This window comes from Barbus barbus (genome assembly GCF_936440315.1).
Source record: "Barbus barbus genome assembly, chromosome: 16".
Taxonomy (NCBI): Eukaryota; Metazoa; Chordata; class Actinopteri; order Cypriniformes; family Cyprinidae; genus Barbus; species Barbus barbus.
Genome location: NC_136744.1, coordinates 12720784 through 12792872, shown reverse-complemented (window position 1 = coordinate 12792872; position 72089 = coordinate 12720784). Strand labels below are relative to the sequence as shown.

Here is a 72089-nt window from a genome sequence, read left to right as displayed (position 1 = left end):
AGAGTCGCTTGAGCTTCTGCTGGGCGAGTTGCCAGCCTCCTCTCGGCTGAACCTATGTTTGACTGAAAGCATAAGGAGGGGGTGTTTTTTTATTTCTCTTGGAAGCCTCACTCAAAGGCCGGTTCTCACTCTGTCTAACCTGTACCGAGGCCTTTCGCAGCTCACAGAACAAGCCCTGACAGAACAAGCCCTTCTGTATGCAGAGAGTCTCGCAAAATGTTGTCTTTTTAAAACGTGCAAATCAAGGAAACAAAATAGATCCTGTCTTTAATAAATGCAGCATTGAAAGCTGTGGCGAATTTAAAAGGTGAAAAACAGGTGAAGGCCTGTCTTCATTAAATTAGTATTGACTTTCATAACCCTCTATTTACGCTTTTCTCAACTAAGTCAATGTCTTCCTTTCCTGTTCCAAGCAGTCCTAAATGATTAAATTAGTGAATAGATTAGACCGGACAAAAATTACAAATCTGCTGATCCAAAAGAGAGGTTTTAAGTGCTTATTTCCAGAAAGGGCACTTCAAAGAAACAACTGATAACAGCTCAGTTATATATAAAAAAAAAGGATTTTGGTAATAATAATATTAATAATGATGATAATAATAGTTGTTGTTGTTGTTGTTATATTATATTTTGTAAATTGTTAATTATAAATTTAAATGGGCAATTACATTTTTGCTTTTTGCCATAATTTATTAATCTACATTTTTCATAATGTGTCAGTCCTTGATGAAGTGTAAAAATCTGTTGTTTAATTGATGGTACTGATACTGTAAACTGCGCTATGTTTTTATTATTGTTTAGTTAGTTATTTAATTCTTTATTTATTTTTCTTATTCCTATCTTGAATATCATGAGATTCATGTCTTGCTGCAATCACACACAGATTGTAAATGGATGAAATATGTATTTTGAGGATGTAATTTCAAGGAAAATTAATTGTAATGCATTAGAGGATTAAAATAAGCCAATACTACATCCTCAAATGAAATGTTTTTTATTTTAATTTTTTTTAATATAAAACACAAATTAGTACCCTGTCTATAGTAATTTACAGGCTTACGAAAACCACACCAAGCCAGGAAATAACCCCTTGATACTACAAATGCCTGTGACTGCAATAAACACTCTAACGCCCCCCAAAGAGCAGAGCATTAATGAGTTTGCCAAAACATCAAACTCCAATGTTGTGCTTGCTTTTCCGCTCCATCGGGGAATATAAAGTTTAAGAGCCTTTCGCTATCAGTGACCCAAGAAGAGGAGGCATTTGTTGAAGAAGTGGCCGTTTAATTGCGGAACTGCAAGGTTGCGCAGAGGGTTGCTAATGTGCCTCTGAACAATGACACCTTTGGAAGTACAGTTACAGGAGAACAGGGCCCCTAATTTATGTCAGCACTATTGCAGGGTTGAATTTATTGATGGTAATGCAAGATGGAGAGATCTGCTTAAAAAGCCCCAAGGCCTCTTATTATACAACTTGTCTGTCTTTCACACTAAGCTGAAGTGTAACTGTATATTCTTAGCTGACATGAAGGACATATGGCATCTAAAGAAACCATTAGAAGGACAGTACCCCTCTCGCTCAGAGGAGTGTTAATGAACCTAATGCTCCCTCCTCCACCCTCATACCATTGAAGTGTTACTAAAGTTAGACTGCTTGCGATCTGTGCATTTTTAAAAAGGGAACTGTGGAAGTCATTTGATGGAAAGCGAATGCAAATTTTCTGGTCGCTTTAGGATTATTATTCAAAGACAGGGAGAGGAAATATCAGGATGGAACTGGAGAGCAGGACGAATGCAGAAAGCAGCTGGCCTGTAACAGAGAGGTCAGCTGGGAAACGCCACAGCCCCACGTACATGGCTGGGTGTATGTATATATTGTTTTCATGTGCAAGCCTGCACTCTGTCTGCTTTTCGAAAAGTGATTTTTGTCAAGGGGAAGGCATGTGTTCTATAGGCAAGTTGACTCTGAACCCCTCTGACCCTTTAAAAGACACAAGAATGTACTAATTCTCAATAATTTCACCTTTGTGTTTTACTGCGGTGGTGGGAGAGGAACATCCAGGTTTATTGGCCATTAGAGGCCCCAAAATTTAACCCAGTTCCAGTCACTTCCCTCTTTGAATATTAAAGGTCCTCTCAGAGCCTTATCAGTTCATCATTCGTATCACATTAGAGGTCAGCCTCATCGCAACTGTGAGGTTATCTCAACAAATACAGACATGTCGATACCAGTATTGGTTGTACCTTGCAATCTGCCGACTCGACAGTTCTGTGAAGTGTTGCTTACTATAGGCACTGAAATAAAAACCATTGTCTCTAGAGGACAACATTGATGTTTAGTATCCACACAAATGTGGAAACTTAAAGCCATGTATGGTTAAAGGGACAGTTTGGCCAAAAATAAAAATCTTCATCATTTACTCACCCTCATAAAATATTTTAAAGAACGATTCAGCTGTTAACATAAATGTCAAATAAGTCTCAAACAACAAATTTTATATTCTGCAAAAGAAAAATCATACAGATTTGGAACGACTTGCGGGTGAATAAAGGATGACAGAATTTTCATTTTTTGGGTAACTATCCCTTTAACCATATCTGAACCTAGAGCTGGAGAACTGTACATCTCCTCCAGTGCAGACCAAACCCTCCCCCATCGGTCCTTCACAGGACACCAGAAAGCCTCTGAACAGCTGCTTAGACACTTGTCTGGACTGAGTTATTGCAAGGTGCCTCTCTTTCTGCTTTTATTGATAATATTACTATAGTTGATGTAAATACGGCTTTGGCGTAGTGTCTCTATATCAGCGTGGGCCACGGCTGGCCGGCAGAACATTATCATGACCCCCGTTTCTGTCTCCCTCAGGTGAGGCTCAGACAGGGGTCTGCAGGAAGCCATAAGCATGCTGGGCAACAATAAATATCCAAATGCTCTCCTTTTATTTTTTTTATATGCTTAGATTTGAGACTCAGCCATAGCTTCATACTGGAACATAAATAACTTATCCATAGGCTTTATCTTAAAGGAGTATTTCACCCAAAAAATTAAAATTCTGACATTATTTACTCATTTGAGAATCATATGTTTCACACAGTGAAAATGTTCATGTTTGGGTAAATGTTTCCTTTTAGTCTTTGAATGGTACATTTAGATAAATTGTAAAGGTGTAATTAAATGGGATATAATTGTTAAACCTTTATTGCCCTTTTCCTCAACAGAAATGTTTTTTTTTTCTGAAATTATCCTATTTTGTGAAGCATGCCCAAATTTTTACAATAAATTCTAATGTAGTAATTAAATTCTATATTTTATGTGTAAAGCCTCGTCTGGGTCGTTTGTAACACTTGACACAGACACTTCTTTCTACTGTGCACCATCTCACAGCCATCAGGCCTTTTATCTGCCCTGACCTGTGGGTGTAAAGTCCTCTTTAATGCGTGACTGCTGAGGACTGCTCTACTGTCCAAACGTCTGCTCCAGCTGCCACACACACTGTTAAACACACACTCATGCATATGATGCATAGGAGTCGTTGCTGTCCTGCACAGTATTTTAGTTTTTTTTTTTTTTTTCTTCATTTGTTTCATCATTAGATTCAGACTTGGTGTGTATGAATATAAATTGTTATTTTCCTGCAAAACAATGTACAATAACAGTTTGAATTGGTTGGATTAGCCATCTGATCAAAATAAAACATGTCACCATTTTGCCACATTTGACATTTTTCTGCCTCACATTTTTGTGAAGGAACTGTGCCGTCTGAAATGTAAAATTCAATAACATATACACATGAAAACAAAATAGAAATCACCTGTGATATCAGTGTTTGTTTATTTTTTCTAGCTTGTGAAATAAGTAACAGAGAGGGCAGTATAGTTACACGGTCTGTGTACCAGCTACTAACAGATGTCTTACTTTTGCACTCTTATAAAATTAACGGTTTCCATAGAAGCTATGGTTACATTTGTCACATTAAAAATATAAACAGTCAAACAATAAGGCATTATGCTGTCTATCATGTGTAACCGTTTTGATTTATAATGGAGATTATTGTATTGGAAAGGACTAAGGATAGCAATGGCTGAGTATATTGGCTTATGTTCACAGTGTATTCTTTAGATTTTGCCTTTTCAGATCAAACACAATTTAAAAAATTAAATGAATAAAAAATGTAATCCAAAGAAACCTTTGCACTATGAAATATTGTTTTTAAGTGGTAATTATATCTATGAAAAGGCAAATTTCCAAAGATCCAGTTTGTGGAAAGTGATAACTGTAAGTGACTGAAACACTATAGATTGGCTTTCTCTTTTGGAATAGACACATGTAGCCATCCATCGGCTCTGTGCGTATAAGATGTGGGTGGCCTGGACTGATGCTATTATTGCTATTTGTATTCAATCGACAGTAATTCCACTGTCCCCATGAAGACCCCCAGCACGCACACACACACAAAATCTCATCCTGTTGCCAAAAGACATAATTTTTGCATGTATTTTTATTTTTAATTTTTTTTTTTATCTTAAGTTAGGTTGTCTTTCATATACCAGTCACACATGGTATGTAATCAGGGATATTCAGTTGTTTAACCAAGACAGTATGGTTATTTCGACACACTTTAACATTGTAATACATGTTTAAAAATATAGAATGTGTCTGTAGTATTAGTTTATAAACCAAGGTGGCTGTAATAAACGGTATTTTATCAAAATTATTTTCTGAGAGAAAATTAACCAGTGTTAGGTTTCTTGTTGACATCATGGAAAATTAAAACTCACTTCAATAAAGTTAAAACTTTAAGATATATTCTTCTCATTAAAGTCAAATGTTTTATTTCTTATCAATATTAAATTTGTCTCATATTAAATTACTTCTATTAAATTAATTATGAGATAATACTATTCTGTACTTCTTTCCCTGTTCCCTGCCAGTAGATAACATCCAGAAATGATAAAATATGTTTGTATATAAAAGTAAATGTAATGGTAGATTAAAGTTGTACCATAACACACAAGAAATGTCTGAAATGATATCACATGCTGGTTTTCACATTGCTGCATTTTGTCTACAAGTGCAAAAAAGCACAACCATTCAATAACCTTTTTCAGTCACTTTGGTGTTGATAGAAAATAATGCTGACCTGAAGAAGCGATGTGAACATATGTTCTTGTTCTTCAAAATCAGTACTGCTCAAACTAAAAAAAAAATAAAAAAAAATCTGTTGAAAAATCCTACTCTCTCAACATCAACAAACAGCCACTTTTCAACAGTCCCATCCCGTCAAAAAACAGTTTGATACACTTCACTAATAACACAATTAAATTTAGTTACATTTAGTTCACATTTATTGCATATACTCCAGTCATGTGTTATATCATGCTTCCACTTTATAGACAGTATTGAGAAATTAATGTATAACTTTAAATAACTAAAGGTATATTTTGTGTTCTAAAGTCATATTTTAGAACATTAATTTAAATGGTGAATTGACCGAATCTGTGATTATATTATTGCTACCATGCAATTGTGAAGCAGTGGTAAACATATAAATAACATCAAATACATTGTAAATGTTTGATCCTAAACAAAAGTTCTGTTTTTTACAGGTGTTTCCTCAACCTGATGATCTGTGTTAAATCATAGTCATGCACAGAGAGCCAATGATATGTAAACGTTTGTACACACTTCTACTCAAAATGCAAACAATTGCCACATAATCTTTACAATATGTGGTTTCATATTGCCTTCTTATTCATTCTACAAATGCAGCAGTTTATGTCCTAAACAGACAAAATCCTTTATTATAGTTAGGCTGCAGAAAATTGTGTGTGATTGGATTTAAAACACTGTGTCTAGTTACTTTCATCAAGCAAAAGCCATATCGTAAAACAAACAAACAAACATGATAATTCATGATAAAACAACAACAAAGATGAACCTTTATCAGGCATAAGGGTCACTCCATCCAGCACAACAGTAAAAAGTGTCTGGGCATTCATGTTACCTTCTGCCTGCCTAGTTCATACAGCTGTTGGTGTTTTGTTATTTATTTATGATAAATACAGTCATGTAATCTGTAAATTACAGAATATGCTGATCTTTTGTTCATATGTAAATCTGCACAATTTTCTGTTGGATGTTTTATAGTAGCCTACATGGATATAAAATACATGTAGGCTATAAATCAATAACCGATGCACACGTTGAATACTTGAATAATTGCTGAGATAGCGTTGAGATATCAGGTGCCATACGATTTATTCAATATAAAACTACCTGTCCTATTTCATACCACAATATTTTTTAAATGCTGCAGACTATTGATATTTATGTACACACAGCCTACGGCCAACCAGTGACCTAGTTCCCAAATACTTTATATTTATTTTATCTTAGTAAAACTATAAATGACTTTTTTTCCAAGTTTGTTAAAACTTGCAGAATAGACAAAAATGATCATTTTTTAATCTTCGATTTTTTTTTATTATATCCATATCCTACAATATCGAGTGAAATTGCAGCATTGGATTTGCCTGGTGTGACACCCTTTTTTCATCTATAGATTAGCCGTCTTGCCATTTATATCACGCGTATGCTCAGACATTTATAGCTAATTTACCTTCAGATTGTTTTAATATTTATTAAGTGAATTTTATGCATAGGTATTTTCTCCCCTGTCTTGCTTATTATTGCCATCTTGTATCGTTACTGCTATTGTCAATAAGTCAACCTAGATATGGCCAGCAATTTGAGCCAATCTTTAATTAGCATTTCTGTATTCTTGAGTTGAGCGTACTGGCTCATCTGGCGTTTAGAACGAAGTGAGAGACAACTAGGGTACTGCTCCAGTTGAGATTCGCCTCTAGTCACGCGCAACTCCAGTCTCCTGGGAGCACAAAAGTCTGTTTAAGTCACATTAAGTTTTGCACCAATAATCATAACCAATTGTAATTGTTTGAAATGTACGAAGACAGTCAGAGTGGGTGAAATTTCTTGCGCTTATTATAATACCAATAAGCCGTTACGCCACCGCCACCAAGCCCGCATTTGAAGAAAAGCACTTGTTGCTTAAAGGATGCCATCATAGTTCTCTATAAAGGGACTCATCCGGCTACAGTAGCAAATTACAACCAATTTCGTTACCAACTGAATCAAATGTACATTCACTGTGATAGTTTTAATTTGTTTAGTAGAGGGTGAATGTTGTAACACATTTGTGTTTCAACGTGTTCTCAAACTTTGAAATAAAATTACCATATTTCCTATCTAGTTTTGAATTCTAGCTATTATTTATTTTTAAACCGAAACGCATGTACAAAGTGTGACAGGATGAAACATTAATACATTTGTTTGTTTGTTTATATTTGCCAAATTCAAGTTCAAAATAATTATGACCCATTTACAAAACTTTATATTATATAGCCTAAGCATTTTAATTAAAAAAGGTAAACAATTAGGCTAAGAAACCTCGCAGTCGCACAAAACAGCAAAAAAAATGGGTTGCAAATACAATATACATAGCCTACAATTTTAAAAACATTGATATTGTGTGTGCACGTATTTTAGTCATTCATACTGCGTTAAATTTAGGCCTATCAATTTCCCCATTTTGTCAAGTCTTTGTGTTAAGAAATAGGCTACATAGAAAGTGTTTCGTGATTGATAGCATTATGCACACTTAGGTCTTTTTTATTGTTAAATTCAACTTAGTTATCTATTCGCGCGGAAGCATAAACACATTTCAGTTTTTAATTATGATGGGTGTCTTATTTTGCTTCCACTGAACCGCACATTGACACCATACGTCTAGGTTTAATTCCTTCTATTCCCGCTAAACATGACATGTCTGAAAGAATGTAACTCATCAGGTCTTGTGGTGCAAGCCACGGAGCTGCCGCGCACTGCCGCCACCCTGCGCTTTCGAGAGAGGAAAAAACATCTTGCAATAATCAGTCCAATTAGTGGAGGTCGCGGCTGCGCGCTCTCCGGTTAGCTGTGGGAGGTTGTCAAAACAGGGGGCGGCTATTAGACGAAACGCGATCCCCATTCATCAGCATTGTAATAATCACCATGCAGACGAGCAGCGCAGGTCCTGCGAAGCTCTGATCAAAATTATCCGTGGAAACAAGCCGTTTACAAACAGTGTCAAGGCGAGACGAGTACCTTGATTTGGCCTGTCACTGACATACCCCCACCACACACACACACACACACAGACAGAGCATCCTTTCAGTTTCAGTATGTGTTTTCCATTGCTTAACTTCACTGCATTGTTATAGTTTCATCAGAGTGTCACAAATGGAAATATAGCCAAGGTAAAATACCTCGATTTGTGACGATCACAGAATAAGCTCAGAATAATGCTAAACTGGTAGCGTAACTGTTATATTGATCATCATTTTATGTTAATCTGCATCAATTGGAAATAATATATTGGTATTATTTAAGTAAGGGATGATGGATTAATAAGTAATGGGATCAAAGTAGCGTGAAATGTTTACTTACCGCAAAGTGCCATTTAGGCGCCATATAATACCCATTTTTAAGGGCAATGGCCGTCGAGGCTGGCATTAATAGATCTGCTTTTATTTATTATTATTTTGCTTAGCCTACTATTTATTCACAATGTCAACAAAAGTAATTAAACTGCGTTAATTTCAGCGTGTACAGTATAATTTTAGCTGTCACCTGAGCGTAGATTTTAGGATTGTTCTTTCGTTCGTGTTAATTATGTAGCTATAATAATAGCATCATAATTGTTGCTGATGTAAAAAGTGAAATATTAAATTGAATAGATGCTAGATTTTTCTCATTAGATGATAAGCATGTATATTGAAAAATGCATCAGAAACATTGATTCGCTACTTGTTTCATTATGTTATCATTTGTTTATCAGAACTTGCATATTTACATACACATGTAAAGCGACCCAGTGTACTTTAGGCGACTATATTATGCAAAATTACCAGTTAAAAGGTTATATTGGAAATTTAGCATTGTAAGCTTTCCATGATATTAACCTCAGAGAATGTTACTTGCTTACTTGAATAATATGCTATGCAAGTTCTGAAGTCTTCTTCACTAACAAGCCACATCACAGGCCTTTACTTCAGCAATGCAGTACGGGTCTCTAAAAGACTGCAAAGACACTTGAACTTAAGCTAAGCAATTTTCCCTCTGCTTTATGACAAGGTTGGCATGTCTCAACACCGTCAGCATTTTTATTTCATGTAAGATGTGATTTTGCTTAACTTTCTTATGACCTCAAGTACCATTCAGCTGAAATCAGAGTGGACCTGATTAAAGCAGAACTTTGTTTCTGTGCCGCTACATGGTGAGTTACAGTTCAGACTACAGACACTGACTGATGATATGCCAATAATGGTGTGCGTAATAGGCATCATTAAAAGATGCGCCTCTCGCGTCTGTCACTTATTTGCGGTGTTTTACATTGTTAACTTTCAGAAAAAAATAATGTTCTATAGCTTTGGTTCAGAATATATAGGCTATATACAAACTTAGTAAAAGGACAAACATACTGTTATTACTTCGATTAACTTTTGTCAACAGCATTTTTAATGAATCTGAGTTGTCTTACCGGTACAAACGTCCCTCGTAGTGTTTCATATGCCTTTGTGGTATGATACCCAATCGCTGTTCTTTCTAACGTGTATCCTTTAAAACCGCTCTGTACTACTTAAAAACGCCCTCCAACCCTGTTGCACTCCGGTCCATAATGCCTGGCTTTCACGCGTGTGCACTTAGAGAAACATACCCCCTTGTTTATCCTCAACAACTGCTAAATAATGCATAACACAGCATAACTGGCCCGTTTAAAAAACAACCTTGAATTGAACAGGAAAATAAAATGCAGACTGAATGTGCTTGCAAAAACATGTTTGTGTCAAATTGAGATTTTATTTTATTGCATTTGATAGCAGTAATAATGATGTGCTGCAAAAGAATTAGAGAGAGCCTGTGTGTGGTTTTCTGAGAGTTTCCCAAACGCTTAAATAGTTTTGATGTGATCAACAAGTTACAAAGTGGTACGTTTGCAGGGTGGATTGTCTGATTATGGTCACTCGCACTCCGGCTCCTTGGTTTGGAGAGCGTCTGGTGCGCAGTCTTGCTCTGGCGCTCTCGTCTCAACTACTGCTACCTCACTACCTCAAAGATCAGCGCTCTTTGGTTGTTAGAAGTGTCTGTCAAACCCCGGGCAAAAATGTAATATACAGGGAAAGTCGAGGCTATATTTCGACGTCGGTGGGCGGGCTCTAAATGAAGGGAATAATCAGTCCGCCAGCCCAAGGAGCCACCTCAAAGCATATCAGGTTACCTTGAATGACAGCGTAACCATGGCAAATAATTTGACTAAAACTATTGTCTTATCCTCATCATCCCCGGGTCAGATAACCAACCAATCACAGTTCACATAATCGCTTTTCTTGCCAGCTTAGAATAATATTATTAAAACAAGAGAGCGAGGTCCTTCTTCGGGAGTGCGTTATGCTGAAACGACATAGAAGAGGTGGCGAGAGACTCGCGCAGGAGGAACAACTTTCTCTCGTGTGCTTTAGATGGATATACGGTGTATTATGCTTGCTTGAACGGATCTAAAGTTGTGTGCCTCTCTACGCCCGGAGATTTGATTTCGTCAACTTAAGAAGTTTTAAATCTTTGTCTCCCAAAGGGTTTACTTCAAATCTATTGAAGAACTGTCACTGTCATCGTTAAAACAGACATAAGTACGAAAAGTGAACGTTTATTCGTGACAAACCATGTCTATGCTTCCCACATTCGGTTTTACGCAAGAGCAAGTGGCGTGCGTCTGCGAGGTCCTTCAGCAGGGTGGAAACATTGAACGTCTCGGGCGCTTCTTGTGGTCTCTGCCGGCTTGCGAACATCTCCACAAGAACGAGAGTGTGCTCAAAGCAAAAGCTGTGGTCGCTTTTCATAGGGGAAATTTTCGAGAGCTTTATAAGATTCTGGAGAGCCACCAGTTCTCTCCCCACAACCACCCGAAGTTGCAGCAGCTGTGGCTCAAAGCGCATTATATCGAGGCTGAGAAGCTCCGGGGCCGCCCTCTTGGGGCTGTTGGGAAGTACCGCGTCCGAAGAAAGTTTCCGCTACCCCGCTCCATTTGGGACGGCGAGGAGACAAGTTACTGCTTTAAAGAAAAAAGCAGGAGCGTGCTGCGGGAATGGTACACCCATAACCCTTACCCTTCCCCGCGGGAGAAGAGGGAGCTAGCAGAGGCAACGGGGCTAACGACAACACAAGTCAGTAACTGGTTTAAAAACAGACGTCAACGCGACCGAGCAGCGGAGGCGAAGGAAAGGTACGGGTCTTAATAACTGTAGCTTAAAAATAGGTTCGGTTACTTGTTTAAAATTAATTAGATCACTTTCTTTATACGAGTGCATTCATTTACGTCGTGTAATGTGCATTAAGTCAGCGATCAGGAGCCTATAACAATCTTTAAAAAAAACTTACATTAAAACAAACAAACAAAATCCCACAGATGGATGGCCAGACAGTCACAACAAATGTCATCATTTCTCCAAATCTGTTAATGCCGTTTTATATGTATATTTATAGGCTATTCATGTTATTTTTAACAATATGCCTACTTTTCTTAAACGGGGTAGTTTTATTTCCTAATATGCCTAACTTTAGGTGAAATAGTCCACTGATAATTAATAGGAAAGTTTTTCCGAATTGGGAGAGTTGTATATTCTTGTTTAGAATGTGTGCAGTTGCATACTCCTTAAACGGGTGTCTTGTTTCACCCGCAGGCGAGGTAGTCAAGTTGAAACCACAGTGTAAACCATTAAACTAGCTCGTATGTTTCCCGATATTTTATACTTAATTAATACTTCATGAAAGAACCTTTACTTGACACGTTGTGATTGAGAATTTAGATAAATCAGTAGGTGACACTGTTCTTAACCCAGGCCAATTATTTCCAAGCCATGTAAATAAATAGGGCCTACATAAATCATGTTCGCTGATATACTTGAACGTTCTTCAATACAAATTATTAATATTGACACGAATTAAGAAGTGCAATAGGGCGAATGATTGATACAGACACAAATACACGCACACCGTTGGCAGCCGCATGACATATCTGTGTGCTACGTATAGTTGTAATAGACCAAGAGTAAAGAGATATTTTTAATTAAATTTTTAAATTCGATTTTTGTAGTATTTTCTAACAAAAAAAAATCTAATACAAACATTTAGGCTAATACCTACAGAACCAAACCGTTGTCTTCAAATGATATCTAATGTTGTAAATAATTACATAAAATAATATTAATTGGATAATATTAATGTTGTTTATTATAGCCTACCTATAAAATATAGCCTACGAATAATATTAGAATAATGACATTATTATTATTATTATTATTAGTAGTAGTATTAGTAGTATTAGTATTATTATTAGGGCTATTATTATTATTAGCAGAAGGTGTGTTTTACATGTCAGCTACGTATTTATTTGTTTATTTAGTTTATTGGTTGTGACAGACATGGTTTTACAGCAGATGAGTGAATTTTAATTACAGCCCACTAATAGTTTTAACAGTACTAAACTTGTCGGATATGTTGCTCTAACTCTAAATTCTCATTTTCACAGGGAGAATAATGAGAACTCGAACACAAACAGTCACAACCCGTTAACGTCTTCCATGAATGGAAATAAGACTATTTTAGGAAGCTCGGACGACGACAAAACGCCGTCTGGTACCCCAGATCACACCTCGTCAAGCCCGGCCTTGCTCCTCACGTCGAACTCCGGGCTTCAGTCCCTCCACGGCCTCGCACCTCCACCCGGTCCCAGCGCCATCCCAGTGCCTAGTGCAGATTCCGTGCATCACCACCATTCATTACACGACACTATACTGAACCCTATGTCATCAAACTTGGTCGACCTTGGCTCTTAAACATGTGGACCCTTTCCAAAGGACGCTTGTACATGAACGTTTAGAGTAAAACATCTCCAGACACGTATAAAACAAAAGCAAATGAGACATGGAACGGACAAAGAGAGTTGTGGATGTTTGTCGGCTGATCTACTCGCAAAGCTGATATGGAGGGCCTTGATAGAGGTATTTTTCTAGAATGTAATGCCATGATCTATTGTTAATAAACATGCTAATAAACGTCTTACTTGTTTATATCAACTTTATTTGATATCGTTATTATTTTAGATTGCAATTGACCCAGGACTTTTCGGTCGCATATTCCGTTTGTTTACGTTTATTCTTTTAAAAAGGCCATACGTCGTTTGACTTTAATGGGATTTCGTTTAATGAAATGTTTTAATATCAACACAGCATTTTTGCAGGACTATGGGGCATCTCTTCATTTTCATTTGTACTTTTTGGAAAGCGACTGCATGTAACCTTTGGGATTAATAAACTCCAAACTCATCATAGTTTCATATACCCTTAACAATAAAATAAGATGCATTTACTGAGCAAAGAAAATGTTTGGATGGTTTTGTTGTGCATGCTGTGCAATGGTCTGAGCACGTGTTCTGGTTTGATCGTAGGAGACCCTGTTTACTAAAATGACATGCATCTGGTCACGTGGTGGTTCAGCAAAGTAGTTTTAGACTGCAGTGATCGTAATCTTGATTGATTAAAAAATTAAGATTATAAAATTTTGGATTTATAATAGTGCATGATCCATGTTACAGTAGGTAACGGTTATAAAGTAGGCTATTTGACCACTGCCTTGACGGTACTGGCCCTTAAAAATGGAAATGTATGTATGTTTCTTATTATGCCCAATTGTCGACCACAAACACAAGCGATGCCAGTGCTTTTCCAATGATCAGGAACTTCACAGTGCAGGTGTCATGCGGTTCTAATCTGATATTCAATGTGCTCCATAGGCCTATCCTTAATTACGAACACATATTTCAGTGCCGCACAATGCTCGAGCACAACATTAGGCCCACAGCTACCAGAATGATGTCATTCTTTGAGATAATTTTATTTATAGAACACGGATTCATTTTGAGATTAATGGATAAATAATTTGGCTACCGTTATTATTATTATTGTTTAAAGCTAACCCGCCAATGAGACAAAATAATAATTGGTCTTATTTTTTTATTGCTTTTTTAAACTTTTTTATTTATTTATTTTTTACTTTTACAACTCCGTAATAGATTAAGTAGTGGGTTCTCTAGCTGCAGTTTGTGAGTGACATCGTGAAACAGGCTATATATATATATTTTTTTTCACAGTTTAGAATGGACTTATCCTACTTCAAAATATTTAACAAACAAAATTGGATTCAGGAAACATCTTTTCTTTTATTAAAATGCCGTGACTCGAACTGCTCAACATTCAGTATGTTCATGATATTAAAAGATTGCGTAGGTTCCTCTGAGGTCTGTACGCAAATATTATCAGTTTTATTCAAATCTGTTCACACATATCCAAAAAGTAGATGATGTTATTTTTCTTCTATTGATGCACATTCTTTTTTACAGGGTTAGTATTTTCATAAGTCTACACGTTTATAAACGGTTTATTTGATCTGGTAGGCTATAATTACTTTTTGTGGAGCCTATAGTGTACGAAGGATCAAATTCAGCCCTGTGCGCAAATTATTTCTCTTTTAAACAAGGTGGTAGCAATTATTCTGAAAAGGCGTATTGACCTACGACACCAAGTTTGTTGCACTATTATTTAAAAAACAAGGTCTGTAACTCTAGAGAATTAAGTACAATAAACTAATGTTGTTTGTGTCCTCTTTAAAACTCAACAAATGCCTATAACGCTGTATATGTTACTGAGTCTGTGTATGCTGTAAGAGAGGCGGATAGGTCGTAAAAACTTCGGGCAAAAGATGTAAAGAAAAGCTCTCTCAGTAGTGAGGCTAATACGCTATAAATGCAGTCTTATACGCTGAGTTAATGCTGGAAAGCTTGTTTATGAGGAGATGACGTTCAACAGTCTTGCAATTTTGCGTTAGTTGCATTCCATCTCCAGTCTCCTTCACTGCTGCTATCTCTTTCTTTTTTTTAAACTGGGTCTGCTCCCAAATGCAACAGTTTTTTGCACCATGACTTTCCACAGAGCTCCATTTTTGAAGGGGCTTGCTCTGTTAAAAAACGAATATATGCATGAATCAAATGAAACACGTTTCTTGTTACATAGAATAACGTTGCTATTCAAAACTGTTGCTCTAAACTAGAGGCATAAATCATGCGTATTGGTTATATTCTTTACAGACTAAAAACGATTTTCCTTCCTTCGTTGTTTTTACCTTCAAAACTATTTGATTTTAGTTAGCTTAACTTTTTTGTTTTTTAATTTACAGGATTTTTAAAATACATTTTTATTAGGTAAAAAGTCATTGTTTTGAGCTTGACTCGAAACAATTAATTTAGGTAGAATTCACTGGACTGGAGACTAAAGCTAAAAAAATTCACCATAAACATATAGCATAACTATATTCCTTTTTGTATAATTCGGACAATCATATTTTAGGCTTCAGTAACCTGATCAATATTAAGTGCTGCTAACCTGAATACAAGAACTGGATAGCTATAGATTCATGACTCTCTTAGTCCATAAATGAATGAATAGGAATACATTTAGGCTAAATAAACAAAAAATGATACAAATACATAAATCACGCTTTACCACGGACTCCAAATGAATGAAAGACATAAATTAATGAAGGAATAATGATACAAATAAATAAATCAATATCAAACCATTATCATGAAAAAAAAAATATTCTTCATGTTTTTCTATAGGGTACAGCTCGCTCGTAAATATGTTAGTAATAACGTCCTTGGAGCACATTTTTAATTATTTTTTCATATTCATGTTAATCATTAGCTTACTTTCATTCAACTTTGCTTAGTGACATTAAACAACGTCAGCAGACTACTATATTTTATTAAAAGCGAATATTGTTTGATTTAGCAGACAGTCTGATGAATAGTTATCACATTACGAAATTCTGTATCCAGCTAATTATAAATACATGGCAACTGTCAACTCGGCGTTATTTAGGCAAATAATTCATGTATCTTCATTTATAAAATTTTGAAACCAAGGAGAATGATTGCCTGTAATGGTAACCGAGGTAAGCTTTTCTGGTCTATAGGTGTCATGATGTAATAACACGTTCCTTGTTTCCTCTGTGACAAATTAGGTCGCAACTGGCATTTGACTTGAGCCCGTTGAACAGTATATCCCAAATAATATCCCTAGTTTTTCAAAAATAAGACATGAATCATCTTCACTTGTTTGGAACATCAAATCGTTGTTTTGTGCACATCCTGCTTTGGTGTTATTTTAACCCACTATTTATTAAAAGTTCACTGTTGCTTTTATATGAAATGCTCGTACTACTTTTAAGGAAAGTATACTGCATTTAATACTTATTTAGAGGCTCACACAATTCTATGACTTTTTAAAACACAACCAACCTCTACATAACTACATAACTTAGAATGATTCATTGCACTCCTTGCATGACGCATAGAAATGGAGAACTAAGCTTAAACCAGAAATTGCACGTGATTTATGCAATTAGTTTTGTAAACGGTTAATAGAATAATAGAACAGGGGATAGAATGTTTGTACATTACAAAAAACACGTAGACTAGAGAGTCCCCGTAAGCCACCAACGTGTGTGAGCCTATACTTCACAATACATTTAATTATTTTTACCCAGAAATGAACTATGACAAATTTTCCAAAACCTCATTTTTGGAGAGACCCTAATTAATAAATAAATAAAATTAAATATATTAACAAATTTGTAAAAATGCAGAAAGTTTTCGGTTAGGGGTAGGATATGTCGTAGAATTAATCAAGGTACTTGTAAATAGTAATATAAAACGGGTAAATAGCTGAATATAAAAACAATACATTTTAAATAGAAGCTAATTAGACTAACTGTGTATAAAATAATATACATCTATGAATGTCCCCATATAGATAGCTAAGTAAACGTGTTGAGGGCGTTGCTTTGCTACAATCTACAAACAACATTGAAAGTAGCAGGGACTGCACAGCAAAGCATGAATGAAACTCTTCATGATATGATCTCATTGACGCCCTCTATTGAACAAATGAGTAGCTGCAGAAAGGTTGTTGACAATCTCTGAAACAGCCTAGTTGTGTCAGGTTTACGACGTCATAGCAAAACGAGCATAATAATAATAAGAAGAAGAAGAAGAAAACACACAGTCTGTTGGCCTCTTATGACAATGTATATGTGTATTTTTTCCAGGTATTTCATATGTAAGAGTTATCCCATGATCAGTGATTACTTTTTACATTTGATTACTTTTTGATTATTTTTCAAAATGTTTTAAACTGTTAATCATTTTCATTCATTTAAAGCAGGCAGGGTTAACATTACAGTAGTACTGTTGTAGTACACTGACTACTGCCAGGACTCAAACTTCATCACATGAATTAAGATTAGGCTATAAAAATTACATTTTGAAGCACGGCCACCACAAACTATAGACAAACCACAAACCACAACTATAGCATTTCTTTTTACCTTGAGCTTGTTCTGAGGTTAATGCAATTTAAAATCATGAGATTTTAATAACTGTTTTTGAAATCAAATTCTTGCATAGCTATGACAGGAAATACTGGAATAACAATGCCTTGGGGGGGACAACAAAAACAACAACAAAAACAGTTTATCCTTAAAAGTAAAGCATCTACATAAACCCAAATAAAATAGTTGTTGAATAAGCATGTATCCTATTCTGTGTCTTAAACTCCTGAAACATCGGTGTCTCATATTTTACAGCAGTCAGTGCAATTTGGGAAAGAATTGAATTAAATCTCTCTCTCTCTCTCTCTCTCTGTGTGTGTGTGTGTTGTCAGACCTCTGTTGTGTGTGTCTTGTGTTTCCACCTGCTCCCTGTGTTTCCATGCCCATATTTGGTTTGTTTCCTGTCCATGTGATTAGTAGTTTATTCTTTTCCAGGTGTGTTTGAGTTTGATTATCCAGTGTATTTATAGTCCTGTCTGTTAAGTAAGTTTGGTCTGGTCTACTCGTTACCCCCGGTGTTTGATGTCTGTGTTTGCCTTGCCTTGTCCTGCCCTGCCGTGATGTCTCCATTAAAGACATATTATTTGAGTTACATCCTCGTCTTCGTGTTCCTTGTTCCTCCCTGCTGTGTGCACCGTGACAGAGTGTGTGAGTGAAAATATTCAGATGTAACCAGGTTGACAAAAAGCATCCCCTCGGTAGATGCCCCCCCCCCCCCCCCCCCCCCCACACCATCCTCTTTAGATTAATGTGCATTATGTAAAACTTATCATGCAAATAACATGTTAAAATTCTCTATTTACGATAATCCACGAACTAAGTAACAGTGATTGGCCAATCAGAACTCACTGTAACAAGCTGCAGACAAGCGGAAGCAAATTTTCATACGTTTTCACACAAAATGGTTGAAACCAACTTCAAACTTCTTAAGAAAGACAACAGAAAAGGTATGATTTTTCCTTGATTAGAATTTAAAGACATTCCCCTGACATATTTATTGTGTTGTAGGCCTATGTGTGACTGTGAGGGATTGAGAAAAGAGAGCAGAGCTGACTTTATCGAGTCAAGTCTTGAGTCCAAAACCAAGAGCATTCACTGCGCGATGAAGCCTGTTAGACTGCCTTTAAAATTTAAGCAATGAAAGAAAAAAATACCAGTGCATGAGCTTTTATATTTTCTGAACATCTGTGCGCGAGCACAAATATGCTATTAATTTTTTACAACAGTTACAGTGCATAGCAACACACACACACACACACACACCTTTGTACTCATTGACATTTTCATTTTTCATAAGTGACTGTAGTTTATTTACATGTGTTTTCTCAGAGAGTACAGTTACATTTATTTAGTAATTAAATGACTTAATTCCATTACATGTAACTAGTTACACACCAACACTGCCCATGATTATCCCATAATGGCACATATAAAACAAAGTGTGAATATAAGAGAAATCTAAAATATGTATTCTTCCACCACCACTATGTGCCAAGAAAAAATGTATGAGGGAATACGGAAGATAAGACTCTTCTTTCTATTCCCTGGGATAACTGTTGGCCATCCAGAGATTGACTGGCCATCCGAGAACTCAAGCAGAGCTATTGTCTATTGTCAGAATATGAGCAGTCTGATACTTTCGGTGAGAATGAAGAAAGTGATTTTTAAATATGTTTATTTCATATAGATATAAATCTACAAACTAAATATGTTTATTTGAAAGTGGACACAAATCTAGGCTACTTTCATTAGCTTCTATTCTACATCTCTTTAATGAGGTAATAGTATAGTCATGTTGTTGCATAAAGATCTGCTGCTGCAGCACTTCTGCTTTTCACCTTCATAACCTCTAATATCTTTATTACATCTCATCTTTTCTATTTAGTGTTTTCTTATTTTAACTTAAAGGCTTACTGAAACTAAAAGAAATTTAGATTTCACCCCATGAAATGCAAAAAAAGAAGCTTCACCATTTATAAAGCACCATGTAGTTTATTATTGATTGTGACTTTTATTGTTCATCACAGTTCAATATCAATCACCCTCAGTCGCCTTTTATTTCTTAGGGAGACCTGAAAAATAAAGGCACAGCCAGTGATTTTGACGAGGTGTTCGCGACATCTAGAGGATCAGTAGCGGTACTGCAAGGGGTCCATCAATTGCATATTAAGCAATATTACGTTAATATAAAGACGTTTAGCTAAATGTTTCTTTGTGCCTCCACATTAAAATCAGACATGAATCAGATACAGAGTTGGAAGTTTCGTATAAATTCGTACAATTTTTTTATAAGAAAAAGTAAGCATGAAGGTCCACCTCTAAACTTGATCCTCAGTAGGCCTATAGCTTTTCTCCCGGACCTGCCTTCATTGGTGACAGCAAGGTAAGTAGCAAGCTAGTATGGCCTAAAATAGCATTGAGCAAAATGCCTCCAAAATGTTATGTAATGTAGGGGCCTACGAACTGCCCCTGCACTTGTTTTATGTGTGTGTTTATAACCGTATAGTTAAGCAATATCACACGAGAAAACTGCTGTTTTCCTGAAATTTCAGCACCATTGCAAATTTGATATGTTTATTTTGTACAACAGTTCAATAAACAAGTTTTTATATGATAAATGATGATTTGTTGACACAGCATTTTGCAAATTTTGGACTGTTTTAATTGTTTTAACAAAGTGTCTACCAGCAACACAGAATGGTGTTTGGTTCATCCTCAATAATTGATTGATCCATTCATAAAACACAGTCACGTGCTTCATATATGAATGATTCAACCGGTTTGAAAGAATTGGTTGAATAAAAGATTCTATGATTCACTTTTTGAGACTTGCCGTCACCTATTAGTGGTTTTAGTTTCATATATGGGCCATTCTACAGCATTGGTGCAAGCTGCTGTCCCACAGCCAAAAAAACATTTAAAAAGCATTTAAGTATTCAAATCTTAGATGTTTATTAAGATCCTTCTATTATCTATTGAAACTCACAATAATATTTAAAATATTAGTAAGCTATTGCTATACTGTATATTAATACAGTGGTGTGAAAAAGTGTTGGCCCCCTTCCTGATTTTTTTTTTTTTTTTTGCATGTTTGTCACACTTTAATGTTTCAGATCATCAAACAAATTTAAATATTAATCAAAGATAACACAAGTAAACACAACATGCGGTTTTTGAATGAAGTTTATTATTATGAAGGGAAACTAAACTAAAACTAAATCCAAACCCACATGGCCCTGTATGAAAAAGTGCTTGCCCCCTAAACCTAATAACTGGTTAGGCCACCCTTAGCAGCAACAACTGCAATCAAGCGTTTGCGATAACTTGTAATGAGTCTGTTACAGCGCTGTGGAGGAATTTTGGCCCACTCATCTTGGCAGAATTGTTGTAATTCAGCCACATTGGAGGGTTTTCGAACATGAACCGCCTTTTTAAGGTCATGCCACAGCATCTCAATATGATTCAGGTCAGGACTTTGACTAGGCCACTCTAAAGTCTTAATTTTGTTTTTCTTCAGCCATTCAGAGGTGGATTTTCTGGTGTGTTTTGGATCATTGTCCTACTGCAGAATCTAAGTTCGCTTCAGCTTGAGGTCACGAACAGATGGCCGGACATTGTCCTTCAGGATTTTTTGGTAGACAGCTGAATTCATGGTTCCATTTATCACAGCAAGTGTTCCAGGTCCTGAAGCAGCAAAACAGCCCCAGACCATCACACTACCACCACCATATTTTACTGTTGGTATGATGTTCTTTTTCTGAAATGCTGTGTTACTTTTACGCCAGATGTAATGGGACACACACCTTCCAAAAAGTTCAACTTTTGTCTAGTCAGTCCACAGAGTATTTTCCCAAAAGTCTTGGGGATCATCAAGATGTTTTCTGGCAAAACTGAGATGAGCCTTTGTTCTTTTTGCTCAGCAGTGGTTTTCGTCTTGGAACTCTGCCATGCAGGCTATTTTTGCCCAGTCTCTTTCTTATGGTGGAGTCATGAACACTGACCTTAACTGAGGCAAGTGAGGCCTGCACTTTAGATGTTGTTGTGGGATCTTTTGTGACCTCTTGGATGAGTCGTCGCTGCGCTCTTGGGGTAATTTTGGTCTGCCGGCCACTCCTGGGAAGGTTCACCACTGTTCCATGTTTTCGTCATTTGTGGATAATGGCTCTCACTGTGGTTCGCTGGTGTCCCAAAGCTTCAGAAATGGCTTTATAACCTTTTCCAGACTGATAGATCTCAATTACTTTCTTTCTCATTTGTTCCTGAATTTCTTTGGATCTCAACATGATGTGTAGCTTTTGAGGATCTTTTGGTCTACTTCACTTTGTCAGGCAGGTCCTATTTAAGTGATTTCTTGATTGCGAACAGGTGTGGCAGTAATCAGGCCTGGGTGTGACTGGAAAAACTGAACTCAGGTGTGATAAACCACAGTTATGTTTTAACAGGGGGGGGCGGGGGCAAACACTTTTTCACGCAGGGCCATGTAGGTTTGGATTTTGTTTTCCCTTCATAAAAAAAAAACCCTTCATTTAAAAACTGCATGTTGTGTTTACTTGTGTTATCTTTGATTAACATTTAAATTTGTTTGATGATCTGAAACATTAAAGTGTGACAAACATGCAAAAAAATAAAAAATCAGGAAGGGGGCCAACACTTTTTCACATCACTGTATATAAAATCATCATTTATTGGGTACTTTCATTTGGGAGGTGGTTGTCCTGAACCCTAACCCCTATATTTCAACTTATAAAAATGATATTGAAATAATGAATAAATATTAATAATAAAGTTAATATATATATATATATATATATATATATATATATATATATATTTTCTTTGTAAATTATTAAACTTTATGTAAAAAATACGTCCCGCATTTTTCATGTCACTACGGAAACAGTGTATGTTTTAGTCTATTGGCTGAGACTGAATTTATCGAAACCCATAAATTTATGATCAGGAAATATTCATGTGTCCCCTTCTCTTATAGCTACAAGGTGTGAGTAGATAGGTCTCATCATTTTGAGGTAAGTGTGTTCAAAAGTCTGAAAAATCTGTGTGTAACTTTAAGGAACATCACTACCGAACACCTTTTTCTGAAATTAAGCACAGTTTTTTGGGGGAGTTATTCCATGACATTTTTTTTATATATATATATATATATATACCACTGTTCAGAACTGTGCTAGCTAACCATGTGCTGATTAGCATCTTTGAGCTAGGTTCAAAAGTATCTAAAATTGTCACTACCGAAACATTTGGTTGAGTTTTGGTAGTGATATCTTTGTTTGTTTGTTTTTGGGATCTTATCCCATAGAATTGTCACTACCGAAACAGTCACTACTGAAACATGTCATCATTGCTTCGGTAGTGACAAAAGGGAACACAACACTCATATTTGGGGAAAATAATTTTTTAGTATAGTTATGCAATTTTTTTGTATTTTAGTATGTTTTAGTAGTGTTTAGTATGAGTTAAAATTCTGTAATGTGATGTGGATGCTACCAAAGCATTACTGATCCTACCCAAAATGTGCTGTCACTACCGAAACATGGGATGTTGTGTCAGAAATAAAGTATACGGTATTATCAACTAAGATGTTATGATTGTTTTTGGTTCAATGTTTATTCAAACTAATGAATCCTTTACTTTGAAGTCAGTATGATCAACTATTTGCCTTATTTTACAAAGAAAAATTGGATTCAAAATACAACAAAACTCATAAATTACACTTTAAATATTGTTAAAAATGTGATTATGGATTTACCTCTTCTAAAAAAATAAAAAATAGGGAAATTATTGTTTTTTTTAAAAAAGACCATTTTTTCAAGACGTTTCAAACTCATTTGAACCCAAACATGGGGATACAATAATAGTCCTAACTCAAATGTATGAATAACCATAGCCTACATTGTTAAAAACAAGGACAAGGATCTGTGACGTAGGCCTAAGTCCCATTCTAACCTATGTGGATGCGTTTAGAATTTCGATTTGAAATCTATTTTGATGTTTTATTTAACAAAACACATGCATAAGGAGAAGTGCTTTTGCATGTGTAATGACATTATAGACCAGTTATATTATCTGTAGCCTAATATAAGGTCTAATTTGCATTGATTTTAATTAGCCAGTTAAACTCAAATTGATACGCAGCGATACCCTTAGCTTGATGTGTATTTCTTAGCAAATGCAAATATTTTCTTGATTGTTTGATTCGCACGTTTGGCCAGTAGGTGGCCTAAGTGACTAACTGAAAGTATAACTTACAGTGTGTAGAAGTTCGCACTTGTTAAGACTTTAAATAAGATATGTAGGCCCATGTGTTGATACAGTTAAATTAAGTGGATACGAAAGATATCTAAAAAAAAAAATACTAATGATCGATGTGTAGCAGTTGTAACTGCGACGACTACCTGTTTTAAATTTCTTGCTCTCTTTCTTTTTCATTTTCTTTCTTTCTTTTTTTTTTTTTTTAATAGCCTAGGCTAACTTTTAAGATAGTGTCACTGAAAATTGAAAGGCAAGCGGAGAAAGTGTTATGCGATCATTTAAAGCCCAACCTGGAAAGGTCCAAGAAAGGGCTACGACTGTTTTACTTTCCATTATCAGAATGGTTCGTCAACACTTACCTTGTAGTTTAATTTCGCAAGACCGCACTCCACCGGAGCCCATTACATTTTTACATCAAGTCCTCAAAAAGTCTTGGTATCAGTGATGATAAAATGAATGGAGTCGGGATTCCGAGCTGTCCAACTCTGTGATCTATGACAAATGGAAATCCAGTTCAGTGTTTAAACATGATTTGACTTACAGATGATTAATTATTTATGTGTTCGCAGTGAGCTAGCACAGAATCGTCTCCCGGTGATGGGCATGAAGTGGAGAGAGACACGACCCAAAGCTGTCTTTAAAAAAAAATGTTTAGAAGTGTTTAGAAATGTATTTTAGAGATACCCCAGTTTGAGCTCCAATTTAATTACAAATAGGCCTGATATGAAATCCAAATAGGCCTATAGTTTGAAGCTTTGTCGTTTATCATTTAGTTGCAATTTTATGTTGATGTGAACTGGACACGTGCAGTGTACAAATAATAGACCGAAGACGTGAGCTAAAGGGGCGCTTCCAAACTTTCTCCACATGATGGCGTAACTCGCCTGATCAACGAACACGGACGAAAAGCGCGTTCATCCACTTGAACAGTTGATATTGGACCTGTTTTGTGACTGCATTCATATATTTGATGTGTAATCTATTCTTCTGTTTAAAGCAAAAGTGAAACCCTTCTTTTACTTTCATGATGCAGAATAGTAGGCTATGCAGCACTTTAAACTCAGACGTTTTGAAAGTACGCAATTAGGCTATATAAAATTGTTTTTTTTTTTTTACCAAACTTTATATAATCAAATATTTATTTATTTTTCCGCCACGACTTTGTAAAAAACAAAAACAAACGAAACAAAAAACAAATCTAAATAAATACAGCTTATTAAAAAGTTATACTATATTACTGAGTAATAGGCATATGTCTCTCTCTGGAGGCCTATGTCTTCGCGTAGCCTATTCATTTTTAGGCGTTTTAACAAGGCAAGTGTCTGAAAATTAGTTCTGGATATTACATTTTAGTTCTATCGCTTTTATTGTAAAAAGAAAGATTTGAGTATATATTTTTCCCTTATCCTCCGGAGTATGACAGTTGTAGTTCATCTAAATGATGTGCGACCAAGACACCAGCATCTAACATGACATCTGTTTAAATGCTTTCATGCTAATACACTCCTCTCGAATGGCGTCTTTGTTAGTGAGTCAAAGATTATTTACAGAATGAGTCAATTGCTAAATGGTTTCATGATTGTTGAGCGGAATCGCCGTAGGAGGCGGTTAGGACTATTGGAGGCTGTGAGGTCGAGCTCTGGCGAGCAGCGGGGCTCCAGTAGGAGCGGCGCTAATTGAGGAGGCAGAGTCGAGGCGGGCCAGTAGAGCACGGGAGCGCGAAGAGCTGGGGCAGGGCATGCTTCTGGGAGCTGAGCGTATTGTTTAGATGTATAAAATATGAGACCAAAATTTCTCATTCCTATCCCCCCTTTTCTCGAAAATAGAGCTTTCACGATGTCAACCTAGCCTCACATTATTAATAGGCTATTCTTCTGTTATTGTTGTGGATATTTGTTTTGTATTTGTCATATTTCATCGATTTTGTCTTTATGTGCACATATAACATAGCCTTTTGTGTAAATTGCCCTTCTCCACTGAATTACATGTGGCTATGCAGAGAGCTGTCCAGAGCTGAAAATTTGTTAGATTATGGTTAAGACCGCATATGCTATTATTATTTTGGGCTAATTGATGTTGTTTTTAGTACAAAAGTGATGCACAGAAAGTGTACTTTATTAAGGGCTTTTGGTATATGAACATATTGCATTACAAATTAATAATGTAATAGCCTATGTATTTTAAACTATGCATTCAACTATGTAGCTATACCAATTTAAAACACAATAAATGACAATAAATGTTTATTTGAATTTTTTTAAATATTTTTTTATTTATTTAGGCTATTTTATTTATTTATTTTTCATATGACGCACTGGCTGGCCTATGTTGGGCTATTTGTTTTAATTTGAGTTAGGACGTGAATGCAGGTGTATATATTTCTCATATATTGTCTCCAGTATCTTTAAGAGACGCATGTCTGCTCACTCATCACCCACCCACAAGTGAGAATGTTTCGGGAGAGACTTGGGTTTTCAGACTTAAGGTGTTGTGGTGAAACAAAATCTGAATATTTACTTTTTCCACAGTTCATAGGATCTCATCCGAATCAACCTTCAAATGGGCTCTTACACTCTGATCTTACTTCTCCTGTATCATAGCCTCTTGTGACCTCTAAATGACTCTGTAATAGAATTACAGTTTTTAATCCTGCTTGCCAGAACGCCTCATCACAGGCTGCTGGGTCCAGAATAACACTCATACTCTTTTAAAAATGAATGCAGTCACATATTTTTATGAAATTTGTAATTGTTAATCTACTTTACAAAATGAACGCCATCGGTAATTCGTGTATCAAAAAATAATGTGCCTGTCTCTCCAAAGCCAAGTAGTTTTTCAGACCAAAGTATTGCTCTTATTACAGCTTTGAACCATGGCGGGGAAAGGAAAGACACTAGTCGGTCATAATAAATAGTAGCCTATAGAATTGATACGAATTTTCAACAATATCTGCCAGGTAAAATAATAAGTCTAATGAAGTGATGTAACAACATTTCAGATGTGAGAATTTTTAATAATGAATCTTTTAAAATATATAATTCTTTCAGAACCAGCTAAAGATGTAGCCTATACAGCGAGGTTGGAAATTCCCGTTTTTTATTTTTATTTAATTTTATTATTATTATTTGTCTCATTTTAGGCTACGTTATTTGAAACTGCTTTTTGAAAACTTGTGTATATTGGTTGATTTATTACCCATATGGGATCACATGAACAATAAAAGTAGGCTATAAAGTGAAATTGTCATTAAATGTGTATAATAAAAATAATCATGTGAATCATGAATTTAAATTTTAATAACTCGTTTGGATGATGTTTGTTTGTTTGTTTGATTGTTTGTTTGTTTGTTTATTTAATTATTTATTTATTGGGCATTAGCCGATCATTGTCATCCGATCATCTGCCTAATGCACAGTTTGCCACAATCGGGTTAGCCTGCTAATTCACGGCTCGGATTCTAGCTTCACGTACCTTGTTCTGTGCTTTTTTTGTGTGAGAAGGGGACTGTTTCGGGAGGGAAAAGGCCCAGTCTTGCCAAGAGTGGTTGCACTGACAGGCTATGCCGAGGCTCCACGCTTTCAATCCGGGTCAGAGGGAACTGACGCTCATTGAGAACTGCATGAATACACACGAATAGAAAAGTTGTGTTCAGTTAACCGATGAAATCAGAGAAAAAACAGGGCTGTACAATCTTTTCTTATTGCCGTCTGCGGTCCAATTGCGTTCATTTGTCTCTGTGCGACGAAGGTTATGGGAACAGGACAAAAAAATCTATTCTGCCTTTTTGACACCTTCGCCAGTGATAATATACACGGGCTTCGGGACTGGAAGTGTATGAAAATGTTATGTATTGTTGCCGTTGTCACAGCTACTTATATTCTGTAGGTCATACTTCGTGTATTCACATTGCAAGGGAAAAAATATCTGAAATTGTGTAACTGAATTATTAGACACTTTATAGGTAGTTACAACAAGAGTTTAAGAGAGCAGTCTCTTTGCAACTCTGCGTAATTCTGCGTATGTCTGTAGGCATGGGGGCACAAAATTTCAAGATGTTGCTGGCAAATTACTTTTGATCTTTTATTATTATTATTATATCATTTAGAAATATCTTATGATATCTATATGAAATATAAAAGCCAGTTTAATGCAATAAGTGATTCTAAATTAATTTCCTCCATCACACACAAATTACGAAAGCGCTGTTTACCACCTGTTTATATAGCTAGTCTCAAAGAGCAGTATTGATTTAAAAGAAAACTGTTCTTCTCATAACCAAGCTATCAGTGCTAAGCATATTTGACAGGGATATCTGCCAATAAATGAATAGCCTATAGTCTGAATGATAAAGATCGCTATGATTTGAGAGCTCTATCAGCCAGTTATAGTCCATGTCTGTCCACTGCAGGTGAACCAAAGTAGTCTCTCGCGATTAACTAAATGAATACAAATCAAAGATTTCTTTATTTTAGCGCATTAGTGTAATCAAGTGTCATTGGGATCAATGGGTATTTCCTTATTGTCGCGCAGATTTAGACTTGAGGGGATGTACAAGACTTACACAGTGCGCCCTACATAATTATGAAATAATAAACGCAGCCTTATTTAGAATTGCCGGTTGTGAGCTGAAAGTTTCGTCTAGTCTTTGTTATCTGTCGTGAAACGGACAGCGATGATAAGGGGCAAACTTAATAGGTGTATAGGCTAAACAAATACATTTATAAAACAAGGAAGTCTTAACTAATTAATAAAATAATTACTTTTCTTGTTACAAATATATAAACTCATCTTTAATAATAGTCTTTGTTACATCGACAAATTAAACAAGCTGATTAGGTTATTTGTCACACCTGCAAGCTGTTCCTCTGTTTTTGGTAGCTAAATTAGAAGTGTGCCAAATCGGAGACGCACTCAATTAGGATATGTAGACTTCCACCGTTATATTGTTTAGTGCATGACTATCCTCTGTAAAATTTACCCATAGTATATTTTACGTCAACAAACTTTAAAGTGCCCTGAAAAAAAATCTGGAGCAAACGAAGTAAACTTCTAAAGGAAGTGCTTTGTACGGTTTTCTGTTTGGCCATGCGAGTTAGAGCTATACTCGCCCAGAGGGAGCTTTCTCCTTGCATAGCTCAATTTGGAAAGAAACGCCGTTTCGTTGACTACAATGGGACACTGGGCCAGGGGAGGAGTCCTCCATGATTAGTCAATTTAATGGTGCCTTCACTTAATTTTTGCATTGTATACTTTAGTCACTGGTTATTAACAAAAAGAAAGACGAATGTTCACCCACTTTTATGTTTAAAAATCTTTCTATACTACAAATTGTGTTTGTTGAAGAATTTTGTTGCATATGTTACACTGCTGATCAACTTATTTCATGCTCTCCAAAATTTGGAGAGAAAACTACTAGAATGTTGTTGTATAGAAATTAGAAAATGTTTTGTGGAAATGACACACATAATGCAGTTTTATAACAAAATTGAATACTGTATTTTCAGTTTAGAAACGTATACATTAACAGAAACACGCAAGAAAGTAACATTGAATTATAAGCGCTGGACTGGAAACATGAAATAGACTTGGTCAGTCGATGGTGATATCCAATATTTTGTCTTTTGCATTAATCTCGACTGATATAGCGTTCTTTTCATGGCATAAAACAGAGAAACAAAACGCCTATGCACTTAATATTTACGTTTTGACGAATAGTTTATGTAGGGACACCAAGCCAAGAAAAGAGAACAGGGATAGAAAAGAGAATGGGTATAGCAATATTATTTACAGACTTATTCCTACACATATATTACAGACTGGGAGAATGATCGCATTATTTAAGATATACATAATTCAATATAAAATCTCAAAATAAAAATAAAAATCTGATACAGTCATAACGATTCAGTTCCACATTTGACCAGTACCCCACACAGGCAGTGACAGAAGTGTAGTAAAAAGGTGCTTACGACTCAAATGATTGTCTGATGAACATAAAGGAAAAGAGGATTGCATCCTGGCTGCTCGTCGTCACTCGGACTAAAACAGAAAAAAAGGCGATGGACACCGGTTTCTGGTAATTCCCTCTTCACGGTGGTCCTGGTAGACACAAACGTGGGGCATTTCCCCATATACAAAAAAAAAAGAAAAAAAAAATATAGATATATATATATATATCATGCAAGTGAAGGGGTGGGGGAAAGGTGTGGGGTCCATTGAAAGCGCATGAAAAAAGACGTGCTTTTATGTTTTTCTTTTTATAAACACAATATCAGTTGGTCCTTTTTCATCTTCCCCGATAATTAATAAAGTTTTTCAGGTCCTTTTTCCTGCATATATTTCTCTTTTGCGTATCATACGTCGCATTCCGAGTCACTTGAAGTTACTGAAAGAATCGACGTGCCCGTGTCGACTCGCTCTGTCATACTCGAGACACTGGTCGTTGGACTAGCTGCAGTTGATGGCGACTCCGCCGAACTGCGTGGGGTGCAGCCGGATTCCGAAAGGGACCGCATGCCATTCTGCCCTATTGCTTGATGCTGGAGCCTATAGCAGAAAAATGAGAGAATGGTATGCCGTTAGATAGAAAAATCGCAGGCCATTTTCACTGAAAAACGCGCCTCCATTTTCACGTAATTATTAGGCTATGCTAGGCTATATTAACATAGTTTTTTAAAACGATATAGATAAAAATAGATAATGAAAAACAACATTTGCTTCCATGGTAAAATAAATGCTACAGCTATTTTTTTTTTGTGGAAAACTATTAGGCTACATAAAGCATGGCCGCTACAGGATTAAGTATAGCCTATACCAAAATATTATCACAGCCTATTTATCCTCGAAATTTGATTGACTTCTCATTGATAGCATTAGTTATTGTATTAATTTGTATGTTTATATGTTCAAATTAGGTGTGATAAGGTAAAGATGTGAGTTTTAGTATGCTGCATGACCAGAACATCATAGTTCTTGTTTAACTATTTGTAATCATCCAGTCAAGTCCAATTTGTAGATTTATCCATTAAATAATATTAATCACTTACACCAGTCAAAGTGTGTGCTTAGTTTCCGCTGCTTTCTCATTCCCTAGACGCACAGTTATATTTGGTGTTTAGGAAGAAAAATAATTTGATTAGCCTAAATCACCTGAAACAACTCTCACTCTAACTAATTTACGCCATGTTATCTGTAATATAATGAAGTGAAACAAAGCCTAATAATTTGCAAGATGTCAAATATACCAAACATTAAACCTTCGAATAATTTGTAGCCTTATAATGATTTATTTCTCAATGCATGAGTGTCCGCAGAATAGGTTTACAACTATCTGTATTTATAATGTCATGTTGCAAAAGTAACTGTCTAAGAATGTTTGTGATAAACTACTCTCTAGAATTACTTTGAATATAGATGATTTGGATAGATTTTACTTTTCCAAACATAGCAAGAGAGAAATGCTATTAATGCTATTTTAGACGTAGCCTATCCATATTTGTTTTGTTATTGCTAATATTTGAACATTGTAACAACTGTTAAATTAAGATTTAAATACTTAATATGTTAAACCCTACAAAAATACTACATTTTTGTCACACAATAGCTTTGCTGTAACGAATATACACATTTCATTACATGTTCTTTTTGCTATTTCAGGTTTCATCGATGAATCAGGATAATCTTTTCCTTTGCATCATTTTTTTCCACATTAATAAAATTGATACAGGTAGGCCTATGTTTTATCTACTTGCTTTTATATTATGGTTGAGACTTTCAAAACATCTTACACATGGCACAAATAAAATGTCGTCGTTTTCCCTCCTTCGTCTCTAACATTTGATTGTTTTTACTGCAGTGCTTCCTACCTCGTGTTCACATAATTCACAAAATTGCATTAAGACAATGATAGTAGTAATGATTAAATATTTCAACTGCAAATTGAAGTTAAACATGCCTAACGTGACTGACCTGTTTTTTGCTGCCGCTGCCCTGTCTCGTTGTCTCCGGTTTTTAAACCAATTTCCGACCTGTGTAGGAGTGAGTCCAGTGGCTTGAGCCAGTTCCCTTTTCTTGCTGGGGTTTGGGTAGGGGTCCTGAAGGTACCACTCCCGTAACAGACTCCGCGTCCGCTCTTTGAAACAATGCGTCTTCTGCTCGCCGTCCCAGATGGTTCTAGGCAGGGGAAACTTCTTTCGCACCCTGTACTTATCAACCGGTCCTAGGGGACGCCCGCGTAATTTCTCGGCCTCCTGATAGTGAGCCTCGAGCCACATCGCTTGTAGTTTACCATGCGAGTCCTTGGTAAACTTGTGGTTCTCCAGAATGTGATAGAGATCGCGAAAATTGCCTGTGTGAAAGGCAACAACAGCCCGGGCGCGTAGGATGGATTCATGCTTGTTGATCGCCTCGCAAGCACCCGGTGCCACTGGAAGCGACCATAGGAAGCGACCCAGCCGCTCGATGTCCCCGGTCTCCTCCAGCGTCTCGCAGACGCTCGCCACTTGCTCCGGAGAGAAGTTTAGGGTCGGTAGCTGAAACATTGACAAGTCTTCGGGAGACCTGGTGCTGGGCGCACTGCTCGCCAAGAGCAAAGGGCGATCAGCAAAGTTTGGCAGGAAGAAATGAGAGGGATAAAGCTCTAAAGGCGATCTGAAAACCATGGAAATGACCTGAGAGAGAATGAAATTTGCGAAGGAAAAAAGAACGACGAATTCAGATTGAATGATTCAATAGCTATCGCCTAATGACACCAGCCTCATAATATCTCCCCCTAAATCCACCGTGAGTGTAGCATTGAAATATTTTGTTTCGCTTTTCTATTGGTCTTCTTGGTGTCTTTGTAGGGTTGTCATGGCAGCCCTGCCAATCACTGTCAAGCGTGCCAATCATTAGCCAGTACGTAGAGGCTTTCACCACTTCTGCTGCACGCACGGGGGGTTATCAGGAACTCCAATCTCAACAGCACCCTCCCTCCCTTGACTCGTGTGAAGTCGAAGCAGAGTCTCGCCTATTTGTTGAATGGAATGAGCAATTAGTGGGTGGAATATTATTGTGATCTTAACGAGGCTCGTTAAAGTTAAGAAGATATGTAGGGAGAGAAGGCAGGGGTGGGGTCTCGGGATGACAGTCACGGACACGGGAATTTAAATGAAGCGCTAAAACGGAATCTACGACAGGGTGCACGGATAGGCTATTTCATTCTTTAGCGCCTTTATGAAGCTGGAGGAGATACGATGTTGCGCCGGCTCGCTTAGCCCACGAACACAGTAGCCGTAAAAGCATGTATTGAATTTTATATTTAAAAGGATAATTTGTTCGCTTTGCATATGCAACGCTGAAAACTCCCGGATCGTTTTTGTACTTCGATCGCATTTCGGTACGATATGACTGCTATCCTCGCACAGTGACAACCGTTTAGCCTACTTAGTGCACGGCGCATCTCTGTTGCTCCGTTGATGCTTTACTAGCTCAGAGACCAAACACTGGCCCATTGCCCATGTATGTTGAGAAAAGCACTTGATCGTTGATGCATATTTGGTTTTATTTAATTAAACTGTTCTCTTTTTCAGTCTATTGTTATTCTGTGCGCTACTTAAGGTCGTTAAAATTAGAAAGCCCGTTTTTCGAGAATGAGGGATATGTCACGAGATTGGGCTTCCAATGGCATGTTGGTATAGGTTTCGTCTGGGTCTGCATCAAAGAGTTTGTGCTGCACTATATTTAGACAGTGCTTTGTTGGTGTTAAAAATTCATGCGTCCACTAGATTAAGAATAGCCTAATGACCATATTGATAGAGGCGTAATGAGACGCATCATCCAGACTTTCTCTAAACTAATGCCTAAATAATTTGATGCATTTTCCAGAAGTGTTCAGGGATTCATAACGTGTATGTCTCTTTCAGATATTCAATTCCATCTTTTCAAATAATTATGCATGTAAATGGTATAATACGATTTTTTGTATTAACTTTCCTATTTCCTATTCCGATGACTTTACACAAACGTAGTGCAAGCTCGTCTGTGTTTAGCAAAATGAGGGGCGGGGAACAGATCCTAATAGATGTATTGGGTCATGTTGTGTCTCCAGGATCAAATCTGTTTGTTCTTCTGTCACAGGAAACTTAAGTGAAGTAATTCCAAGAGGCACTTAAAGTGGTCCCTTTGGAAAGATTTATGGACTGGAAATAACCTGTGCTATTTCATTATTGACCGTATCTTTGGCCAAGCTGTTTTACATTTAGAAAAGCTCTTGATTGTGTCATACCATACAGGCCTTGTTTCCTATAACATGATTAAAATAATTACATTTTGGAGACATCAGTGTTTGCATGACACGGTTCAAAGGTGATTTGCAAAAAAAATACTCGCGTTTAATAGTGGAAATGGCAATGGGAAATGACAAAAGTTGTCTTAAATTCACTTTGTTTAACATAGCCTTTGTTTTCGTTAAGCAAGTCATTAGCATCCCCAAATAAGTTCATTCACCTGGTTTAATCGTCTGTTTATCCCCTAGCTTTCATTGCTCTGTTCTATGCCAAAATCAGCGGGGAGCAAGGTCCTCAATACCGATGAACGTTTAGCCTCGTCTTTGTTTATTTACTGACAAAGACTATGAAAGAAGAATGTAATAGACAGTGGATTATTTAACAGAAAATAATAATATGCGTTTCTTCAATACTTTCAGTATTTTTGAGTGATGTGAAATCAGGGGTTTGAAACTTAACACGTAATTTCGGCGTTCACTGCCTCTCTGAGAGAGCCATGTAGTTTAAATAAAGCTAAGTGTCGTCAGCATGCCAGAGATCATTGGGAAGAGCTCGGTCGTATGAGAAGGTAAGCAAACCATTGCTTAGCTCTCTATTCGAACTTGCTCTCACTTCTTATCACACGAAAATGTGTCCTCCCATACTCTTACCAGAGTACACATGCATGAGTAATTTTGTGCATTGTGTGGTGAGTCGGGGACTTGCAAGTGTTTGAGGAGGAAAGGGCACGGGACAATGCCTTCTCGTTAAAGGTTTTATTTAATTTTAAACACTTATTCAGTTTTTTTTCCCCTTCACATCCACTTAGGTCACAACACATTGCAAAACAGGAAATCGATCTTCAGGTGACGGCTGCAGAAACACAGAGTTCTATCAAGAGACATCTTCTCGGAAGCGGTGTGGTTTGAGTCTTCCAGTTTTTTCTCTTTTCTTAAACTATGGGTTGTAATACTGGACGTGGTTTCATCGATTTTGATTCATTGCTCTCTCTTTTTCCCCCCTTTTATGTCACGTCTCTTTCTTGTCTGTCTTTTCCGCTATATTTTCCTGGTTTCATCCAGTTATAAATGGTAGGCTATTATGATAGGCTGTTTTCTGGTGCTATATCGCAACAGTTCCATCCAGAATGGACTTGATTTAAATGTGGCCATGAGGTCTGTGTTGTTTGTACAAAAGTGAACATCTTTGCATCATTTGAATCGTATTACTTATGTTTAAAATAGCTAATTGTTTCGAGAGACTCACCAGAGAGTTGGTCAAGTTCTTAATGGTGTTTAGGGCTTCGTAAAAAAACACCAAGTGCAGTTCATAAAGCGAAGGCGGTAGAATAAACAAAAAGCATCGTTCAGTACCAATTATAGCCATGCATATTCCCAGATTATTGCTTGTGAAGTTGTCATCCTCTGCCGGGACGTTGCTCTCACTCCGTGAATCATGTGAGACAAATGCAGCTTGCAGCGTTGTGGGGCTGTCGTAACGGGGCGCAAATGCCCCTTTCTATTCTCTGCTCAGGGTCTTAACCTCGGCTGTATTTTGAATCCGCGTGGCTTGTTAAATGTAGGTAGCACAATGGATGCGTTTTATTACTTCTGCCTGTATGATGTAACACCTAATTATGTATAGCCAAGATACTATTCAGAATAAAAATATTTTTTGGAAAAAAAGTTTAGAATGGCATATGTTTAATATGTGTTATTTGTAAAAGGAAATTGGGTCATTTTATAATTTTGTTATATGCTGATCATCAAACTCATTCTATGAAATTCTCTATATGATTGATTTGAGCATTATTTAAAAAAAAAATTTGCCTATTTGCATTGGTTATAGTATAAATTATTTTTAGGCTATTAGTTATGAGTCCCTGCAACCTCAATGATAAGTTATTTTTTATTTTTTTGGCTGGGGGAGGGAGGCGATATTCGAGCACCATTTTCAACAGAGATGCCCCCCCCCTCCCTCGCTTTTTTTGTGTGGTCTCATTAAGTGGGCATCCTGCTAGGTCTGCGGAGTTATACGGGAGCTGTCCAATCACTGCATTTGCACGGCTTGTTAGCGACATTTAATGAGGGTTCTCTGCGAACCAAGTGAATGGCGCTTCAATGTTAGATTTACCTTGTGTCAACTCGTTACTTCTAATGAAGCCATTGGAGGTTTCGCTTGTGAATAGAGCCGGACGCCTGGAACTGCAGGCCCTCTTTCTTCCGGTTTCTCTTTTAGAGCTTTGGCTTGGCCCAAATCCATAGTGTGTGGTGTGGGTAGTGAGGACGTGCACTGTATTTTGGGGGGTAGAGCGGAGTAACGGGGATATTCATTAATAGATAGCTACGTTGTATCCATTCTATTATGCGTTAAGTGATTATGTTGATTTTAGGACCTTATATGCGGGATCATCGTCATTACCCTTGAAGTGGTAAATGAACTCCTCTAGTTCCTCCTCGAAATAAAAGTAGCCTAACCACAAACATACAACGCACTTCTCTAAGATCCAACACTACATTCACATTTTCCACTGGTTTGACATTTAGGAATATTTTTGTGTTTAAAAGGGACTAAAGGAGTATAATCAGTTACTCAAAATAATAAAGTAGCCTAATAATGTGTACAGTAGCCTATGACGACTGTATGGAATTAATTTATTTTTGTATGAACCCTTTGAATGTATTTTTAGAAAATCGTCTGCATAAAGAGTATGGTCAGACTAACTATAGTGAGCCATTTTAACCCTAATTAGGCTAGATGTTAGGTTTATGATTTTACGAAACGGTACAGTTTTCATGAACAAAATAAAATGCTTTAAAAAAAATATTTGTAATTAAAATAAATAATAGACTAAGCACAATTGTTTAAAACTTCAGAGAAGCATGTCGAGATGTAGGCTACATCGATTTAGCCTAATATTTTAATAATAATAATAATAAAATAGACCATAGGAATTCGACGTGGTTAAATTGGATTTTTGTAGGCTACATCATGTTGTCATTTACTCAGGTGGGGTTGTTTTGTCAATCTTGCAGGTGCTAAATGACACTATATAACCATTGAGGCTCTGTCATAACGACCCGGGGCAACCCAACAATAATTCATAAAGGCTGGCAATATGTCACTTTGCATTTAAGAGGAGGAGTTTTCCATTAGAGGTTTTAAATAGGCAGAAAGTGAAACACGGATCTGCGCCTAGTAAGACAACCCAAACTGGAGCAAATCGTCAACATGGGCAAATTATTAGCGCCTCAGTTGAGCTACTGCTGAAAGGGCAGACCCATTCATGAATTTTGCTCAGTCTCTTCGTCCATTCCTCCTTAGTCATTCATGCTATATTATGATTCATTTAAGAGATGTTAGAAAAATAAGACTCAGGTTTTTTTTCACTTTAATTTATTCTAATTATAGGATTTCAATAGTCTTATAATTTGTGTATCTGATTGATTTGTGGATTAGGACACTTTTTATCCACTTTTTATTTTTTAAATATTTTCCCCTCCACCATATTATCACTGTACTTTGGATGCATATATAGCTTACTGTAGACGTGCTGAACTTTAAACATGTTCGAGGGCAGAAATTAAAAAAATGCATTCTACATTACTTTGAATGTAGAATTACTCATTCTTTCATAATAATACACTACATAACATTTTAATAAAATACAGCGATAAAGATTGCATTTTGTTTATTTGTGTTTTATTATTATTCGACTCACTTGTGCACATTTAAGCGACTTTAAGTGAACACAGTGCTTAATAATGCAAAAATGCTGCCTGTGCTTCCCTACTGTCTAAACTGCTGTGTTTAACATAAGCCTTTTCTCGTCCTTCATTTGACAGGGAGTCAAGTGACTGAAAAATTACACGACTGAAACCAGCATATTTAAATGGGACAAGCCCTGCTATTGTAGCTTGACGTGTTTTTGTTCCTGTTATCGAGAATGACAGTAATTGTTGCTCGAGAATGATAAATAACAATTGCATTTTGTTTTGTTCACATCAGGTGTTTTTTTTTTTTTTGGACACTGCCTAAACTGCTGTGTTTAACAAAAGCCATAATACACGTTTGAATGTATTAGTTTATGTATTGCTATTTGATTGATACAGGTTCTCATGTTATATTCCCATGTTTTGATCGTTTCGTCATCGATGAATACAGGCTTGTTAAATAATAAATCTAAAAACATTGACTTAGTGTGTCTGCATGACCTGTGCTGACCCACAAAAGTTCTCATTTGTAAAGGTTACCAGGAAGTCCTTTGGTAAACATGTCGTATTAAAAGTGCTTATCTCTGATATCAACTTACTGTAATTCAACTCGGAAAAAAAAGACTTAGGCCTACGCGTAAATGCAACCAATGCAAATTATTTATTACTGATTGCCCTGCCCTGGGACAATTCTTTGACATTTGTAATAAAATGCTTAACTTTTCATTTAATTTTAGCAGTTTAAATATTAATTACTTACCCTCTCAGAAGTTTAAGTCAAGGAGGTAAATACTGAGATGTTTAGGCTTACTTGGCATTAACTTGGCAGTGACTGAAAGTGTAGCATCTAGAACTTGTTATTCATGGATGAAAAGCATCTGTCGAATATGATTTCTGTCTAAAGAAGAGTTTGACCACAGCGATCAATAGAGGACGTCTGGATTGCAATGTGCTACATCGCTGTGACAGGTACAAGGCGCTACTTTGAGGAGACGCTCCAAACATCAACAGGTAGATCTAGGCCCAACGAAAAGCTAAAGGCAAATTCAAAAAATAAGAACACCAAGTGATTCAGGATGAAGCAAGGGGTCACGGTGGGGTGGGGGTATTGTAGTAGGCCTATGCATGTATCACATAACACTGTTGTTTTACGTATTGTAAACTAACTTTGATCAAGGAAAATGTGAACTTTCTTGATCACACATATTGCAGAACTGATGTTTTTAAACGGTATATTACCGTCAGGAAGTTACAAACAAAGAACTGGCGTTTTGGTCTATTCCTCACGACAGCTTGACGTATTTTTACTCGTTGTACCTAGATATAAGACAAATCAACAAGGAAAACAAAAAGGCAATTTCTGGTCTAGTTGTTTACTTTTCAAATTTATATTATTCACAACAGATGCTACAAATTTCCTTTCTGTTTCAATTAATGTTAGCCTATTTGAAGAGGTTTTGTAAAATTACAGAATTTTGCTATGTTTGTCATTGTATTGACCGACCAAAAAAAAAAAACTTCATAAAAGTTACACATTTCGTTAAATAGGCTTATTTAGGCTAATTTTAGATTTTACGTGAATATATGATGAAGCAAAGCTTGCGAGAAGGTCTCCGCCAGGGGTTTATATTCACACAAATAAGACACTGATTAGACAGTGTCTTCAATTCACAATGAATTATTTCCTTTGGGAAACTGTCCATGACACCCAATGATAGTGTTTCTCTCGTGTTTAATTAGCAATCACTTAAACTTTCAAAGTTGTTGTTTATTAGAGTTGACTAGAAAAAAAAACTGTTGTTCTGGCGAAATACTGAAAGACAGATGTAAATAGATGCAAATCTAGCTTCTAAAACATTGTTTTATAACGCCTGTGTAAGGTACTTGATCACAATTTTTTTCTTCTTTTTTTCACAATTTTTTTCTTGATCACAAATTAACGCACATGCATTTTTTATTAGATCACTTAACTAAATTATTAGCAGATACTCAAGCAGATGTCAAAACGTCTTAAAAATGTTTTTGAGTGAGTGAGCCTAGTGCGCGACGAATTATCCCGTGCCCAAATGAAAAATGAATGACTGACAGCTGTAACCTGTAGCCTGCCCTCGGTCTTTGAATAGTTGTGATGGTCATCACATCCACCGGTGAAGCGTCTCAGACTATTTTCTCAAATACGAGTTTGTTATTGATTTATGACCTCTTATTCCCTGATATGGATTAAGAAATACAAAGGGACAACCAAACCCCAAATCATCTAAATAATTCTCTACGTTTTTGGATTTCAAATAACAGCAACCTTAAATAAGGTTGTATAAATGTGTTTCTGGTTTAGTTTTGGTCATGTAGTGCAAGGGTTCTCAGATTGTTTGCTGTCAACGAGACAACTATGCGCGCGCACTCAGACAAGGTGAATCCAAAGGCAAAATGTCACGCAGAGGTAATGGGAAGTTATTGGGAGGCTGTCCTACCATATTGTCCTGCAGGTCTGTGGTTCACGACGGGGTTAAAGAAACTGTTGATATCTTTGTTTGCTCTCTCCGCAAATCCCTTTCCTTCCTAAAAGAGGATGTGACCTGCCCAGCAGCGCTGCGCTCACCGGCTCGCACCCCTGTTTGTTTTTATAGGTTTACAACATTGACCAAAACAGGAACACAAATAATATTGCGACGTCATAAACTGCACGGTTTGGTCTTGTCTTTGTGAAAGCAAACACCCGTCCTCGAACTAAAGTGAGTTCTTTGTCTTTGGCTATTTTTGTCTGCAATAACCCAGAAAATCCTTCTGCCTGTTTCCGAGTAACCTGCTATCGTGGGGGTGGGGGGGTATTTGCTCAGTCTCTCCATCAGTATTTAACCTTATTTATCAATAACCCTTTCATATGAAAGTAAATGTGTTTTAAAACGATTGGGTTGTGATAATGTATAATAATGGACTACTCATTTAAAACAATAAAATGTTACATTTCAAATCGTCTATTGTTGTTGTTGTTATATGTTACTGTAAAAATTGACTTCATTTCACAAGTATATTTCATGATCTTATGGAATTATGCTGTGTGATCAGTTGCATACATGTTCTCCTTTCCTTACTCAGTAAAAACCATTCTCTACATTGCAGTAGCTACATTGCATGTCGTCTTTGAATGCTATGGTTCATATTACTGAGGAGCTTGCAGTATTTGACCAATCAGAACAATAACATTGTTTGTCAGCATGTCACTACTAGGATGACTGAGCTGTTAGCAGTGTGTGAGTGTGAGAGTGTATGTGAGAGTGACTCTGAGTGAAGTGACAGATAAAGAGACAGATGGGAGAGAAAAATATTATGTCCTCTGTATTCCAGAACATGACTTGAGGCTCTTAGCACTTTTTGTGTGTGTGTGTGTGCGTGTGTTTGGATGTGTTGATATTGCCTCCATTAGCCTCATTAGATCTGTTTAGCAGCAGAGCATCACAAACAAGCTGAACATCATTAGAGCTCACATCTCTCTCACTCTCTCTCTTTCCCACTTTTCCATTCTCCTTGTCTCTCTAAGTACTGCTATCAGGTGGTGTAACGTAAGGCAACCTGAAAATCCTAATACTATTTTGCAACTTATGTTATACTGCTATGCAAATCAAGACACTGTTTTTATTAAGAACACTTTGGGATAAAAATATTATTACACTACTGCAAGGAGTATTTTATTTTTCAAGAAAGTGATAGTATTTAATTTAATTTAAACATTTTTATTTCAAATAAATGTTGTTCCTTAAACTTTTTGTTCATCATAGACTCCTGAAAAAAAAGAAACACTTCCATACTTTCTACACTTATTAAACAGCACAACCATTTTCAACTAGTAATTATAAGAATAATTGTTTCTTGAGCACCAAATCCTCATATTGATTTGAAAACAGACTTATTAGCTGCTGAAAATTCATTAATGTCATTAAAGAAAAAAATCTGTATGATAAATAAAACAGAAAAGAGATTTAAATATTTAAAAAATATTTTTTCAACATTACTATTTATGAAAGTATTTTTGATCAACTAAATGCAACCTTGGTGAGTGTAAGAGACTTATGTTTTTTTTAAAAACATAAAAAAAACTTACAGACCCCAAACCTTTAAATGATCCAATCTGAATGAACCATTGCTATCTACCCAGGTCAGAGTGTCCCTTAGAAACCCTGTTAAGGTCCAAGACTGTGTGTTTATTGTACAACTGTTCGACAGAGGACAAAAAACATACAACAATGGCATTTTTTTAATAATGGTTCTTTTTGGTTTTTCAGAGGGTGGTAACTTTTTACACACTTTTGTAATAGAATAGATCTTTCAGAATTAAAACAGTGAAATATTAACATTCAAGCCTGTGATACTGAAATTCTAGTACCTGAGCTGTAAATAAATGAGGCTGGAATGTGCTACATGACTCCACTGGACAAATGTGAACAATAACAAAATGTAGTGCTGTGTAATCCTGTATCTAAAGTATAAATCCTAAATGAAATTCCATAAAAGGATTAGTAGAGTGTCACAGAGGAGCCGGTAAAGAGTACCAAAGGTAATTTGTAACCTTAGCAACTACTGGAAATGGGGATTATCACAGCCATGTGGGCCGCCTTTGTGGATTGGGCCAGAGTGAAGTTGCCCAGGCTACAACCCGGATTCCTAAATCATCATAAAGAGTCACAGACAGATTTATAAATTCTAATTTATATAGAGGAATTCATTCTAGATACCATCACACCTATTTATTTTAAAATAACCTTTACTGACATTTAAAAAAAAAAAGGTAACTAAACTGTACGGTTTAAATGTGTTGTTTATAAATTAAGGAAGATCTGTACCAGGCTGATAAGCATTTTCAGGGTTTCAGCCCTTTTTTTCTTTCTGCCGCCTTTTAAAAATGAAATGACACAGAATGACGTCTGTTTTATTGTTGAACGTCCTTAAAACCAGAGCTGATCTAGTAACTGGATTTAACTGGGTTTTACCAAGCTGTTATCCAAAGCTTCAGTTCAAAGCAAGAAACTCACAGTCTAACGTTTAATCATGGAGGCATTATCCAGCAAGTTTAACCACTTTCTTGTTGGGACTTCTCAAATGTCTTATTGCTTAATCATGTGGAAGTGACAACAGCCAAACCCTCTCTATCTCTCTCTCTTCTCTCACTCTCTCTGTCATTATATTTTCATTTCTTTGTAAGTTTGGGGAAGCTATTAAAGCAACAGTAAAAGGCTTCACAAATGACATTTGCTGACATTCAAGGAAGTGCATTTATCAGCCAAGTACAGTTCACCTTGGTGAATGAAATCCATTTGTGCCAGTGTCTGCCTGGTGGCCTCTCTTTCTCTCATTTGCTCTTTCTTTCTCTCCCTTTCTCTCTCTCTTTCGCTCTCTAAATTGATGCCCAGCGAATGGGGAAATGGCGAGGTGGCACACGGTGCGGCAGCTGCTCTCAAATGTCACGCTGGAAAATCTTTAATGGGCTAAGTGTAGCCTTTCCGGCCCCAACTTGTCAGGTAATCAGAAATCTCTGTGACTCCTCTCCCTCCTCTCTCCTCCTCCCACATTTCCAAGCTCCCCAGGGCCACATCCCAACATTAATTACACATTATTCTGTTCGGAACTCCACTGCCGTGAAACAGATAGACTGCTTTTAAAAGTCAAGACACTGGAGGAAAAATCTTCACTGCTTGGTTATACATTTATTATCTACAGGGAAGCTTATGGTATTCTTCGCTTGTTTCAAAGACTTGTGCCATAACTGTGAAGGAATTCAACATAATGGTTACAGGAAAAGAGGACAGTATTTCTTCAACTTATGCACATAAGACAATACAATTCTTGAGAAAGGATTTCTGATTTATTGACATCTTTTTTTTTTCTTTTCTTTTTTATTGCGGTTATATGTGTAGCTTGTCAATTTAATCTGTTATGGGATTTATGATTGTATAATCACTGGATACAAACAATAAACAAGAGTATTTTCTGCATTACTATTGTTGATGTGATCTTTATGAGAATATTTATCACTATTTAAAAAAAAAAAAGAGATTGTTTTCACAAAGTGCAAGACACTATTTAAACCCCATCTAGTTCATTTTGTGTTTTGGCCCATCTGCACTCAAAGATGTTTAGCCTTTCATGTTTTGAGTATGATTGTGACATTTCATGTTGAATGCAACAAATGTAGTATAAATTTATTTTAACGTCATTTATCGAAAACTTTTCAGCTAAATAAAGAATAGCCTACCTTTTAATATTTTTTTCCATAAATCCACAAAAATGCCTCTACTCCAAGTCGTACAGCTGTATATAGTGATAGTGTAAACGAAGTTAGCCTAGCATTAGAATATTAGCATATAAGCTACTGTTGTATGAAGGTGATTAAAATGCTAATGCAGGAGCAGCCACCGCTCTTCAGGATGCTTTGTCCTGCTCAATAGCGAGGTCAGAACAGGCGATGTACAGACACGTCAAGTCATTGTTGAAAGAGCTAGAGAGAAGTGGCTTCCATTGCTTAGCCACCAAACCATCGGCCCCATTCAACAGAGTTAATAACTTATTGTGAGGAAAACTTGCAGCACCGATGTATGATAACCTTTATATATGTAAGAGGACAATATAGGACAGTGTTGAAGTAAGTGATATACAGTTGTTTATTAATCTTTCTTTAACTTCATATTCAGTTCCATTCTTACCTTAATACGCAAAACTGTGAGGTGCATTTTCAAGTTTCTCGGATAGTCTCTCCATTGAAGATCAGAACATGTAATCATAAGGACATAGCTTGAAAACAGAGGCTTCTGAATAGAACTGACCTTTTGTGTCAGAAAGCTTTCCACAGTAATAACTCTATTTCCAGCACATTCAGGTACAAGATGGCTGATTAAGTTTCTCCTAAAGGCTGTCTGGGTGTAGGTCCCAGAGTTGTGACTCTTATTCTCAACCTCAAGGTGGTGCTGATGGGGAGAAAGGTGGTACTGTAGTGTGAGTACTGTAAATATGCACAGAGAGAGTATAAGAATTTGAGAGTGCAGACACGCATATAATGTATTGCTGGAGAGATGCACAGCACAACACAGACGCTCTCACGTTGAGGGATCAAAAAACGTGAAGAGGTTGTTGTCAATGTCACTAGGGCTGTGTAACACACACACGCACCCACCTACACAAAAGACACAACTGCTGTCACAGAGGGAGTGGACAGGCTATTTGGATACGTGCAAGCTACTCTCAGCAGTGGATCTCCACACATCTCCACTGGCAGCCTGTCTGAAAAGTGCTTTTCCGTGTTGGAAAAAAAATAAGTATGATTTTTTTCCCTTTCAATAAACTCCCTTGACAAGAGCTGCTGCTGACAGAGCACTGTGTCTGAAAATCTCTTGCTGTTATGATATCATGCCATGAAAATAAACTGCCATGGAGTCACTGCCTTATCAGTGCACACCTCTGAATAAACCATGTGCCTGGGACAAAGCACAATCTGCATTACAGAACAGTGTAATCGTTGGGCATTATCATTACTGTGAACTCTGTGCTACTTTTAAATGCTTTTTTTTAATCATAACTAATTAATTTAATACCACACAAAAGCACCATGCCTGCAAAAGAGCATGGAGAACAGCAGCGAGATAAGATTTCTATGAAATAATTTGCGTTAATAGTGTCAGTGACTGTAGCACTTCACTGCCATCAAGGCTGCCTTGCTTTAAACGAAAGGACATGCAGTAATAATTATTCTTTAATTTTACTTCAAGGAGCACATAATTAATTCCTCATCTTGAACTTCGAGGGAAAAACGGAATTAATTTAGAACCATGCAAGATAATGTGAAATCCCCTACTATGGTCTGATGTAGGGCAGCAGGGCTGTTGATGTAGGGCTTGCCGTCCTGCTGTTCCAAAGCAGATGTTGCAACAGCAACATTGTGGAATTATCATTTCTATTTCACTTCAGGAGTACTTGATGGGGTCAAAAATATATACTGGGTCATCTCTCATCTGTTAATGCATTGGCTGGGGCATAGATAATTAGGACAATTTAAAAAATAAATTGCACTATGATGCAGACATGTCACGTCTTGTTTACTATATAAACTATATATAGGTCACTATGGAATAAATATTTTTGTAATGATTTTAAAAGAAGTTTCTTATGCTCACCAGTCACCAATGCATTTATTTGATCAAAAAATATAAATAAAATAAAAACAGTGAAAAGTGTAAAACAAAGTAAAATATTAATACAACTTAAAGGAACGTTTTTTATTTTAATGTATGTTAAAATGTAAATTTTAATGATCCTTAAAAATCATTCTAATATGCTGATTTGGTGCTCAATTATGATCAATTATTGTTAGTGCTCAGTTAAATAATATAGTTCTTATTATCAATGTTAAAGAATGTTTGAAGAATGCAGTTTTTGTGGAAACGTTTTGTAAGAAAAAATAATTTTTTGTAAGCAAAACGTTATGCCCCCCCCCCCCCCCCCCCCCCCAGGATTCTTTAATAGACTAAAGTTCAAAAAGGTTTTCAAAAACATTTATTTGAACAGCATTTACTTGAAATAAAAATCGTTTGTAACATTATAAATGTCTTTACTGTCACTTTTGAACAACTTAGTGTATCTTCACTGAATAAAAGTATTTCTTTTTTTTTTTCTTTTCTTTTAAAATCTAAATTTACTCCAAACGTTTAGGTTTTCAAAAATATATTAAGCAGCAAAAACTGTTTTCACCATTAATAAAAATCAGCAAAATCAGTATATAAGAATGAATTCGGAAGGATCATGTGACATGTAATATTGAAGTAAAGGCTCGCCATAACAGTTTTGCCATTACAGGAATACATGAAAAAATATTTACATTTCAAAATATATTGAAATAGAAAACAGTTCTTTTAAATTGTACTGTATTTTGATCAAATGAAATCAGCCTTGGTGATCTCATTTTGACCTTTTTGAAAAACAAAAAAGGAAAAAAATAAAACGGCAAGTGCTGGAAAAGTCCCGTACTGGGATATCCTGACTTTCTCACGCACAACTGATAGGCTGCAGATAAATTATAGTGTAAAGACAGTGAAACAAGAATGAATGCTGTCAGTTGTAATACAACACCAAGATCAAAGGTTTACCAGGGTAACAGTCAGTACAAATCTTCATTATTGCCTTAAAAGATAATGATGATGAAGATGCAGGTGTTTAAAAAAACAATAACACCTTCATTGTCTCCTGATTCTGTTGGCGATTTTGTTACACATCAGATAACTTGTGAATCGGTCATGACAACAGCTTATTGACCCCTGCAATGTTAAGTATGCAAATTACATGTGAATTATGAGCATAAATGGCATTTGAAAATCTTCTTGTATGACACAGAAGAACACTTTGTGCTTAATCTGACTTGGAATGCGAGGTGTTAGAAATGACAGCACACACACACACACCCATACACACAGTGAAATCACATACAAGTTCCCAGGGCATATTAACTGCACAGTTTCCTGCAATAGCTGTCAATCTGAATCATAAACCAAGTCCAGACGGGCCGTGTGCATGTGTGTGTTTACAAAAGTTGATCTGAGCCTGTGCACGAATTTGAGTGCCAAGTTTGTGAGGGTTTCACCGATATTTTGACATGCACAGGGGACCTGGATCTAAGAAATCGGAGAAGCCTTGTGTTTGTGCATGCGTGTGCACCCTGAATAGGAAGCCGACATGCCTGGGCAAAGGAATTGAGTTTTCTGCTTTTAGAATCTCTGAACACACAAAGGCTAAGGATTGAGTTTCATCAGTCTCCAGTTTACACAGACACTAATGAGCAGGCATGAAATTGGCCGCTGCGATTACCTTCTAAACCCATAGCCTGTTGGAGCAAGGCCTGAGGGTCTGCCTGGAGCCTGACTGCCATCGAACTTCATCTCAACGAGACATTAGCAATATGGATGATAATCTGACAGCCTGACACTTTAGTTAAGATCAACAAGAAGGTGGAAGAATCAGCTTTAAAGCCCTCTGTAACATGATAAACATTTCTATCGGCATGTAAGCGGCATTTTTCTATCATTTTCTCCGCTAATGATGGTTATGTCGTCGAGCGCGCATTGATGCCCACAGGCCGATTGTGTAAATGAAACAGAAAACGTACAAATTACATTGTCAATTCAAATTTGAGCAGGCAATGCCGCGTGTTCAGTGCACCGGCCCGCGGCCCCTCTGGTTATCTGTGACAGAACAACATGTCGTAGGCCTGCTGGAGGAAAAAAGCGACAGGCAGCAGCAGCAGCTCCTCGAGTAGGCTACACCTGAGAGGAGACGCGCTACGACATGAAAAATTCATCGTCTCTGCTTGGTAAATCACTGGGCTGTTTTAATTTACGTAGAAAAGAGGCCGTGTCGAAGGCCAGTTGCTGTTCTAATTAAACTGATACAACTCTCAGAATTGGAGCGCTCGTCAACGGCGGTATCCGCGGCGACTGTCATCACCCGCCTCACGCATCTTCAGACTATTTGAAAATCAATTATCTCAACAAACCAGCTGTAAGGACTGCGTGCCAGCCACTTATTCCTGAAGTGAATAACTTATTTGAAATTCATTACGGTATGGAGGGAAGGAAGTCTCGGGTATTTCTTTCCTTATTTCTTTCCACTATTTATTGGCACTCTTAAACAATAGGCTACACAATCTCATTTTCATGTTCTCTTAACCTCCATGACTATTACATGATTTCACCCAGCTCACCTCAGTCATCGCCTCTGTCTGCAGATTGTGGTGGAGTAACCTCACCGGCTCTTTTCATTTATTTATTACATGCAAATCAAAGCACTCTTGGAGGTGCTCTCCCGTTTTGCATAAATATTGATGGGTATGGTGCAGCCTGTGTGTTTGTTTGTGCCGGGGGGAAGGCGCCGACGGGGCCGAACACCGGGCTGCTCAAAACATTATCTTTGCACCGTCAGATTGACCTAGCGTAAGAACCCGCTGCACATTTTGATGACATCCATTTTTGTCACCTCTTTTGCAGGGTAGATGACAGGCTGGGATGAGCTTCAAACAGCGGCGTGTATATGTGTATGTATGTAACAGGCCTGTGGAGTGTTTGTGTGTCAAGGACGTTAGCGGGGTGGACAGCTGATGGACACCGGTGTGGAGGAGATGTGATAGTGAGTTGATGCAATGTCACTCGCACTCAGATCTAACCTGAGCGCTCCCTCCCAGGCGCTCCCGTGCCTCGGTTCCTCCCTCTGCAACTGCTTTCTCCCTATCACACTCCATTCCACACCCCCTTGCTATATCTCTGTCTCTCACGATGTTCGTTCCTAGCCTTGCTTTCCTTAAGCCCTTCACACAGGATCAGGTCGCAGGCATGAAGGGGGGGGGCAAGAGAAAACGAGAGAGAGCCTGAGAGCACTTTATCAGCAAGTCTGCTCGATGGGGTTGTCAGCCGTGAGTCAAGAAGGGTCACCGTGGTGACAGGAGGTGTCACTTCCCTGCATCGCCGCCTTTTGTGCCACCAGCTGCAGTCTTGAGCACGCTTTTCACAGACCTGACTGGAGCTGTGCGCACAACATGTGTGTGTGCAGCGTGTGATCGAGATACTACTGCTTTTCCGTTTATTCCTCTGCCGGTGAAGTGAGGCTTTGCTGTAAAGGTAGTGTGCATAGCAATAGTGTTCAACAGTTCTTGTAGACTGAAGGTTACGGTATATCACATGACCTAAGACTAAGCGTACACACTCATTTATAGAAAGCATTTCATTTATATATTGATCAATGACTAGATCTTATGCATTTCTTCAGCCTGCAGTGCGTAGGTGATGGCAGCAAGCCTTTTCAGAAAATAACGGCTATGTAGCAGAATGAAGCGAACTATTGAGCTGAGCTACTGTGAGATTTCATTTTAAATTTCTTTTATTTTCATTTTGTCAGTTTAGTTTTGTTTTCTTTAGTTGCCTCTCTATTTTAAGTTTTAGTTTAGTTTTAGTTTTTTCAGAGTTTTATACAGTAGTTTTTTAAATACTTTTTCTATTTTAGGGCTGCCAGAGCTCTATAATATATATTATAATATATCATATCAAAAACTAAAACAAATTAATTTGTGGCTGTTTAGTTAGTTAGTATATTTAGTTAGTTTTGGATCCATGAAAGCCTAATTTATTTTTAATTCAGTAAATGAAAATGTTTCATTTGTTTTTTCATTAATGGGATACCCTAGTGAAAAATAAATATACTTAAATGTATTTGGAATGCATTTGTTTCAGGCTAAGTATACTACAAATACATTTACCTATTTATGTACTTAATAAAAATACCCTGCAGTTGTACTTTTGGTATGCTAAACTGGTAACAACTACTTAATGCACTTTAATTGTGCAGAAGTAGTGCTGAAGTACGACTAAAGATATACTGAAGCAGAAGGAAAATGGGGTCAAATTGCCTTTCAGCCACCGTAATCTTCAAATCGTTGGGAAATGACCTCAGGAGTGAGCGCTAGCAATTTGTTTCTATTCTATTAGTAGTGGGATGAGAAGGCCACTTGAATTACTTAATTTCAGAATTTGACGAACACACAGACATGCTATGCACCATGTGTGCTCAGCACCACTGAAAGGCAGTTGTTTACATGCAAAAAGAGAATGGGAGCTGCAATCGATGGCCAGGCCATTACAAGATATGCTTAAATGTGGCAGAAACGTTTTAGCAATTTGCCAGTGTCCAGATTCTGCAGAAGGAATTATTTGATCAATATCATTGCTGGCTAATAGACAAGAGTAAATTATATGATCAATGCCACTGCCCTGTGTGTGCAGGACAGTGATATACCTTTGTACACACTTTGTCCTTGTGCATGCTTGTGCATGTATGTGGCCAGTGCTTGTATTTATTATTTCTTTAATATTGTGGCCTAAATATACATTAGAGGCTATATTTGTACTGTACAGGCCATGTTGTATAGAATTTGTTCACTATTAATGCTATTTCCATGACTACATTCCAAATCATCAGCTAAACCCTAAATATTAAGCTCTACATTGTAAATAATAATAATAATAATAAAAATAGGGCACAATGTACTGTATCAATACGAAATAATTTTTCATATGTATTTAAAAAAATAATTAAATACCCCCCCATTTGAAGATTAGTATTGTAGTATTAGACCCAACTGACCTTCATTGTATGGACAAACACAGAAACATTCTTCATAATATCAAAATATATTTTTTAAGAAAGTCACACATGTTTGGAAAGACATGAGGGTGAGTAAATTATGTCAGAATATTTATTAACTGCTGTTTACTGTACTAATTTACTGTATAATCTTTGATATTACAATTAATGTCTTCCATTACTACATTCAGTAACAAGGAACTCATCATCTTAACTCTAAATACTAAGTTCTGGACAAACTTGAGAAATGTTATGATAGCGTATTAACTTTCCCCTGATCTAAAATGATATGTGTTTATGTGTCTCGCCCGTGGTTAGATACACAGGAGTATGTTTGGTTATCTGAGATGACATGTTAGGGACCCAGAATTTGCCAAAACAAACGCAATGATGCAACTCTGTCTGAAGTGCGCACAGCGCTTCGAGACATCACTCTCCTGCAATGAGTGATCCTGTTTTGCTCTGTCTTCAGGACAGAGGGAACGCTGAGGTCTTTTCATTAGATGATGCCATCATTTCTTGCTTTTTTTGAGTTAGATTTATTTTTCTGATTGTTCACTTCTCATATTCATCAAATGACAAAGTATGGTGTGCTTCCTAATGCTAAGCAAGTGAGCCGAGAGAGAGGAGGGAGCGAGGTCGCTGGAGGGAGGGTGCGAGTGGGAGAGTGACACAAAGAGAGCTTGTCATACTTGCTTAAGGATGAAATATTAAGTGTGCAGCCAGGTTGTAATTTTCTCCAGCAAGTGCAGAAAGGGTGTGGGGGAGGAATCACACCATGACTTTCCCTTTTATTCTCCAAGCTGCATATTACTATTTAAACAGCATTATTTTAATTGCAGGTGCAATAAAACCAGAGCTGTTTAAAATCCGGTGTTTTACTTCTAATACACCGAATAATTAATCGAGAAACACTGTTTCTAAACAAAGGACATTCTCCAATAAAAAGTGAGCTTTACCTGTGAAATGAGTTGCATTTTATAGAAATCTTTGTCAAAATCTGAATAAATGTAATCTGAAACGTCAGTAAAACCATGTAATCAGTTAATTGACGAAGTTAATTTTATTATTAATCTGTATATTTTACTTTTTTGATTAATGTGTATGTTTATGCACTTTAGACAAACTCTTGAATAATGTGCTTCATGCAGTTTACTTCATTGCTTACTGGAGTGGACTCAGTATCTGTGTGTGCTTGCATTTGTGTGTGTGTGTGTGTGTGTGTGTGTGTGTGCGTGATATTCTACCTTTCCTGGCAGGAGTGTGTGTGGAACTTTTTCCTGATGTGATAAAGAGGGACAGGTGAGGGTTTCATCTCGCTTTCACTAAGTCAGGTCGCTGGCTCATCTCACTGTCTGCGTCTCTCTCACTGTTCTGGGAATATACCCTTTTCTGACCCCCTTTTGTCATCCTCAAAACATACACACACACACGTTTTTCTGTCATATTGGGTATTTTTACTCCTATATATACTGAGGTAATAACATTTTATGTTTCATATTTGTAAGGACATTCATGAGAACATGAGCACATACATACAAACAAACAAACACACTCAAGCTGTCAGACAGTAGAGGAATATTCAATCTCTGAACTATGCTTGATTGTTTCTGCACATATTAGAAATCAATAAAACCGCTACACTTAGGGCAATTATGTATTTTTTTTTTTTGCATTTTTTTCTCAACATAATTTGTGTAATAATTTATATCAATCATTTTCACACAATAAATGATATGTCTGCTTCACTTTTTGCTTAGATTATTATCATTTTAAACATAATATTTCTATTTTTAAAGATGGATTTTCATGTTTTAGGTTTGAAAGTCTGGATCTGGGATAGACAAAAATAAATAATAAAGGCATGACAAAAAAATATAAATGAATTTTAATATGCCCTTCTTATAACATTTTATAAAATCAAATATTTTAACTAAAAAGATCTTTAAAAAAATTGTCCAATTTTACAGTTTCAGTGTTATTTTCTTGTAAGTTGTTTCATATAAAACTAATACAAAACTTGTATTAGTTTTATTACTGTATTTTTATTTTATTACTGTAGTTTTATTACTTGTATTACTGTATGTGCTGAAATGCACATACTAAACTAAAACAAAATTATCAAGGATTCTCAATTAATTACATAAAAGGCAACCTGACTTGCTCAAGACAGTCAGCCTTTGCCATTTCTTTACATTTAAGAAATACAACACAGCTAACTCTAGGTGTGTTTTAGACATGTTTTATAAGGTGTTATTTATGAGATTATGCATTGGCCTGATTCTGTGTATGCCATGCAAATGATACCTGGCTGTAGAGATTTGTTTCATGATGATGATTATTGTAAGACAATCAAACATGATCCTTTCTTTGTAATCTTGTTTTACGGTAGATTCATCAAAATGATTTGTGTCTTATTCAATCCAGGAGCAATGCTGTCATAAGTTCATGACACATCTTATATTATTGCACTAGAGAACCTTTATGTGCAGTGAATAGAAAAGAAAATTACAGTAAAATATTGCAGTCCATTTTCCAGGTCAAGCTGTATGATGCAAAATGTTTGTGTGTTGGATCTCTAAAGGGGATGATGAAGGAGTGAGCCAGACCAATGGGAGAGTTAACAGGATGAGTAGGGTTAAGGGTGTGTGTGTGTGTGTGTGTGTGTGGTTCAGCTTAGCACTACTGATTAAATCAACTTCATTTCTCATTCAGTGCAGAGCTATAGGTTATCCTCATCCATCATTGAGGCTGATAATCACAACACAGGATGGAGGATGAAGACAGGACATTTGTACATGAAAATTAAACCATTCACTCATAAGAGATTTTTTTTTCTGAAGAGTGGAATCATGTCTGTGAGTCTAACATCATTCAAGCATTATAATCACTCGATTTCCCCAACACTACCATTAATCAGAATTGATCAGCAATGATTTAAATTAATCTCAAAGACATTTAGATTTGTGTGATGCAAAAACAGAGAACTTAAATGCATAATACAGACTTTGCTACTTGTGAATAGGGAAAGTGTTATAAAAGAGGTGAGAGTAAAAGGAAAATCTTATCGTGCCTCAATCTTTCCCTCTATTTTCTTTCCCCAGCTCTCTTCTTCTGTCTTCAGTGCTGATGAAATATCGCTATTGTTTATGCTGAAGATTAGAATGAAATTGGGCTGAAACTGGTTGTTCTGAGGAGATGGAGATAAGGCAGAGGATTTGTATGGGGCCGTGTGTGGGACCCTCTTATCGGGGCCCCTGCCACAGGCACCATATGAAGTTGTTCATGCTAATTAGCCCTGGCAGTAGCCCAGCCCTCACTATGATGGCAATTCAGCGAGGCCCCCACACAAACACTCATAAATGCACATCCTGTTCATTATCATGACTTTTATCCTTTCTCCTTTCCATGACATGATAAGAAATTTAATTACAGAAATTTACATTTCACAGCAATGAGTCTGGACAAACAAATATTTCACCAAAACATTCCATAGCTACATGCACATTCACACAAAACTGAGAGTGTGAAATCATGTTTGCTCAGGTCTTTGATGAAGAATGCTTCATTTGATGAAATAGTATTTGTAACACATTAATTGATTAAAAGTCTTTAGATGATTTCTCTGTTGCCATAAGACACAGGTGTTGTTTCTTAGTCTCAGAGAAACAGTACAGACTAGTTTATTAACACTCTCACCTTGATACATCCTGCCTTATGTGAGCACCCACTAGAGTCATCTGACCTTTGCAGAAAAATGGAGTGGTTTTCAATATGTGCAGACCCCAAGGACTCCTATTTGTGCTTTTAAATTACATGTATTAGGCATTTTACACATCTCCAAGCTTTTTGTGTGTGTGTGTGTGTGTGTGTGTGTGTGTGTGTGTGTTTGTGTATGTGTGTGTATTTTATCGTGAGTGCTATTGGATGAACTGTAGACCACCCATTACAGCAATACACAACTTCTGGTAACTGCAAGAAATGTGGATGTTAAGCATCTACTTCTTTTATCAGTACATTGTATATATTAAAAGAGAATGGAGGACAGAGTGTAATATTCGGTAAATCTATCAGATACGGAAAAAGGCTCTTTCTGCTTCCTTACCACCAAGTATTTATAGGTAATGTGTCATAATTTGTGTAAACATTTATGTAACTATTTTGTGCACAATAATTATGTTTGTGTCACTCATTTATGTTTTATATACAGTATATAATTATTGTTTTGTAATTAATTTTCACATTTTAAGGTAAAAGTGTGTCTGGGACAAGGGTGAAACAATTTATACATAAGGCATTTGAAAAGTAGTAAATATGTTGAAGGAATGGAAAAGAGTTTACAAGACCGTAATGTGACCTTCATATAAAAAAATACAAAACTTTGGGATTTTGTAATATTTTTTTATGTTTTTGAAAGAAGACTCTTTTACTCATTAGTAAAACAGTAATATTGTTTTAATTTTAAATTATAGTTATTTTATTAATTTCTATAAAATTCAAAAGAACACCTTTTTTTTGTAACAAGAAAAAATACTTTTACTGCCACTTTTGATCAACTTAATGTGTCCTTGATGAATAAAAGTATTCATTTATTTTCAAAAATCTTACTGACCCCAAATTTTTGAATGGTATATTGCAAAAGAAATCGGAAAAGGAAGACAGGGTGTAATATTTGGTAATAGAAGAAAAAATAGATAGAAAAAAAAGGCTCTTTTTACTTCCTTTTCAGGTTCTTATCCATAGTATGCTTCTTTATCTACCTGGTGTTAACAGGTCAGCCCACAGTGCATTACAGTGAGTCAGATGTTAATTTATACACCAATTAGCACGCTATTAACTCCTTTTCTGATACGCTAATGCTGTGCTAACTGGCTACACTAACAAATCCCAGATGCAAGCATGCTAAAGTGCTCGTCAGGTGAAACCACACTTGTGTGTGTATTTGCAGTGTGATTTTTATGAGATTTAATGGAATGTGGTGCTTTTTTTAGAAGGCTTGCTTTAAAACCTCTCTTCTATCAGTTGAATGGCATTACCACACAAACAACTTCATTCAGGTAGCAGGTAATTAAATTAGCGCACTTAGCTGTGGGTTAGCGCACACACAAAAAGAGTTGATTCCATACTGCACAAATCTTCTGGTGTCTTTCAAGAGGGATAAAATACATTTATACATCTACTTATACAGGTATCTTAATGTCGGAAGAAGGCAAGTCACCTTGAACCGCAGCAAGTAATGCTAATTCATTTGGACAATAGAACACACTTTGCATTCACAGGGCTGGAGCATGTACCGTTTTCTGAAAACAGCGGACAAAATTAAGACACCAAGCGAATGAGTTTTTGTGTTTTCGAGGGAGATAAAGAGGGAGAAAGAGAAATGAAGGCTGTGATAGAGTTTTTCCATAGGCTTTATGTGTTACTGTAGTCCGACTGAGTTTTCTAGCCAGTGACCCTGTGCAAGAGCGTTTTTAAAATGTAAACGTAAACCAACAGAGCAAATCAAAGACAAGAGACAAATCTTTGTTAATAGAGAGAAACTTCCTTCATGGTTTCTACTCTCTTGGTAAAAAAGCAATTAATTACAAACATTAAAAATAAAGCAAAAGCCCTAGAAAAATACATAGGCCAAAGAATGTAAGAATTTTTCCTTGAAAGTGCAAAGCTTAGGTTTTGGCTCTCATTATCTTCATGTCAACATCTGACACAGTGGGCATAAGTGTATATGTGTGGGTGGATGGGTGGGTGTGGGTGTTTGTGTTCACAACATAAAGTTGGTTTCCTTCCAAGAAGGACACAGCGTTCTTTATCCGTACCGTGATGTGCAGCAGTATGTTTGTGCGAATGCATCTGACAGCCATTGCTAATTAGGCTGGAATGTTTTGGCCCGGTTTGTTAATCCCTTCACGCCAAACCAAAAATTGCCCAGCTGCCCTGAACAGGATCACCTCTAGATGATATGAGCGGGGCTTTCTCTGATCAACTGTCACTGTTTTTTCCATAGACATGGTGTTAGGATGTCATTGGGTCTGCTTAGACACGCACACACAGATCCTCTGATCATACAAAGATTAGAAAATGCCACACTGAGCCAGAGACACGTTTTTAAAAGGACTGGAGTGAGTTTTTAATGATAGGCTACTGATGCCCCTCTACATCATCGGTCCACAGAGACAAGCTCATACTGAATCTGAGCTTCAAAATTGGCCTCCAGGTTTATATGGAGGATGTCAACATTTAAGTGCCCTTGCTGCTGTCATACAATATTCAGAGCAAATTCCCTTAGGTAAAATCCTACTGCTTAATGGATGGAACCGCTCAATGCATTTACAAGAATGATGGAATAATACGACGTTCATTAAGTGAATGTACAGGTGAACCTGACTATGAGTCCCTTGGTGGTTCCTGGTTCACTGAAGACCTTGTTTAACAATGCAGATGAAAATGTAACTGGGCCTCTTCTGGCTTCTGTTTATCAGATTGCATTACACACTACACCAATATTCTGCTCAATATGCAAATTATCTGCAATATTTATTCTGCTTTGTCCATCTGGGAGAAGGTACGGATGCAGCAACCAATCCCACTGATTTCCCTCATCACCTAAGCTCTAATGGAAGTTTCATGTATTTAGAGACACTGATAAAAGTGGCCAGTGGATTGACTGGGAGGAGACGTTCAATGAGTGGATGAGACCAGAGAAAAAAGGGCTGAAAAGTGATGTGTTTATGTATATCCGCTGCACACTACAAACATAAAGTGGGTCAGTTTTTCAATGTTAAAATATTTTCGATGACTGTGTCATTTGTAGATTGATTCCCTTCAAAACTTTGTTCTGTGACACGATCAACATATTGATCTGCTTATTTGAGCAGACCAACCAATGAGGTGAGTTTGTGGGCGGGGCTATCTATTTGCCTGATAAATGGCAGATGGAATGTCATTTTAAATTTACTAAGAAATTAAAACAAGCATTTATATTTTTATTTAATTAAATATGTTCAGTTTTAGTAAATATAAAATTAGGTTAATTGTTTTAAAGCAAATGTAGCTGTTTTGCCATTTACCAAACTATGTTGTTTAAAACATTTCAATTTTAAAGTTCATGAATTAAATAATCAAATTTGAATACACCAATTTGATTTCATGAAAATCTGTCATACAATTGAAATCCGTAGATTTTAAAAACTTCTTATGCATATAAAAATTACAACACACAAGGGCATTTCGAGGTTTATCTAATCTTTCAGTTTAAAATAAATATGTAATATTTTTCTGTATTGTACTATTTAAAATAACACTTTGCCCACCACCTGTGTCCACTTTGTGTTTAAAAACTGTCATCTTTGCATTTACAAACAGGCAAATGTGTAAAATCACGACTTGCCACAGACCTATTGTTGCTATAATTCCCACTGTGATTACCTCTGTTCATTTAGCCTGGTTGAGCTGCTTGTCTTTGAGTTAATACCCAGGCATTAGTGGAAAATGTAAAGAGGGACGTGGCCCGCTACGTCCCAAAGGGCAGGTGATTGTGAGTGATGATGTCATCAAAGAAGTTTTACATAAGCATTGCAATTATGCTGATTTTTATGGATGATGCTGCATGAGCAGATGTTGCCTGAAGCTGCCTGGCTGGATCTACCTGAGATCAGGATCTGCTGCTTTCCGAGGTGTTTGTTGCTTGGGTGGTGCACCACTGAATGACATTCACACTGTTATGACACCTAACTGTCGATTTCACTAAGCTAATCTAAGGTGTTGTGCTGCTGTCATGGAGCGTGGGTACGCTCTCCATCACGGTCTCTGTGTCAGTAAAGCGTCTGGCTCCAGCTTCAGGCTTCTCTGTACTGATCTCTCCCTTAGTTTAACCACAAAAATGTCACTCTGGCATATCTACAAGTAAATCCTGCTCATGTTGTGTCTTGATTTGCCTGTGAAAGAGGAAGTGAACATGATTAAGAGTGAACATCAGTGCCCTAAGAGGACTGTATTTATTCAGTAGTAAACTACTACGTCCGCTATTCATTGTTGTTGCAGTGATGCACAAGAAATTGAAATAAAAATTAAATATCATATTGTTCAACATGGACAAAGCTCAGTTCAGTAAATGGCTTCTCTAGTAACGCAACGGTACAGTTCGATTCCCAGGTTATAAACATTTGTTACAGATGCAAATAGGGAGTGACATATCACTCAGTCGCCCGAAGGCAAGTTCAGAATTTATTTGACTGGTGTTGTCTAATTGATACAACAATGGTCTGTCTGACCACAGTCTCAGGATGATGAGTGTGCACAATTGTGTAGGCATTTAAGGACAGTGCAAAATCTCACTCTTGACATATAAAAACTCATATAAATCCAAATGTTATATATAGCAACGTTTAACATGTGTGTTCTGCTCCATTATTTTGAGTCGTTTTGACCCAGAAACACATTTTGAGCTGGATGAAAAAGGAAAATCTCTTTTAATCATTTAAATTGTAGTTGTTATAAAACTGTATTTATTTTTGTTAAATTAAACAAAAACAGCCTTTAAAGAACAGAATTTGCCAAAAAAAAATTTTTTTTTAACTAACTAAAACACTGGACATTCTATGAACATCATGTTGTTGACAGCTATTTTGGCAGCAATACAGTGATATGTCACACCTGTCATTTATTGTTTGAATTTTCTGATAAAACATGAAAGCTAAGATTTCTTTTTTATCAAAAATAACGCACAAACCTACAGTGCACACGACATGCTAAGAAGAAATAGATATTAAGAATTAATTTCAATTTGACTAATTTGTTCCCTCATTTTAGTTAAAGCATGCTCAGCGTCGTACTAATTCATTGTAATTTAGTTATGTAACTACAATGAGGGAAGAAAATAATTTGCAAAAATGTAATCTCGTGACCCTCATATTTTGTTATCAAGGCTCTGTTTCTTATAATCAAACGACTTGTTCCAACTCAAAATGGCACATACACAAAATGAGCATGTGTACCACACGTCAAAACACAACATGCACCAATGTGTACAAACAAACATGTGTTGTAACATGCTTGTGTACAAAATGTAAATCGTCTAGCAGATGCACCCAGCACAGCTAACAATCCCCGCACAATGTGGCGTTGTGCACTGTGTGCTTTGGCAGCAGCTGAATGACAACTCTGAAGCCCCCATCCACCCCTCTCATCCCCTCCCCTTCACACCCACCTCCCCTCAGCTAGGCTGCCAGTCTTTATCTCACTTGGTTGGGCACAGAAAAAAGCAGCATGTGTGTGCGTATTGGTGTGGGTGTATTATATTGGAGGTCTTGAGAGTGGCTTGTGGCCCTTATAACATGCTTGTGTCCAGTGGGGCTGTTTACACGAAGATTGCTTCTTTTTGGTGGTGGTGGTGGCGATGAAGGCGAGCAAGGACCTACCTAGCTCAGCGCTGCTGAATGGAACGCCCTTTTACCGGACACTCCCTGCCAGCCTGCCGGGTTAATGGAACCATCATGCGGGGGTCAAGCGCAGACACCTTGGTCTCCGTTAATATGCTCACTGCGATTACTGTGCCAAATGGGCTGACCTCCTCTCTCTCGCTCGCTTTTTCTGTCTTTCTCCCTTTCTCACTCTCCTACGCTCTCTCTCCGCCTCCCTCGCACCTGCCATCTTGCTCTGGCATTGTGTGGCTGTGAAAACGTTTAACCGACGCTGAATGAGGAACCCCTGTGTTAAAGGGGAAGGGGGCAGGACACAGAGAGAGAGAAAAAGAGGCCAGAAAGGGCATGTCCTCCCTCCCGCTCTCTCTCTCCACTCGTCCCCGCCGCATGAAGGGCACGTCTTTGTTTGTTTTTGAATGAGAGATGTTTGGGATGTCTCCTATGTTCGAAATGAGCAGCACCGTCACAAATATGAGCTCCGGATATACACACACCGCTCGCTCTTTGCCCGGCTCAGAAATAACAGACGCACCTCGAACAGCGGCTGGATGTAGCTTGAGGGTGTGTGGCTGGAAGGAATGTTCAATCCCCCCTCCCTTTAATTCTTCTTTGTGGCTTTTAAGCAGTTGCATTCCTGCTGGCTTTTGTTTTGGGGGTGGAGATGAGGCTGCTAATTGGTAATTGTTGTTCCTCTTTTGGCCACTCAAACGCTCTGAGAGCTGTTAAAGGATCACCTGGGTGACAGGTCACTGTGGGCACTTCCGCTGCACATGCTTAACCCTTGCCCCCTGTGTCTTCAGCCCACCTCTGGACTTGCAGATCATGACCTCTGACCTCTTACCTGTCCCAAAATGGGGTCATATTGAAGGCTAGCCTGGGGTCAGATCTACAGGACTCAAATTGTCTACAATAAGTTCTTACGTGCTTTTTGAGCTGAAAACTAATTAACATGTTACACTTATTATGGCCGTGCACTGTTCAGAACTGACGAATTGTCTCTCTGACAATTCGTGAGTGTGAATTTGAATTGAATTTACCACAACACACAGGAAGTTGGATTGGAATGTTAGGGCCCTGCAAAATCACACAAAAACATACACACAAAGAAATGTTATTTTTTCACACTAATTCCTTGTTTCCATTATGTTCATTCTGGATTCTGCTTTAATGGTTTCTTTTAATTAAATTTTAATTATCAAAAAGTATGTGGCAGTGGCTATTTGCACTAAGTGTAAATAGCGATAGAATCTATTTGCACAAATTTATACAACTAGATGCTATTTACACTAAGTGGAAATAGCATATTTTCTTAGCAATAGATGCTATTTACACTAAGTGCAAATAGTGATGGATGCTACGAACACTAAGTGCAAATAGCTAAATTCTATCTATAACACTATAGGTTTTTCTGCTATTTATACTACTTACTGCAAATAGTGGCAATTATAGTACATTATAGTAATACATATAAAAATTTTATAATGTACATTGTATGCAATAATTATGTATTGAGTGTAAATTATAATGTTAATTCAAATTATTAAAAGAATGCCACATTATTGGGACAATAAAACCCTCCCTACACCCACCGGATACTTTATTTTCAACTTTTTGGTTACTCCCTTAATTTTTATTGAAAATAAATGCCTCTCCAATGTGATAGATTTGAAAATGTCTAAAAAAAATTGCTGATTAGAACTCGTGTCGATCTGGTCAAAAAGACTACAGTATACACTTTAATATCTACACCACTGGAGCCGATTATTGATGGTCGTCTTTTGTAGTGTTGACTACCCCAAATACACGAGTTAGCATACATAGCCTCTGCCAACAAGGCAGGCTATTTGCACAATGTAAATAGACACTCCAAATGTTTAACAGTTTTAGAATTTATTAAAATATTAACAATACATGTGCCCTAAACTGTGTTTTAATTGTTCTTCATTCTGTGTTTTATGAATTAATACAAATTAAATATGGTGCTAATCAAAAGAATATATAAAACTTAACAATTTAATTAATTTGTCAAAATAAAATTCAAGTAATTCCTTTCATTTTTGGCAAACAAAGAACTATACACAGAGGGTTACTGATATGAAACTGTACATTCTACTGTATTATAGTATATACAGTATATCTGATAATAGTTTTATCAAATGAAATGGGGGAATGCTCATGAAATGAGAGCAGCTCTGGAGATGAAGTTCATGTGTTCATGTCCTCATGCAGCAAGACGGCAGTGTGTTTTTTTTTTCCATCCAAATTTAACTGAATCTGCTAAATTGTAATTTTAATAAGTTCATCACATGTAATGCATTCTGGATTGGAAAAAGTCAGGTTGGGAAAAGTGAAAGTGTCTGGAATGTGTCCATTCACATTGGTCCACAAAAAATTATTTATTAAATATGATAAGATACATAAACCACAAACAACTGTCTAATCTCTCAGTATTGCCCGTAAATCTTTAAACTTCAAATTTTTTAAAGCTAATAAAAGTCCTTGCATTAAAATTTTAATTCTGCACCCTGTTCGCTGCCTTCAGTTTGATTTAAATGCAATCCAAGAATTGAACTGAAAATTCAATTCTAAATGGACACACAACCCTGGCATTTATATCGGTGTAGGTAGTGAAGTGATTGTTCAAGTGAGCTACAAAATTCTGACATTACTCCTGACCATAATTGTTTTATAATCAAAAGAGTGAAAGAGAAACAAATGAGAAACATGTTATTCACTCATTGGATAAGAACAACTCTCTCACACACTCTCGGACACGGCACGTATCCATGGAGCGCATACATACACACATACACACAAAGAAACAATTACAATTTTTCATTAAAATACTCTTAATCCTTTTATACGAAACATAGTTACACAAGTCCACACAATGAGGGGCAAAGAAAGGAGGAGAAGTCGTGGGGAATAATTACACATATCATGGAGTCAGGCTTTTATTTGGGGTGTCACTTGTGATGTCACAGGCTGCCGGCACTAATTTGAATTCAGACCTTTATCTCTGGCCCGCAGCAGATTTGAGTGACGGGCCACCAAACGCTTGTGCCACTGTCCTATTGATTTCTCTAAATCCCCAACAATGGCATTTGCATGCTTGTTTCTGTAATAATACAGATATGCCATTTGGAATGAAAGGCTGCGCAGACCAGAGGTAACTAATTGTGTGGCGTGTAATGAGTGCAGTTTCAATTTGATATAACCCACAGCTCCACTCGCCGCAGCCCCACGCTAAGTACTTTCAAGTCTTTGTGGGGAAATAATTGATTTTTTGTGCTTTGGGCGCAAGGAAAACTATTATGATCTTTTTGAATAATGGCAGCGGAAGGCCCGTGAACGATTTAAATTGGTATTAGAGGAGGAAGCCGTGGTGGGAAGATAGCAAAGCTGCTTGACTGACAGCTTGCAAATAGAGCCCAGGCTGCTTGATTAGTCATTCTCTTAAGGTGGAGACGAGGCTTCGCTTTGAGCGCCGGTGGTGGACCAGCTTAATGGAGAACAGCGACGCTGGTTTCTTGCTTCCACGAGTGCACACTTTCACCGAGGCAATGGACATTCGAGGGGCCGCTTCATTTGACTCTGGCAGCCCTTCGAGGTGTTTGTGTGGGCTGAAAGTGGGCTGAAAGAGTCCACACTCCGAGGACGGATGTTGAAGAACACTTTTCCGCACCTCCTTTTCAGAGTAGCCAGTGGACGGTCTTAAATGAGCTCTACCTGTGCCAGCTACAGGGATTTGAGGCAGAATGTGATTATTCTGGGTATCAGTGAGCCTTGGCGCTGCTCTCTCAAGGTTGAAAAACTATTTTTTTTTTCCCAAGCTTTTGTTTCCTCAGGAACAAAAGCGCTTTCTTATTTGACGCAGCATGTTCAAATTTCATGCTTTTAATCGTGCCCATAGATAAATGTGTCTGCGGCACCGGGGGAATGTTGGCTGCACGTGTGCATGCGGCATCACTGTGAAGAAAACGATGTGTGTGTGTGTTCAGAAGTATGGCGTTCTTTCAAAGGCACTTGCTCATTGCAAGAAATCCAGGGGCTTGTTTCCAGTGCGGTAATCCAATTCCACCGTCACTTTCAACAAGAAGACTTAATCTGGTTGAAAATGTGACTAGCTTGGATAGCTCCATGTACTAGTGTGTGCACAAGTGTCATCTCGTGTCACGTCTGTGAAGTTATCTTGCAGAAACACAGCGCCTGCTGACGGACCGCATGTGATAGCTTTCAAATTGATGGTCTTGCGGATGTGTATTTAGGCTGCAGTGTGTATGAAGATTGAGGATTTTGAATGCACTTCATCATGACTAATGGTCCAGCGATTGAAATCCCATGCTCTACTCTTTCGATTTACTGATATGACGGAATACGCTTTCAAGCAAAACTTCATACACTGCATTTGAGACAAATATATTGAGTCTTGATATCATATCTACCACTAAAGAGAAGTCGGAAAGAGTGAATGAGATTGAGAGAGAGCCTGAGGCGTGGGGTGCAGTCAGATTTAAGTTTGTAAGGATCACCTCATCACATCTCTTGTCAGTTCGGCCCTGATGTGATGGCTTAATATGTTTAGCTCTGCCAGTGGTGACAGTGTATGTGCGTGTGCTGAGGGAAACCATACAGATAGAGAGGCAGTGGGCTGTACAGCACTTTACCCCCCAGCCAGAGCATGGTTATCTCATCTGGAAGCAAATACACACACACACACACACACAGCCCTTTTTCTGGCTGGGGCCTGCTCAACATATTGTCTCTATCACATTATTGCTTTGACCCCTGTCAAGAGCAGTGAGCTCAGACTGCAGGCAAATAGAGCCTCTACATCCACTGCCACACTGACACGCTCACATCCCTCTTTTTTTATCCACATCTGCTGCAGTTTCTACAGTGTCCTCACATTTTCCCAGTTAAAAAAGGCCTTTGATTACTGAAATAGGCAGAAAATACTCCAAAAATGTGGAATACAATAGATACACACTGTATAATGCATACACAGAAAACATTATTTTCTGGTTTTGTACATAAATTATAATAATTTAAGGATAGTATGGACAGTTAATATATAATATACAATATATATAAGAAAATACCAATTCATTTTTTTGCTTATATTTGCTTTATTTATTATATTAATTGCATTTATTCATTATATTTATCATTATATTTACCATTAGTGTGCTCCTCTGTTTTTTTTATCTCATTTATTCATTCAGACATTCAAGGACAGATTGGATGATTAATATGATATCACATTAATGAAGCTACATATCTGTATATAAAGTCATTTGTGCGTACAATTGTAATTTTTTTCATCTTGTTTGTTTTATGCCTTCACATTGCCACTGGCATCTTTTTTTCTGTTTCAATATATAAATGAATACATAAAACTCAGATAAAATTAATTGGAGGAAAATAAGTCAGTTACACATATTTCTTAAACTGTATAAATCAATTATGATTAGAAATGTAATCTCACACAATAATTGTTTTTCCTGTAAGCATTAAGCAATATTTGAATGATTATTCCAAATCAATTTATTGAAGTACCATATAAATTAGAATGAAATTGAACTGTTTTATTTATTTATTTATTTATTTACACAGATCTTTGTTGACTAACAAGAAACAGTTGAATTGTAAAGTCCGTGATTTGGTGAATCTTAATCTACTGAGTATTTTATGCTTCATTTACAGTACATGTTGAAATGCAAGGCAAGGAATTGTGGTTATCTATAGACATGCAAATCTAAATGTAAGCACATATTAGTGAATATGCATATGCAATACAATATAATACTAATTCATTCCCACTTAAAGGCCACTCCTACAGCCATACACATATGAGCTGTGCATGACCAGTCCTCTGTCTCTTTCCTGCTATCTGTCTTCCTCTCTGTTTCTTGCTCTCTGTCTAGAGAGGCGAGAGCTGTTCATTTAGTTAGTCATAACTAATAGTGTCTAATCTGAGAGAGGGAGTCTCCAGAGAATATTGGACAGTGTAAAGGTTAATCGCCACTGCCTGGTTAGCCAACGAAGACGGGCTAATTCCTCGGAAGGCAAATGGCATGCGCTCGTTATCTGGACCGGCGATAAGGAGTGTTAATGTACCAGGCAGAATGGATGCTCAAGGGCCGGGTTCGCTTATCAGCAAACTTTACAACAGGAGCCCCGGAAAGCGCACAACCCCCCGCGCCAGACAATAAGCACCTCAGTTTACCTCTCAAGCAGAACTATCACAGACCCCCCTGATACACACCCTCAGCGACACACACACACACACACAAACACAGTGCCCCCAGATCCTGGGGTATTATGAGCGTGGGCTAATTGGAAGATCACTCTAATACATTAAGAGATAAAAATACTTTGGCCAGTTGCCTAAAGCGTGGATCAGGACAACATTGGACAGCTATCTAGCCTTGTCACACACTCAGAGATTTCCATACAAACACAGCACGAGCAATTACCCAAAACACATCTCTGTTTGTGCTACAACGTACTCCCTGCCAGTGTGGCGGCCCAAGGAAAATTAGAGGAGCTGTGTTTGTGTGTGTGTGAATTAGTGGGGCTGTGAAGGGTAAATTGGCTCCATGTTTGTCTGATTGTTTATGTATTTATTAGGTGGGGAGGAGAACTGCCTCCAAACCTTGTGTGTGTCCCAAAGTTTTTGTGTCTTCACGGAGGTGAGAACTATCACACCTTCTTTAGAGAAACGCATCCTCAAAGACAAAGACACTGAGGTAGAATTGTAGCTGAAATAAATGCTGACATACACATGCTTCGTTGTTATTGTCTTTCTAATTACTGAATGGTGTCTCCATCCACACTGATGTCTGCATTTTATCATTAGTATCTCATTCTCTGGCCTTTAGTTACAACAGCAGTGGGCAACTTCACAATACAACACTGGTTTTCCCCAAAAGGGATAGAAGTCTGTTCATATGGCAAGCATATAGGAGCATTCTTAGTTCTCAACAAAAAGTAAAGACATTTTGTAGAAATCAGTCTAGACAAACTGCAAATTCTTTACCAATACCCAGCACACAATAGTTTTGTGAGATTTATTATTTGAGATAGAAATGTGGCATTAATTAACTGTTATTTGATTATACTGATTTTGTAACGTCTTTTTAATGTTTTGAGAGGTTACTTAGTCTAAATCTTTTTTAAACCTAATTATTACATTTTTGCTCTTGGCATAAAATGAACTATTTCTGCAGGCAGACGAGCAACAGTCAGAAAGCTTTAGAATAGTCTGGGTAAATATTTCACTGTCCTCCTCCTTCAGAAAGATTCACTTTAGAACCAACTCCAAAAAAAGAGAGATCTCTTAGCAACCATCTGAACTTTGTTTTCATAAATACACATTGAAAATATTATTACTGAAGCTATAGTTCTGTCTAAGAAGCCATGTAGCATACTTAGTAATGTACACTCTATTATATAGCATTTCATACCTGTACTGTCTTTCTTCTGTCACAAAAAACTATAAACTACATTGTACCTCAGTGACTCTAGTTGTATGGATGGAGAAAAAAAACTGAATTTCTCTTTTTGTGTTCCACAGAAGAAATAAAGTCATACAGGTTTAGAAGGGTGAGTAAATGATGACAGAATTTAAGCCTTTAAGCAAATAATGATTATTTTCTAGTGTCTTTAGAGCAGCAGTAGTCTGGATGTGGCTCACCTTGTAGTACAAACTAATACTACAAACTGATCTCCATCAGTGGTGATCACATCCATAGCATCCAAAACGTGGTCAAAGAAGATGTTATGCATGATAAAGAACCCTAACTAAACAAAGGAACCATGGCTTTTAAAAGTCAGATCAATTTCATACTCTGTAAAGATGAATCTGTTTGGGATATTGGGCCTTTTGTGTTGGCAAAACAACATGTCACAGTGTACTCAGCTATTGTTGTGGTGATGCGCCGTTAAATCCGATTTTCTGCCCGTATGGAAATTTCGTGTCACCCCTGCTGAATAAGCCCCTTTTTACACCTCCTATCCTGTTCTTCATCCGCTGTGGTGCGGTTCTGGGAGTTAATATCGCCTGGAGACACATTCTTTACACAACGGATGTCTTCACTCAGTCTGTAGGCCTTTTTCATACCACCCACCACTTCTGATAATTAGCCGCAAGCGATGACTCAATTCACTGCTAACCCAAAGCAGACTTGTGAGGTATGATACTGTTAAGACAGCTTTGAAGGCGATCGTGTTTTATTTTGTGCATGTAGTTTTGATAAATGTCTTTTTTTTTAAACAGATGAGCTCTTCTGGGTCCAGAGCTGTGCACAGCACCCCCTGCAGGGAGACACAGCTGGACAGAGCAGTTCACACATTACAAACACTGGAACATAGACACAGAGGAATAGTTCTTAGAATAGAAAAAGAATTGAATAACTATTATCTCACATATGATGATTATAAAGAGTGCAGACTAGTATACTGATATCTGATGTATGCCATATGACTTCTTTCAAAAATGTATATAAAAAATGCCATTTATTATATATGAGGTATATTATATGTGATTGACATATGCACACATAATATATACACACAATATTTATATGGGTACATACAAATTATATTAAGTATATACATTTTTTAAACAAAAAGCTTTTAAGTTTAAAAAAATTATTATAAGCTTAAATTCCTTATTCATAACTGTAATTAACAATACAAAATGAATAACACTTTATTGATTGATTGATTGATTCATTCATTGATTGTTGGCACTTGTTAACACAGTTTGTAGGCCCAGTTGCCTGATATAAATTGATGCAAGTCTGGAAATATGTATTTGAATTGGCATTTCTAAAGCTTGTCTAATGATTAACTTGCTTATTATTATGATGAATAACAATTATTTTATTTTTATATTTATTTATTGGCTTGCACACCATTGAAGAATAGGTCCTCTATAAATATGCTATTTATATGTTGATAAACAAAACAGATTGTTGGCCTAGTGGCCTGACATAAACTGATGTAAGTCAGGAAATATTATATAATAATAATAATAATAATTGTATATTATTATAAAATTATATTTATTTGCTTTATTTATTTGATGATACAATAAATGCTATTATACCATCAAAGAATAGGCTCTGTCAATATTCTCTTTTTAATGTTTATAATATAATAATAATAATTGTATATTATTGTAATAATTGTATTTATTTATTTGCTTTATTTATTTGATGATATAATAAATGCAATTATATCATCAAAGAATATGCCCTGTTAATATGCTCTTTTTAATTTTATAATATAATTCTAATAATTGTATATTATTATCATAATTATATTTATTTATTTGCTTTATTTATTTGATGAGATAAGTTCTATTATATCATCAAACAATAGGCCCTGTTATTATGCTCTTTTTAAATTTTGATAAACAACACAGTTTCTGGACACAGTGGCCTGACATAAACTGACGCAAGTCAGGAAATATCTATTTGAGTTTGGCTTTACTAAAGAAGCCATATCTTTATTGTTCCAGCTCAGCACAGACCCTTGGAAATGTGACTCCGACAACAGTTCCAGGAGCCAAGCTCAAGTTCATACCCTGCTGAAAACAAATGCATGGAATCCAGTACATGTGACAGGCCTTGATAGCGATGAGGAGGGATTTCAAAGAGCCTGGGGTAGTTTCTGCTCACCCTCTCCTCTCTGCTCTGAAAGCACCAACAGTCGCTCTGTTAGCAAGCTTCCGCATCACTGTCCAAGAGCCGAAGCGGTCTTCTTTACATTGTCAGAAGGATGCCATATTCTTTCTCGCTCTCTCTCCTTCTTGTCGCCATCCTATTTTCTCCTCTTCATTGTCTTCATGAAATTGGCAGATATAACATTTAACTAAATGCAGTATCTCCTCAGGGCTGTCTGGCTAGTTCACTTTGTGAAGGGGGTCGCATTACAATTTGCTGAGGAGCACGATTCGAGAAAGGCAGACAGAGAGAGCAGGCAGGGGGAAAAAAAGGAGAAAGTAATTTCTGGATGCTTGTTGAAAAAAGGTCAAATGCTTTTTAATGACTGTGTTTTCCGATAATGGCAAACGGGGACGGGCAATAATAAACTTGCAGATTGGTATCGTGCGTCGTGCACTTAAGCGGCATGTGGCATTGAGGACTTAATTTACTGCCGTAGTGCTAGGCGACTGTCACCAGGTGTTATTTCTCTATTCCAGATGCTAGCCCTGTTTGCCACAGGCCAGAGCCAATTTAAAGAGAGCAAATACAGAGGTGCGAGTGTCTGTGTGCAGATATGGCTATTGAATGATGAATTGTAATCGCAAGATATGAACAACGAGTGGACTGCATTCACTAATGAAAAACCTTGTTTTGGACAAGTTCAATAAAAAGAAACAAAGAGAGTGATATGGATAGGACAGCAAGAGAGATCACAACCATAATGATTAGCTATCAGAACGCACTCTTGTCTTTGTTTAATTAATAGTGAAGTTCTGATGTCTCACTGACCCAAAAGCAGTTCAAGTATTTTTTTGCATATTGCATTGTGAACTGATTTGATTGGTAAGCCTAATTATGTAAGATCAAAAACAAGTTCATATTAGAGGAAGTTAAGTAGTATTATCATATTTTGTTGTTTAACTCTATTAAATGGACTCTTTTATTAAGAAACCCATCAGTTGTAAAATGCTGCTCCAATAGAGTTATTTTTTATTATTTTGTCAAATGAAATCTTTTAATCTTTTGAGAGCATTGTCAGATTAAATTACATATTTTTCTTATTAATGAAACAAAATAAATAATTAGCTAAAATTCTCAAAACAGGGTATTAATGACGTCATCTTCTGCAGTTCTTGGAAAACTCATTTTCGGCCAAACTAAATAAAGGCACTGACATTAACATGCATTTATTTATCAGTGGAGAGGCTTCTTAGCATTCAATTTCCCTTCTGAGGAGCAGGTTACTAAACGCTGTAGTGCTTGAGGGATTTTTGACTGCTACAGCTTGCGGCAGAATGTTTCAGTGTAACGCAGGGATTTTCACTTCGCTCAATGCTTCAGTGTTCAAGGGAGTTTTCATTCTACTAAAGAAAATCTCCACTCTGGACAGGCTAATTAAAGAGAGAAATCTGTAGTTAGTGTTCATTAAGCTTCACCCATCACATTCTATATTGACTTAAGATTTCATGTACAAATTCTGCTGCACGTGTCATATGATAAATCTAAACAGATGTGATTGTTTCTGTGATAGTAATGAAATACTGTACAGTGTTATGAGATTAAATATATGAGATTCAAAATTATTACATACAATTTTCATGTGTCATTGTTCTAAAACTACCAAGGACCATGGCATATCACATTTAAAAAGTTGAAATTTTGAAGGAAACACTAATTTATCATGTTGTCTAAAGGACAAACATGTTTAGTAAAAAAAGATCTGCAATTCGTGTAGTTGTGTAAAGATATCATATGTGTTAAATATATATATATATATATAGAGAGAGAGAGAGAGAGAGAGAGAGAAAGAGAGATTATAGACACTACACTGTTTGATGAGAAAGGTCAAATATATATATATATATATATATATATATATATATATATATATATATATATATTAATCATTTTAATTTTAAATGATTTTAAATTGACACATTTATATGGATTATAAAATAACAATTGGTACTTTAAATATTTTTAATAACCTGTAAAATTATTAA

At 36.8% G+C, this 72089-nt stretch overlaps 2 protein-coding genes across 2 annotated transcripts; one reads left to right on the top strand and one right to left on the bottom strand.

Annotated features, from left to right (window-relative positions):
• Nucleotides 1–10496: 10496 nt before the first annotated feature.
• LOC306882324 (homeobox protein SIX2) lies at nt 10497–13489 on the top strand. Its single transcript, XM_079436871.1, has 2 exons — nt 10497–11339; nt 12645–13489. Exons 1-2 carry the CDS (start codon nt 10780–10782, stop codon nt 12949–12951), a joined length of 867 nt encoding a protein of 288 aa, XP_079292997.1. The 5' UTR covers nt 10497–10779; the 3' UTR covers nt 12952–13489.
• Nucleotides 13490–29306: 15817 nt separating this feature from the next.
• Nucleotides 29307–32619, bottom strand: LOC306882326 (homeobox protein SIX3). Its single transcript, XM_079436874.1, has 2 exons — nt 31799–32619; nt 29307–30376 (listed from the first exon to the last, which is right to left on the bottom strand). Exons 1-2 carry the CDS (start codon nt 32488–32490, stop codon nt 30184–30186), a joined length of 885 nt encoding a protein of 294 aa, XP_079293000.1. The 5' UTR covers nt 32491–32619; the 3' UTR covers nt 29307–30183.
• Between the last annotated feature and the right edge of the window lie 39470 nt (nt 32620–72089).

What these genes read in the sequence shown, in the direction of transcription:
- LOC306882324 (XM_079436871.1), top strand. Translation starts at nt 10,780, where the DNA reads ATGTCTATGCTTCCCACATTCGGTTTTACGCAAGAGCAAGTGGCGTGC. An exon ending in GCAGCGGAGGCGAAGGAAAG is followed by an intron (nt 11,340 to 12,644) that starts GTACGGGTCTTA and finishes TCATTTTCACAG; the next exon opens with GGAGAATAATGAGAACTCGA.
- LOC306882326 (XM_079436874.1), bottom strand. Translation starts at nt 32,490, where the DNA reads ATGGTTTTCAGATCGCCTTTAGAGCTTTATCCCTCTCATTTCTTCCTG. An exon ending in GCAGCGGCAGCAAAAAACAG is followed by an intron (nt 30,377 to 31,798) that starts GTCAGTCACGTT and finishes TTTCTGCTATAG; the next exon opens with GCTCCAGCATCAAGCAATAG.